Source organism: Malus domestica, chromosome 07, assembly GCF_042453785.1.
Source record: "Malus domestica chromosome 07, GDT2T_hap1".
NCBI classification, from domain to species: domain Eukaryota; kingdom Viridiplantae; phylum Streptophyta; class Magnoliopsida; order Rosales; family Rosaceae; genus Malus; species Malus domestica.
In genome coordinates this window covers 10,507,877-10,578,097 of record NC_091667.1, presented here as the reverse complement: position 1 = coordinate 10,578,097, position 70,221 = coordinate 10,507,877, and the positions used below count along the sequence as shown (strand labels likewise).

Genomic DNA, 70,221 nt, shown 5'->3' with positions numbered 1-70,221 from the left:
TCCGAAGCTCTCAAGCATCCAAGTTCCCGAAGAATCAAGAAAGCTTCTTCGTTCTTCGTTCATCGTTCTTCCAAGATCAAGCCCCGACGGCCCTTGGATCAACAATCACCAACTCAAGATCAAGCCCCGACGGCCCTTGAAGAAAGTGTTCATCATTCATCACCCGTTCATCCTAAGATCAAGCCCCAACGGCCCTTTGGATCAACAACAGCAACAAATCCACACATCCAACTGTTCTTCAAGATCAAGCCCAAAAGCCCTTGAAGATCCGTTCATCCATCAACCTTCAAGATCAAGCCCAAAAGCCCTTGAAGAAACGCTCATCCTCAAGATCAAGCCCCAACGGCTCCTTGAAGACCCGCTCAAAATCCACCTTCAAAGATCAAGCCCACGACCCTTGAAGAACGTTCATCCTTAGATCAAGCCCAACGGCCCTTTGGATCAATCACACATCCACAAATACACACCTTACGGAGATCGAATCAGAGGATCAAATTAGAGAGAGATTGTAACCCAAAATCATCAAACACAAATATTTGTTTGTACGCGTTGTTCTTGTCTCTTTCGTTTCAGGAATTTTTCGTGTTCACAGCATGCCTTACAAGTGAAATGACTATAAGAACAAAAATGTAACCCTTATTTTGGTTGATATAATGACTTTGTTGCTCGGAATTTTTCAATTTGTTGAAGAAATTATTTTTAAAAAGGCCCAAAAGTCATGAGTTTGAATTGGAGTTGTCACACATGGAATTGAGATTGGTTTAGTGTGTAGTTTAGAGGTAAATAGATTTGTAAACAGTAAAATGTCTAAAATACCCTTGATTTTAACAATTTTTTAATGAAATGGAGTGAAGTGAGACCAAAAGAAATTGAAAATATCTACTTTAGGGAGAAAAGTGAAACAAAACCAATTTTATGGGATAAATTAAGACTAAATGATTGTTTCAGGGGTATTTCAATTGATAGGCCCATTATTTATTACTCTTCGAGCAAACAGAGTTCCCATCTCTCGTGTATGCGTTTATTATGTGGTTATGGTTGATGTGAAAATTGCACAGGACGGGCCGAGCCGGGTAATAAAAAAAACTTAGGAACAGGACCTAATCCAGCCCGTCTGAAATGGGCCGATTCCTAAGGGTCCACAAGTCCAGTTTCGGTTTTTTTTTTCTTACATTTTTGTACAAATTGCAGAAACTAGAGGTATGTGACTCTATACTCCATTGTTGTTATGTTAAATGGATGAAATGAATCACCTGTTCCTTTCTTGCCAGTCGATCTCAAGTCAAATTTTGAACAAGTCACGTTAACAGGATGAGGTTAGCATGGAAATAGAAAACTTATGTTCAATTTTCTCTCTTTTCTCAAATAGTTTTTTTATTGTTGTATTAGTATTGTATTTTAAAGAGTTAAATTGTTGGGTAAAGGAAAGAAAAAAAAAGGAAGAAACCTCCTTGTTTGGGTTTCTATATCATGGACTTCAAGAGTGTGCTGCAAATCAAAATTGAGGACCAAAATTGAACAGCAGATAAACAATAATTAAATCAACAAACAAGACAATGGAAAATACAAAAAAAGAAGTAAAACTAGTTATTGTTGTAAACACCATGCACAAAACCCAGAGAGCATTTCGCAAACTCGCATGCAAGTGCAAGTGAAACATCAATGAAAATAGACACAGGCAGAGAAGCAATTTCCACCCAAGTCTTACAGATTGAGATCTCAGATTGAGGTGCAGTTCCTTCAAAATTTGTCTACTGCTTCATTACCCAAAATCCCTAAATCTAGAAAACCCTAATTTATTTCAATTCTAAATCCCTAAAATTAAATACTTTTTTTTTAAGATTTGGAACATAGATGGACTGGTCAAGAGGAAGATATCCAATACATTTGAAAGGGGCTGAGGGATGGAGGTATCGAGTCAGAGTCGACCACGAGCAGCACAACTGCACAAGCCACAATCTCATGATGACGACGAAGAAGAACGGATTGAGCTGGCCTAGGAACACGATCGAGAAACAAGTCCGAGAGTTGAGAGGAGAGTTTGACTCAACAGCTCCATCCCACAGCTCCTCTCAACTGTATTGGATATCTTCCTCCTTCGCACCACCTGATCGTCCTAAGTCTATGGATACGGTCCGGAAAGGGTACCCGAATTTTTAAATATTTGGACCCACCCCGCCCTGTATCCGGCTGAACTTGCCCCAACCCGTCCCGACCCGCGGGTCCAGGACCCATTTGCCCACTTATAGCTAGCATATAGATATCATAGCGAGTCTCCATTCATATTAAAACCAAGTCTATAACCCCCAATTCTTGAAATATTACTGCAGTTCTGGCATAAGGATATATAAAAAAAACATGAATGCCGTCATTCATCGGAATAAACTATTCAATGAGTACATATATGAAAGTTTGGAAATTAATTAAAGATGTTAACTAATTGTAAATTGGACGGCGAACCCTCTCCTTGTCAAACCTCTTGCACCAAAGGGGCCTTCGGTCGATCCTAAACTTAACTTCTTCTTTCCCACCAAGAACTATCTCCGTCATCAGAACTGAACGGAACACAATCCTTCCAAATAGTGGCGGCTTCTCTTCCCTCGTCTCTGGCCGATGAATGTACACCCTCTCAACGCACCATCCTCCATATTGCCTGCAAAATAATATCAAATTTGTGAGCCAAGTGATGACCGATATTTTCTACTCAAACCAACCTATGAATTATTCTATGATTTCTTTTTACACGTGTCGTGATAAGGAATGCTAATTATCTTCTTCATTTAAATACGTTGGTCTTTCTACTATACTTATCTTAGTCAACAAACAATGAATCTTTTCTTACATAAGAAACCCGTGAATTATTTCTATAAATTCCTTTGAAATAAATCTATGAAACAATTTTCCTACCTGGCTAATCGACAAACAATGAATGAAAAAAATCAAACTTTTTCTTTAAAATAAAAAAAATAAAAACAAAACTTTGGATTAAATTATACGGGTTTATTATATGTAAATATTCATTACAAAATTATGCACTTTGCTGCCAGTCCAATCTCCACCGATTATGTTCCCTAACTATTAATTTAATCCACTAACGATATCGATACAACCATCATGGTCAACAAACAATATGAATCAAATTTTCTTACACAAAATTCCCATATAAAATAAATGTATGTATAACAACCACTAGAGGGTTTCCCACACAAATAAAGAACAACTACTAGAGTTATAAACACAAATCAGATTTTCCGACAAAACAAAAAGATAAAACCAATTAAATGTTTCTAAATTCAAAAATATTGTATATGATTGAAAAAAAAGAAAAAGATTGTACATGAAATGATTCTTTAGAAGACAAATATTAAGAATAATACAATAATACTTACTCAGTGAAAAAGTTGATAATCTGCCTCTCAGTGAGAGGGTACCCGTTCGAAAACGTGAAGAAACAGCACCTGTCTTCTTCAGGTGCCATGTTCAGAATGGGGTGCCATTCCTCGGCGAACGGATTCAGGTTGCTACGGAGTGGAGCATCAGTTTGATCCGGTAACTCAGCCTGATCATTTCTCACCACCCCAGCACTTGTTCCCTCTCCATAGGATATCGTTAGGACGGTCCTTGGATCAGAAGTGATATCTTGGCACTCAACCTCAGCCCCAATGGAACAGACAGCCTCCTTTGGTTCCATATTAATGGAAAGGGTAATGAATGAGAAAGAGAGAGAGGGACTTGTGTGGCTGTGGTTCTTTGGGAGGGAAATGGGAAGGAGACAGGTTGCGGTGAATGTCTATATACGAAGGATGAGGATACAATGTATGACTATATACTCAAGAACTAGGGTTTGTTTATATGGAAATAGTGAATGTTTAGTCTTTGAAGGCAGGCTAGGATGAGTTGTGTAGAGGTGTATTGTTTAAAGATATACATCAGAAACGAGGGATATGTGTATCTAGTTTTGCTGATTGATGGAATTCTACTCCTTTGAAAGGGTACTTAGTGTTCTATTTTGTTAATTATGATGGGCTTTTCTAGAATTAAGTTTACTTCTACATTTCTGAATTGTACGTACGTGCAGAGTGTCATAGTACTAGTATAAAGGTCTCACATGAATTAATGGCCACCATACCATATAGCACTGTTATTGTGTTTTTCCATTCTCATACAACGAGATTGACCTAATCTCACGTATAAAAAAATACTATAGTAAAAGAATGTCGTATAATGTATATAATTTTTACGTACGTTCCATGAAGTACTGACGAGCATTGGTTTAGTTGGCAAAATCTATATATATATGTTGTATCTGATTCCGATGAGCGTTATTTTTTTTTCATATTGTCATTAATATTTAGTTGTAGTACTGTAAGTTCCGTTATAGTTCCACTTATGAACTTGTGTGATTTTCGTACCAATCTGTATAACGCCGGTTAAAATGAATGAACAATATAAAAATATATTGTATTTTTTTTAATGAATAAATTGCATTTTTTTCTCAACAAAAAAATTATTATTTTGAATTCACTTCTTATATATATGCATGTCAACTAGTTTCTTATTTTCAATGCCCTTGGTTATGTGCATTTAAATCCTTAAAAATGTATAATCAAGTCCCTACTTTTTAAAGACATATGAGTTCTAATGATGAGTTGTATATAAAACCTTTTTCGCCTTGCTAGTTATAGAAACCCTATTATAGGCTTATGGGTTGGCTTGGATAAGAACACATTCAATTTCTGTAGTTTGGCTCTGTTAAAGCTCTTCCATAATTTTCAAGTTTTTCCATAAATTACGAAGTTTTCTATATTATAAATTAGCCAACGATTATATTTGTTGAATTCTCCACACAAAGATGCAGGCAAGTAATGGGTCCTCATATTTAGTAGTATATATGGGTTTGAGTTTAACTTGTTGCCTAATATTGTCAAACAAATTTTACCAGAAAAACGTACTCATTAAAGAACGAGAAATTTCTGATGCATAGCAAGTAATGGTTACTATAGAACGTAAAAATTTTCAAATCTATCTTCTTCTTTTTTATATATAAAAATATATTAACACTAGACCAACATTAATGGTTAGTTTAAAATTCAAAATTTAAGTTTTAAACTTGTCCAAAACTTCTCCATACATTGGGCTAAAAAGAAATTTTGGGTTGAAACTGATTATTGGGCCCAAGAAAATAAGCTAAGATTAGTGGCTAGAATGTTGTCGGTCACTTGCGGAAAGACCAATAACTTTTTTTTTTATCAGATGGGCCACATGGTTGGATGGTTGGTTCAACCAATGGTCTAGATTCAATTTTTCTTTTTCTTTTTTATAAAAAAAATATCTAATATACAAATATATTAAATCTAACGGTTGGTGAAAAGACGACCTAAACACCCAAAATTAAAACCAACAACTAAACTCAGTTTGTGCATGTCCCTCGAACCTGTAATGGGATAGTCCATAGATTAGCTCAGTTTGCTATTTCAATTGGCAATGAGGTAGTATGGTTTGAGGATCCTCCTTACCTATTCAGGACCTCCTTATCCAAGATTTAATGTAACATCTATTGGAATATTAATATATCGTCGTTTCTTAAAAAAAACAATTAAAAATGTATTCAAATTAAATTCACCTATAAACTCTATAAATACCTATATATTTGTTCAAACATTTAACAAAATCCATTTTCGTTAAACAATTCTTCTTCTTTTTTTCTTTCTACCCACTTATGCATTTGTGTTTAACAATAGAATAGGTTGTATGGTTTTCCATGTTCTTTTATGTGCTGCATATGTGTAAGAATGAGATAGATTTAGTTATTTTTCATTATTTATTAGATTTTAAATATTTTTAAATTAAAATGTTCATAAAAATAAATTAAGATACATAAATTTATTTTTTATTTTTTAAAAGTTAAATAAAAAAATAAGAGACAAGGGTGCAGGAGGCGGGGCCCGCTTGTCAGCCCACTTGTGTTCACCCGGATTAGAGCTACATGGCCCTCCTCAATGCCGTTGGATTTCCAACGGCTAGTTTTTCTAAACCGTTGGATTTCCAACGGTAAAAAAAAAATTTAATTTGAGTTTTAAAATGGACCGTCAGATCATAGATCAATGGACCGTCAGATCATAGATCAACGGTTCATATTTTTCCCCCAAAAAATTTTTTTTAATACAAACGCCCAACGGTCAGAATTATGATCATTGGCCACGTGGCAGCTCCTTAGCTCTTGGATTTGAATATTTTTCAAATCCAACGGTCCAGATTAATTAACTAAATTAAAATTTATTAAAAATACAAAACAATTATTAAAAAATACAGAATTTTTTAAAAAAAAATATTATTTTTTATAAATACCTAGCCCTCATCTTCCACCTTACACCACATTTCAGAATTATGTAATTTTATTTTAGTGTGTTTTTTTTAAGTTTATTTGAAATTTTATCCGAAATTGGTTAAAAATCTTATCCGAAAATAAAACTATTTTTTTATTTATTCTTTTGAAAAAGATATAAAATAGTTTAAATGGGTTGGGTGCCAGCACATTTTGTAGGGGTGGAGATCGTTTGTGCCAGTGCATTTTTAGACTGGGTGCTAGTGCATTTTTTAAGGGGTGGAGATGTTTTGGCCCATTACTGTTCACTTGAGTGGATAAATGCATTGGGTGCTGGCGCAAAGTCTTTAGGGGTGGACTTGCTCTAAAGGAAAAAAATTGTTTCTGGATTATAACCTAAATTTTCTTAACTAAAATTTCTTAGTTCTCACATAATTGTCATAGACCAATCCCGTTCACTAGCTTAATCTCACGTACTTGAAAGTACCAAGGTTGAAGAGTTTCCAACTTTGTATTAAGTAATGCCAGGGCCAGTCCATTGATTTCGAAGACCCTGTGCAGGCAGATAAATTGAGGCCTTAGTTTATATGAAATAATAAGGAGAGCATGAGTATTTGGCAAAACTTCCACGATTCAGGTTCTCTATAGGGTGGTGATATCCAAGGCCGGTCCAGAGATTTTTGAGGCCCGGGGCGACGTCAAAAAAAGTGTCATAACTTCATGTAAGAAAATTATTTATTTTCACACGTAAGACATCAATAAAATTATACTTAGAAAAACACTTCAAACTCAATAATTTAGAAACACATAAATACTAATTTATTTTGTATTAAGAGAGGGAAACAAAAAAACTTCGGGCTTACAAGTAGATAGATGATGAGTTTTGTTTTCTATCTGAACTTTGAATGTGTTTTTTAATAAATTGTGAGGTGTTTTTTTCTTATTTACTAACATTGTCAATATGGGACTAAAAATTAATGATGTTTTCGAGTCTTTAATTGATATGTATTATTAATGAATGGGCACTAAATTAAACATTTTGATGACATGTCATATAATTTGCAAATTTGGTCTACGTATTATTCTTTGTTGAAGATTAGACTTGAATTAAAACAAATATTTAAAAATAACAACCCACATATCTACTAGATAGTAACTAAAAATAAATTAACAACCAAACAAAAATTTGTAAAAATTGAAAAGAATAACCATACACATAGCATTTCGAACTTAGAACCTCTTATTAATTTTAAACAATAAAAATCATTGTTTCTAATTAGACTTCTTGATCCTTTTGCCAAATTTTATAAATTTATACTTTTATGAAAAGAAATTTGTTAAAAATGAAAAGTAAACAAGCACACATGGTGTTTTGAACCCAAGACCTCCTCATTATTTTCAAATGACAGACCACCACTTCTAGTTAAATTTCTATGTCTTTGAACCAAATTTTATAACTTTATACTCTTATAAAAACATATATAAATATATCACCCTAATAATTTTGGTGCCCCTAATTTTTCTGGACCCTGGACGGTCGCCCTGCTTGCACTGGGCCTGGGCCGGCCCTGGTGATATCGATCGGACCAAATCAAAGATCAGTCAATCAGCCATGCCAAATACATACAACTCACTCTACATGTGCACTCGCTATGTAAACAGAGAGTTAATAGTTATTTGTATTTGAACTATACACTAATTTTGTTCGCTTTGAGTAGCTTGTATTTTTGTCATTATAGAACCAAGAAAAAGAATAATCCTTTCGATGGGGAGGTTGTGATTTCAAGCTTCTAAGAAGTGTTTGTATTTCAAGTAGTTAAAATATTATTTTTTTATACTTTTATTATTTAATTCGCATCTAATTTTTTATTTTTTTTTGTATTTAGAAAAGAAGTTGTTATAAGTAAGGTTTTAAAATACGGTAGGAGCTAGTCGGGTAGTAAATTGCAGCCTAGCACCTCGGTGGCTAATTGGGCCTAAGCGGACTAGGAGGATTTAGGTAAACTTGTTATATATCGTACAAATAAGTGCATGTTTATACTTAAAAAATACATAATTTGTATTGGAATATATAAATTGAAATATTGAATGACATATAGATTAGAAAATATTATAACATAAAGAAAAAATGGAGAACCTGATTATAATGAAATAAGTGTACCAAAATATTCAATAAGTTTTTTACAATTTATTAAAAAAATAATTGCAAAATGAAAGTTGTTTATTTTCTGTCTAAGTGAGAATTATGACTTAAGCGATGTCTAGGCGGATTTAAGCAAACTAAACAAGCGCTTAAGTAGATCTAACTGCTATTCTTAATTTTTAAATGTCCTAAAAATTAATCAACACTTAAACGGAAATTTTTAAAAGAGTTGTTATTAGTACTGCTCCTAACTGTAAGTGTAATTTTTTTTTAACACAAAAAGTTAAGCGCGCAAAATAAGTTATTTGAATGACCGATAACTTAAAAAAAAAAATATATATATATATATATATATATAAATTAACAAAAAACAGAACGACGTCGTAGCCACCTCAGAGAAGTCAAACTCAAAACACGGCCAAGACAAGACTGATGGCTGCCAGGCATTTTTTGTCTTGTCCCTTTTCACACAACTGAAACGCCGACTCCCCATCCTCGACCGTCAGATGGTCAAAATTAACGGCTGAGATCTGCCAACATCTCAGTCCTTAAACCTGGCGAAACTCAGTGTCGCGTGGCTCCGCTGACGTGGGCCAATCTGCTACCAGAAAACTTACCACATGACCTGCAAGTAACTTTAAACTACTTCCAGGCGCCCTTCCCCTTTCTCGATGGAAATGCTATTTCCAGCCACATTTTGGCGACTAGCAAGAAACATCCAAGTGTGGAAATAGCAATTTCCCCTCCCCCATTCTTATAGCCGTCAACGATAGGATTAGTCCTTTGTGAAGAGGGAACCCTCCTCTCTCTTCTCTCTTTGCTCCCCAAAGACTGAAACTTTCTCTCTCTAAAATCTAAACCTAGCTGAAGGTATCTCTCTCCCTCTCTCAATTTTCCGTAAAGTTTATAGATTTTCTCATTGCTCTTTGATCTGAGCCGCTGAAGTTAATTTTTTTCACTTTTTTTTTTATACTGAATTTGACTTTGTAGATTCACATGTGGTTGGTATTTTAATTTTGTGGTAATTTAATTTAATTTTTATTTAAAATTTTATGCAAGATGATCAATTGCATATGAGAGTTATTAAAGTTTTGATATATATATTTAAGATTATTCAAAGTCCAATTACGGTTGTGTAGAACTCTAATTTGGTATAGGATTTATGCTTTCTTTGTTGCTTGAGGATAATCGGTTATTGGGTTCTTGATTTTCAATTTATTATTGGGTCCTTCTGGGCTGCATTTTTATAGGCGGATTTTGGTAAAGTTATGATGTTAATCTAGTTAGTTAATTTGGTGCAAAAAGAGTTCATCGGAGTGGTTTACAGTGGAATTTAATAACTCACAGCTTCGAAAGTATGTCGAAGATGTGTTTTTATCAGGTAATTGGGAGAACAATCAAGTTGTTATTTATAGGTTAGATTTTGAAAATAATTGGTTAAGGGTGAACTTAATCAAGTATTGAGCTATAGCTTATATGTAGTGTGACTAGCGTCTATAACTTGACCAAATCGCCATTGTCTCGCACACCTCAATACTTTAGTCAAGGACAGTGCTAAAGTTAAACTTTGTTTATTTCATAAGCGAGGTTTAAACGATAACACTAGTATGAAGCCTCCTGGTGCTTGATATTAATTCTTGAGGGTGTACTTGTTCATTGGGCTGTAGAAAGTTATCTTCTAATTTCTAGTATTGTTTCATAGATACGTAATAAAAATATCGAAACTGCTTTTTAGGCAAAATAATAAACCTTGTATATTCAGTAGTAGATTCACTAAATGGGTAGTGGGTCAAGAGTTTTTGCTAGAAACTTCAAGTGGAAATACGGGACATAAAAAAGGGATGCAACAAGGTGGTGTGCAAATTTTTTCCATCATGGAGCTGGATGCACATTCATGTGTTTTTGAACTGCTTTATTACTTGATTTAGTAAAAGCAAACTTTGAGATTGTGCAAGTGACTGAGCTTTATGAATTATGATATTGGTGACTGAAGCTCCAAAATTTAGTAGGGTGACTGTTGGGAGGTAGGGGTGAGTGTAAATTTGTTTTTGACTGGGAAATGGACTCGCCTGTATTCTGGCTGAGTTGTGGACCTGCAATCAGCATTTACTTTTTACTTGTGTTTCAGTACAAGCTTCTCTGTGCATGTATTTATGTTTTGGAGTTACTTTTTTTCTCATCCCATATACATCTGGCGTTTCTATGCACATCTCTAATAGTATGCATGTCTGGCTATCTATATTCTTTTATTTGTTCCATCTAGTTGGTACCATTTTCAGCTACTTATTCTGAATTCCTGTACATACTATAATTCCCAATTTTGAGTTGATACTTATATATTTTGTGGAGTTTTAATTCTCAAATTTTCTCCTACTGCTGTAGCTGCAGTATTTACGTGCTTCAATCATGTTTGGCGGCTTTGGCCATGCTGCAAGGAAGAGTGATAACACCAAATATTATGGGGTTCTTGGTGTGCCTAAAAGTGCAAGTGCAGACGAGCTCAAGAAGGCATATAAGAAAGCTGCTATCAAGAATCATCCAGACAAAGGTGGAGATCCTGAGAAGGTGGGTCAAAACCCTTCCTCTTTCTTTATTTTATGCACCATGTACATGTGACATATTTCCATGCGGAGGCACTATTGGATACTGTTTGTGGAACTAAAAGTGCCCTATTAAGTGCCCGTTCTTTGGTACTAAATTATGCCCTTGACCACTTTCATGGGATTTGTGTCAGGTACACAAGGCTTGACATTTTGAAATGTTTGTAAATGGATGTGATATAGCGAAAGCCTTAAAAAATTAGACGACCTTTACTCAAAGCCTTTTTTTTGGAAAATGATGCTCCATTACCTTCTTTTTAATAAGCAGCCATTAGCCACCCTCCTTGAAAATTGTTTACTGGTTTCTGGGATGGACACATTGTTGTGATAGATTTTTGAACAATTTCTTTTGACTGTCATATCTAAAAGTTTTTGATGTGTTTGTTGAGATCAAAGCTTTAAAAACTTATTATGTCAGTAGAGTTGCTCTGATTACGAACTTATGCACTCTCAGTCTTCTGTTCCATTAGTTTTGCAGTGTATGATTTTAATAATGTTACATTCAAGTCAAAAGGGGTTTTAGAGTGATCACATATGTAAGCAATATTTTCTATATAATTACTGGCTTTGCTTTTTATGCCATTGACATGGCTCTTGAACTTGTGATATTCCTTTTACTGTAATTATTTCTCTTCAATTTTACCTTAGTCTGCTGGGTTGTGAACCAGTTCAAGGAATTAGGTCAAGCTTATGAAGTTCTCAGTAATCCAGAAAAGAGAGAAATCTATGACGAATACGGTGAAGATGGTCTTAAGGAGGGAGCGGGAGGTGGTAGTACCTCACATAATCCATTTGATTTATTTGAAACGTTTCTCAATCCCCGTGAGTGCTAGCCCGCCGATTTCTGCTCATTGACCTTTTACATTTGGTTTTTTGTTATTTTATTGTTGAAATGTTCTGTGCTGATTACTGCTTTCTGGATGTTCTGATCTTGCAGGCTATCGTTCACATGTAAGAAGGCAGAAGCAAGGTGAAGATGTGGTGCATACCTTAAAGGTTTCTTTGGAGGACTTGTATAATGGCACGACAAAAAAACTCTCTCTTTCTCTGAATATTTTGTGTACAAAATGTAAAGGGTATGCCTCTATGTGTCACTCGTTTTTTCTGTTCTTAGTTTGAGGCAGTGGCTTAACCAAAATCGCGTGGTGTTCTTTACCATCTTTTTTGCTTCAAACTGATTCCTACCCACAAGAAGCAATTTTCTTTTTTTTTCCTTTCCTTTCGGTGGGGGAGGGTAGATTCGGTTGTTAAGTTCTCAACTTCCAGCTGTTCTTATATTTAAAGAATATGACGGTCTCACATTTTGTTACATCTTGTGCAATCTCTGTTCCCAATTGCACACAGGATGCTAGCATAGACAGAACCAGTGGTTAAACGAAAAAAAATGTGGCATTTCACTGGACAGTAGTTGCCAACATTTTATAGGATAAGTAAGGTACTTTGGCTATGTCTCGCAGTTAGATATGCGAAGTTGCCTTTCCTTTATCAATAATAACAGATACTGCTAGTACTGGGGATAAAATAGTTCTCTGCGTAGGATTTTGGGATGACTAGGGTGGTTAAACTGCTTCCCTTGGTTTCCAGGAAAGGCTCGAAGAGCGGAAACTCAGGGAGATGTTATGGATGCCAAGGTACTGGAATGAAGATTACAACACGGTCGATTGGATTGGGCATGATTCAACAGATGCAACATATCTGCCCTGAATGTCAAGGCTCCGGTACTTAAACTGAAAAGCATGCTTCGCATATCTCACTTCAGCATTATGGGTTTCGTATTCTTATAAACATCTGTCATTGTTACAGGTGAAGTCATCAGTGAAAGAGATAAATGCCCACCATGCAAAGGTAAGAAGATTACTCAAGAAAAGAAGGTGATGGATGTGCACGTGGAGAAAGGGATGGAGCACGGTGAGAAAATTTTGTTCGAGGGACAGGCTGATGAAGCTGTAAGTTAGGTTTTCATAATCAGAATTGTAAATTTATACTTAGAGCATTCTTTCATCATTATTGCAAGGGAAAGAGATCCTCTCCAGACCTCTTCAACCAAGGCCACCGGATCAAGTGATCTGGGCCTTTGAAATTTCATCCAACGGCCCACCTGTTTTGATCCCTTAAAAGCTATAATAATTTTTGACCGTTGGATGAAATTTCAACGGCCCGGATCACTTGATCTGGTGGCCTTGGTGGAAGAGATCCGGAGAGGATCTCTTTCCTATTTCAAGAGGTGGCAGCATTATGTCTTTGACCAGTTTAATATATTGTCATTAACTTTCATTGTTCTTATGAAAGCCTCGTCTTTTAAAAGGGCAGCATTATGTCTTTGACCATTTTAATTTCCTGCCATATATTTCCAATGTTCCCTTGAAAGTTTTGTCTTTAATGAAATTTTTGTGTATTAATTGTTGCTTATTGTTTGCAGCCTGATACAATTACTGGAGACATTGTTTTTGTATTGCAACTCAAGGACCACGCCAAGTTCAAGCGAAAGTTTGATGATCTTTACGTAGAGCACACTCTCAATTTAACTGAGGCTCTTTGTGGGTTCCAGTTTGCATTGACCCATCTTGATGGCAGGCAGCTACTTGTCAAATCAAATCCCGGAGAAGTCATCAAGCCTGGTAATTTTCATTGCTTTGATATTCATTGCTTTAAATTTGTCCATTATGGATCATCTAACTTTTATTCCAATGCAGGTCAATCGAAAGCAATCAATGATGAGGGCATGCCTCATCACCAGAGGCCATTCATAAAGGGCAAGCTTTACATCCACTTCAATGTAGAGTTTCCAGACTCTGGGATTCTTTCTCCTCATCAATCCCAAATGTTGCAGACAGTACTAGACCCCAGGCATAGCAAGAAGTTGACTGACATGGAGCTGGATAAGTGTGAGGAAACCACCTTGCATGATGTCAACATTGAGGATGAGATGAGGCGTAAACCAAGACAGCAGTATCGGGAGGCGTATGATGAAGATGATGAAGATGATGAAGAGTCAATGCCACGGGTGCAGTGTGCTCAGCAGTAAGGCCCTCTCTGTTTTATCCATCTTATAGGGCAAAATTATAGTTCTGCATATGCAGTTGAGTTCTGATTTAAGATCTTTATAGGTTCCTGCTATTTTATTTTCACTCGATATTTTTTCTCCCTGCTGTGTTCTTCTGTTTGTTATAAACTTTATATAAAGTTCTATTAAGATGTTAGAATTGAGTTATAATGCTCTTGAATTGATGATATATCTATTTATGGATCATTAGCCTTTCGATTGCCTAAGTTAGTAATTTGGACGCTAAGGGCCTGTTTAATACTCTATTTGAATCTAACTTTGTAAACTCGAAACCAATTTTCAAGTTTTAGGCCTTAAAAACTTGAAAAACTAAATTCGAGACTAAATGAAAATATAGTCTATTATCTAAAAAAAAAAAAAAAAAAAAAGAGTTTTTAGAGTTTTTAAATTTATACTCTCCTTTCTTTTCTCCCTCCTCCCCTCTCACACACTCTCTCTCTCTCTCTCTTCTTTCTCCCTCTTTTTTTTACCTTTTTCGTCTCTCCTTCAATCCGTTTTCTTCATTTTCTCAGTTATTTCTTTCAGTCATCTTCCTCTCTATTTCGACCGATCCTTTCTCTTCTTTCTCTTTCCTTCAATCATCTTTTACTTTCATTCATTCTCTCTCCCTTTCTCCCTCTCATGCGACCCTCTTTTTAGATATTTTTGTCTAGTTTAAGTCGTAAGATTTACAATTTTTAAATTGCAACCAATTAGGTTTTTTAGTCTTTAAAAAAAATTGTTTTCAAGAAATGTTCTTAGGAAATGTTTTGAGAAATGATAAAAAATTTCAAATATGATACCAAACAGGCCCTGATTTTTTTAGGGGTGTGCTATCTACACACTCATTTTTACTTGTCCCACACCCCTTGTTAATTTCTGTCATTTGATCTTTTTCATTTCATTCGATTTGACAGTCGAAAATTAAAAGGGTGTGAGAGAAGTGAAATGGGGTGTGTGGATATCACTTCTCTTTTTTTAAAGAAAGTTCACAAAAATTGCTCTGATAAGTTGCAGCAATGCTAGGTGCTTGTTAGGAATGTCATAACTAAAGAATGTAAGATAAGATGAGTTGTTTGGACTACATTGGTTGACCAGTATTGGATTCTAACCTAGCATTCGTTCCACCTTTCCCGTTGTGAATTTTGGTTGCGATGAGCATGAAAACTCCGATTCGAAAATAGAGGTGGACTTCACTAATGTATGTGGTAAGTAAACGGAGTCCAAATTATCAGCACTCTTGATTTCCAATGAAAATTCTTTCCCTTTTGTTGTTGATGAAGATGATGAAGTTATAAGAGTCGAAGTGGGATCAAACCTTTGAACTTATTAGTCTATTCTAGTACAGATACTCTCATGCACCAAAATGGAGCTTTCAGTAGACAAATGGTTCACTTTTTGAACACGTGTGTCATGCTCTAATCCCGACATACGTCCAGAATCGACATGTGACGTTACCAAATACCCGTATCTCTAACTAACCCGTCTTCGGGATATGGCAAAACACAACTCAAGATTTGAATTGTGTAGTAATTTCATATACTCTATGGCTGCATCTAACCTCCTCGTTAGACTGCCTACGTACCCTAAACAGGGATCAAGTCATTTTTAGTTTACCATTCATTACACTCGAACATTCATCGCATATTTCAGTACGTCTCAACGTAATACCACAATTCAAGCATGTAGCACCTCAAGGAACATTCAACGAAGCACAATAATATTCTCTAGTCATCTTGCCATTCACCCTCACAAGTATTTCAGCACCATCCAATAATCACACCAATCAATAACCCATATAATACACCGAAATGCAGGGCTAGAGCAACACATGACACAGTTTGGCTGAAGCCTACATCTCTGAAACTGAAATCAAATCCAAGGAACCAACAAGTTAAATGATGCGATTTCGAACCACTCAACGAAATCCATCAACATTGGGTTTTGGACCACTCAACGGAACCAAGACACCAAAGGGGATTCCGGATCACTCAACGGAATCTAAACTAGGATACAATTCCGAACCACTCAACGGAATCGTGGAGTAGAAAAGATTCCGGACCTCAACGGAATCCGAGTGGATACGATTCCGAATCACTCAACGGAATCGCAGAGTATAAATGGTTATCATTCCACTCAAAGAAATCCAAGGCAGGGTACGATTTTGGACCACTTAACGGAATCATGGATCACGAAGGATTCTAGACCACTCAACGGAATCCAGACGGAGCAGGGAACCGAACCACTCAACGGAACCCAAGCAAATACTCAGTTCCGAATCACTCAACAAATCATGAATCAAGTGCTCAATTTACAATGGCTCAACGAAATGAAACGAAGCACAAGTATTAAATTAGAACGGTCAACAAAGCGAGAAATGAAATAATGAAATGGAATATGAAACAAGTTTCTAAGCAACAAACCCCCATGGCAATGGGTTAATGGTCCACTACTAGCCGTCACATTTCATCACATTATACCAATCATGCAAATCAAACCACATCTCAAATATGCACGTCAATCACATTTCACAAATATCATCATTACACAAGCCAAATCACGTTTAATAAACATAGGTCAATGGCTAAATATATATAAAAATCACATTTATAAAACCATTCATATTCACAAATGATACTAATATAAGAAATCAGGGTAATAACCATATCACATATATTCAAGTCACTCTCTAACCATAGTAGGCCCACTAGACTTCACTTAAGTCTTCCGTAGTTCTAATTTTAGTATTTAGAACATTTCGAGACATGTTGACTAAAAGTCAACTCTTGGTCAACGGTAGGGTCCATAACCTAAGTAATTCGATCCGAAAGATCCACTCATTGGATTTTAGATCTGTAACTTCCTAAGGTCCTCATTATGCTCATAAAAGAACATACTAAAATCTCATCGCGATCCAACGGTCGAATCTCCGCCAATCTCAAATTCAAGTGGTGGTCAACAATTAGTTTTACAAACTTAGAAATCCAATTCGGGAAGATCCGTACGTCGGAGTCCCGATCCATCAGTTCCAAATATCCTCAAATATTAGGTTCTATAACATATTAAAGTTGAATGACGATCCAACAGTCAGATCGTCGATTCATATATTAACCAAGTGGCGGTCTTTAACAAAACTATGTTCAAACGACAAGATTTCGTCAATTGTACGCCACATATAGAATCAGGGTATCCAAATTATCCTAGGAAGGGCAGGTAGGGTCTCAGCCCACGCTCCGCCACACGTGGCAGCCGGCCGCCCCGGCTCGTTGGAAAATTCAACTATTTCCAAAAATTACCAAATTTCACAGAAATGTAGATCTCGATGAATAGAGCAAGTTTTATACATGTGACCAAGTCCAATTTGGCCAGGAAAAGCTCCAATTTCCCTTGAACCCCCCGGAAACCCTAGAAATGAATGGCTTCGATCTATCACTTCCAGTGCTCCGCCGCCCCTACAGTTGTTTGGGCTTTGTTCCAAGCCTCAAGGGGAGTCAATTATGGCTGGTGGTTGAAGGTGGCAATTGCAGAAACGACAGATCGCTGCTAAGAACTCGTCGCACCCACCGTGTAGGTTTCACCCAAATCAAGACCAAATTCTCCAAATTTTGGGGTGTAATTGGTATAGGGAAGGTCGTTGAGTTGAGTGTAGGTGGTGGCGACAATCGATTGGCCGAGAAAAGGTCGAAATCAGTGTCGGAAAATCTTGCAGGGTGTTGGGTCAGAATCAGATCGAGTTTGGAAAAAAATTCCCCCGATTTGCTGATTCTCTCCTCCCCTCCTTTCTCTCATTTCCTCCTCCCTCATTGGTCCCTTCTCTTCCTTTCTCCGGCTGTCATTGGCCACCCTTTTTCCCTTCTCCAGTGATGCAGGATGGGAAATAAAATATTCATTTGGCATGAAGCACAATAAATTATTGGAAAACGAATTTATGTACTGGAATAAAAAGGGTGGTTTAATACATATTGGCTGATCTATTTACTTCCAAGACGTTTTATGGCTAATATCATTACTTTAGTTATGTAATTTTCAATTTTATGTGACTTTAATTCAATTTTATGTCAATTTAATCATATTGTCTTTCAATTTCTGAATGTAAGTTACAAAATGGTTATAAAAACCATCTCTTTCTATAAGATGAAGAAGTTGGACATTGTTGATTAATGAAAATACTCAGGGTGTTCCTCTGTTTCAGTTTTGTGCCTTTCTCTTTGTGAGATTGTTCTGCTTTGTTCTTCTAGTTGTCTACGTTGTAGGCTAGTACTAGAACCAAAGTTTATAGGGTTTTCAGTTTTAGGTGTTTTTATGTTTATTACCTTTTAAATTTCTGAATGTAAGTTACAAAATGGTTATAAAAACCATTTCTTTCTGTAAGATGAAGAGTTGGACGTTTTTGTTGGTGAATGAAATATTTAGAGAGATTTCTATCTCATATTTGTGCCTTTCTCTTGTTTAAGAGTCTGTTGCTTTGTTCTTACTGATGTCTACGTTGTAGGCTAGTATTAGAACCAAAGTTTATAGGGTTTTCAAGTCTCTCCTCACACTAGGAGATAGTAGACCCTACCTATCGATTCTATTTTTCGTTTTATTTCATTTCTATTCGATGCGTCCTGCATCATCCAGTCACAGCCTTCCACATGTCTTAAAAGTGACGGGAAGGCTCCCAAACTTTGTTCGTTAATAACTCATTCATTATAACTCCGTTTCATGAATGGTTTGCGCCTACGCATTCGTGAGATCGAGCTCTATTCGAAAATATAAATTGTGACCTTGAAAGGTCTACTGATTTTAGATAATTAATTTCCAAACTTCAAACTTCGTAACTAGTTTAATTAAAATCTAAATTCAAATAAATTAGTATAAATTCTCAAAAAATCATATAAAATCTCAACAATACAAATACATAGATTATAACAGTGAAATCTAGGAACGGGATTTCACAACGTGGCTAGCATTTAGTAGACTGGTGATGTCACGTCAGACTTGACTTCATTAAAATTTTCTATAATACATAGCGTGTCCCATATTTGTTTGCTGCAAAATCAGTTTGAAAATCAGCCTAATAGCTAGCTTTTGGAGTTGCACTTTAATTTAGCTTTCTGCCACCAGATCTTGTCTCAACCCCAAATAATCAAACCCCAAACTGGCATAGTTGCAAGAAAGAATTTGTGTTACTTCTTGCAGGAGTATTTCACACTGTCGATAATTTCAAGGGTAAAATTATGAGACTAACTCCAATCCTTGGAGTAAGTCTTAAGATTTACCTTTTATTCTCTCCCCTCTCCCCTTCCTCCTCCCAAATTTCCTTCCAACCTTTGGGCCAATTTGGGGTTATGAGTTAGAAGCTAAAATTGGACCAAATGCTGGCCAGAAAAGTGGACTAAGTTAGTGGTGTGCCCCACATGTGAGAGTGGAAAACCGGAGGTGAAACCCATTTGCCCAGGCCCACTCACGCACGTACTAGCACTCGCCAACCACTGGAGCAGTCGGACTCCACCCACGTGGGCTTGTTTTCCGCTTGTATAGTGCATTAATGAACCTTAAAGCTCTTTTTTCTTATCCTACGACCATAATTCAAATGGAGCGTTGGTTGATCCAGTGGTTTAAGTTTAAATTTCTTTGTTTTTTTAGTTTTATATTTATAAATTTATTAAATCCAACTGCTAAGATCGAATATGATCAAATTTAATTGTAAAAAAAAAAGAAAGATCTAAGGACCCAAATTTAAATCCAGCGCTAAAATAATTAAAAAAAAAATTTAACTCAAACTTCACCCAAAAATCATAAATACCTAAGTATTTGTTCAAAAATCCACACAAAACTCACTTTTCTCCTACAATTCTTCCAATTTTTCTTTCTATCATCTTCCAAAACCATTTCTAAAATTTGCAAGATGGCAAAAGATCATATTAGAGGTCGTAATTGGTCATTTCCAAATTCTTCTAGTGTTTCATGAGTTTCATGTGTCGGTTTAGTGATTTTTCAATATTTATCATAATTTAAATATTTTTAGGTTAAAATGTTTGTAAAATTAATTTAGGATGGTCTACATAATTTTTTTTAAGTTAATTTAAAATAAATTAGCCTAAATTCATTGTTTAATAATTGGGCTAAAATTTTAACCAGAGATGTTGGAGAAGAAGAGTTGTTTCTGAGTTAAAACCTAAATTTTATGGGCTAAAAATCTTAGGCTTTAACCAAGGGCTGGAGATAGTCTAAGAGGGGAAGAATATGATTTTATGGAATAATTATTTGCGTTTTGACTACAATACTACACTAAAACCTACTCCAACTCTTGGAGTAAAACTCAAATTTTAAGTTTTAAACCTCCTCCAACTTGCTCCAACCCTTGGGGCCAAATTTGAGTTTTATCTCAAAACTCATTTTTGGGGCAAATTTAGCCCATAATTCCCTCCGAGTTAGTGGGCTGGTCCACTATATATGTGGATTTTTTTTAGTTTTATATTTATAAGTTCATTGAATCCAACAACTAAGATCTAATATGATCAAATCTAACGATAAATAAAAATATATAACGGTCCAAATTTAAATCCAACACCTAAAATAATTAAAAAAAAAATATTTCATGTGTTTCATATTCTTTCATAGTGTTTCACGAGTTTCATGATGTCCGTTTAGTGATTTTTCAATATTTATCGGAATCTAAATATTTTTAGGTTAAAATGTTCATAAAATTAAATTAGGATAGTCTAAATTCATTTGTTCCAAATTTTATGGGTTTTAACGCAAGAGTTGGAGATGGTCTAAGAGGGTGGGGAAGTGTGCTACGTCTCACAATGGGTTATTCCTCTCACTTACAATGATAAAGAATACTACTAGACCAAGTGAAAATGAATATCGCTAAACTGTAGTATTAATGATAGATAATTATTGTATTAAATACAAATATTTATATGAATTATGTATGACCGTAGGATGATTGTGTCACAAACGTGCAAGTTGCAGTAACTTCTATATCTGGAGGAGGATTGTCTGCCCTCCAAGTTCCCATGCCCTCCCATGCCCTTCTGATTGTGTGGTCATGGTTAAACCACGTTAATATTTTATATTATTATTCATTTTTATCTTATTATCTCTATAAAAAAATAATATAAAATATTAACGTGGCTTAACCGTGACCACACAAAACAGGAGGGCATGGAAGGGCACCGAAACTTGGAGGGCAGACAATCCTCCTCCAAATTCTAATGCTCGACGATTTGACAATTTAACAAATTAAAACCCCAAACACACAACCACCCCCCCCCCAAAACCCCCAACACAAAACAAGGCCCACTTCTCTTCTCGCTCGCTAGCTCGCACAACCACCCCCCCCCCCCCCCCCCCCCAAAACCCCCAACACAAAACAAGGCCCACTTCTCTTCTCGCTCGCTAGCTCGCTTTCTCCCACATCTTGCTCGCATCTCCAAAAACGCAGAGAGACGGGTAGGTAAACCTCCATCTCCCTTTATCATTTTCTCTGTTTTTTGGTACATATCGCATGTGGGTTTTTCGATTTCTGACGTTTTCTATTGATTTCGAATGCATGTGGATTTCCGCCATTGTTATTTTCTTACTTTCGGAATTTTCATTTGGGTACCAGAGGAAATAAATAAATAAATAAAACTCTGATAGTTGCTAATAATTCTGTATTTCGGGTCGCAATTTTCATTTGTGATTCACCTGCAACTACCTCCGCCACTAAATCATCAACACCCAGTTCGAACCCAATCGAACCACCAACACAAACCCCACGTATACCCAATTGAACAACCATCGCCGCCTATAGATTTTTCGCAAGTGCACTATGAGATTTTTCGAGTTGCCTTGTAGGATTCAATTATTTGATAATTCTGTATTAACCATTATCCCTTTCTGTTCAAGCATTGTGCCTCTGTTTTTTTTAAATTTTCCGAGTTTCGGTGTGTTTTAAGTAATTGTTCCGGCTTTGACTAGATGTCGATAAGTGCATCATAAGCAAATTAAAGTAGCTTTAATGTCACATTTTATTGATTTGTTCAAAAATAGTGAAAGTTGATGAATTGAAGGGTGCGAGCCGTTATTTGTGGAGGAATCCGTGTGCTCTTTTTAATCTGGTCCCGTGCACATTGATTCGTAGTGTACTGCTCTTATTCTTCTGTTCTGTGTCTAATGAAAAGAAAGTTGATGTGCTCTTCCTTAAGTTCCCAGGTATTCTTTTGTAGCTCATATCGGAGACAAACCTCAACTGTTCTAACCTCTGCAGTCACGGAACACAGTTGAAGATGGCAAGGCGTCTAATTGCAACCCTCAATCGTGGCCTAGTTGGCAAACTCTTCTCCGAGTCCTCTACCAAGGTAACACTACCTTGTTTCTTGTGTATATGTTTATGGATTTGATGCCATTGCGCAGCCCTAACAGTGGTATGTGATGGCTTGTTGGTGTTGTTTGGTTTGGACCATTTGGTATAGCTGGACTCAGGAAAGCCGGTGGTTGCGGGAATGTGTGGACTGGACAAAGCAGGTTACAGTACCCAAGCCAAGCAAGAGTATGTTTCTTTTACAATGTTGCTTTTTTTTTTCACCATGAATATATTTCACCATGGTTTATGTTTCAATTTTTGTGTCCTTTTTTGGCTACTATGCGGTCAACATGGTCGTGTTTGAGTATTTGTAATTTTGTTGGATTTGCCTTCTGAGCAGATCTCATTTTTACGATGGCGCTTTTGTGGATGCATTCCTGATGAAAATGAAGAACAACAAGGATCTCCTTAACAATAAGAAAATTTGGTCACGCAGATCTACTATTTTGCCAGAATTCGTGGGTACTACAGTCCGTATCTATAATGGAAAAAATCATATTCGCTGCAAGATCACTGAAGAGAAGGTTGGTCATAAATTTGGAGAGTTTGCAATGACACGGAAACGAAGAGTTCAGGCTAAAACTACTGCACCAGTAAGACCAGTGAAACCGGGAAAAAAAGCAGGCAAAAAGTAAAAAGGCCTATGGTGAAATTCGTAACATATCGGATTCCGTCTCATTCAGGAGAATTCTGAAACACATGAATGATCTGGTTTGATTTATTTTTTCCAGCAGAGGATTGCGTTTGATTTCGATTCTAGTCTGTTTTAATGAAGTGTTGAAAGTTTCTCAGCGGATGTTTATGTTGGCTAATCCTTTTGCTCAAGTGAAGCAACCTTCATGACTCGTTATTTTTATTATTTGTATTGACACAGTGACTCGTTAGCGCAGCTTCATGAATTATTGAGAAAGGGTGCTCAAAGATTGTGGTTTGGCCTCGTCAAATGAATTTCTGAACATTGTTTATGTATATCGTGTCGGGATAAATGTAATGGCAGAAGTAGATTTTCCAAGTGAATTCGGCTAGGGCGGGAAGGGATGGGGCTGAGATGTAGAATAAGTTGGTTGTGGGTTACAGAAATTCAATCCTATGTTTGCCCAGCACGGTGTTTGGTAAAATTAAAAGTAACCATGAAATTAAATTTCAAAATTGATATACATAATTCTTAGGCCATCTCCAATGAAGACGGCTAAAGTTCTAAAAGCCAAAAAATGGCTTCATTTGCTTTAAAATTCATCTCCAATCAATTGTTGAGCTATAATTCTTCAGAGTTCATTAGGTTATTATTTAGCCAAATAGACATTAGGCTGGCTGGTCAAATATAGCTCCCATTCTAGCCCTTTTTTTAGTTCAGTTCTCTAGTTACAATAACTAATATATTATTGAGAGGGCTATGTTTAGCCCCTTCGTTTGGAAATAATCTACGAGTATGGTCTGATACTGTTTGTTTAAAAATAAATTTTTGCAGGATTATAATTCTGGACGAAGCTCTATTTAGCTCTTTCCGTTAGAAATAACCTTTATAGGGATAAAGTTGTTAAAAATAGTTTACTTGTTCGACTCGTTTTTGGCTTGTTCAAGCTTGGATTTGTAAGTGAAACAAGCTAAACTTGTTCAAAATATTAGGCTTGCAGAAAATTGACCAACTTGAGTTCGGTTGGAACTTGGCTCATTTGTTAAAGTTCAGCTAATGGCTTTGACATTATCCTTATTAGAAGTTCATTAATCATATTCTTTTTCTTTTTGAACCAAAGCAATAGCTTAATTCATTAATAAGAGAAACACGATTACAAGAAGAATGTCAACTGAAAATATTTTTTTCACTAACCAAATCATTGATATGAAGAGAAACAGCCCACAACAAGAAAACATAGTAAATAAAAAACATGCAAGAACCAACGATGTAGATTTGCCACAGTAAATCAAAGCTGGCAGATTCAAAACCTAGGAACACACGGAGCCATTGCTAAAAAGTGAGGCCACACATACCGCTAGGTAGCCTAAACATACACAAAACACAATTAAGCCGAGAAGAAAACCACTGTCAGCTTATCTCCAAAATGATAAAAAATGGCATGCTCACCCGACCATGTTACTCACAAAATATGGAGGGTTGCTCACAAAATAGTGGGTAAAGAGGTAAGGAAGGGAAGGTGCGGGTCAAGCGATGAAGGAAGGGAGTAGAGGTAGAAGGAAGGAGGGATGGTGCAGACCTTAAGCCGTGGCAAGGGGCGGCGACTGGAGCCTAGAGGAGCTTTAATTAGGGTTCGTTGTTTGAGGTGAGAAGTGTGTAGAGATACCAATAAGCACTTTCGGCCATTGACCCAATTACCACACTGTTGTAGATGACCGATTGTTAAGATCCTCAGCTTTTTCCTATAGAGCTCATGTCAAAACAAATTTTCCAAGTTGTTCGGAGATGGTGGGAAAGTGCATGAGAAGAGCTTTGGGGCACTTGTGAACAGTTTCTAAGAGTGCATCAAATGGCTTTAAGTGAAGAAACGTAATTATAGCAAAAAAGATGGACAATGGGAAAGAAGAAATCAATTGCTTGGATAATCAGGAATAATCAGTGATTCCAAGTCATCTTTTCTATGCGAGTTCATATATACCATTCCCTATAATATTGTATATGTACTCTTTTATTTTTGTTTATTCATACAACATGTATTCATGTGATGTGTAGCAAACAATTTCAATTTATATACTGAAAACAACAATATATGGAGAAGAATAAAAGGGTAACACTGATTATAGGGAGAATATAATATGTCTTCGGTTGATCAGAAAAGGGTAACACTGGAATTCTCATCAATTTTAATTGTGGAGTGTTTTTAATAATTTGTGGAATGTCAATCAAACAACTCTTCTTTAAAGAGAGCAGTTATTCCCACACAATGTCTTATCTTTCCACCCACATTTTTATGAATTTTTTAATTACAAATTTATCAATTTGTAAAATGACTAATAAGGACCTTAATTACCCATTTTGCATTACTTTTTTTTTTATAAAAAATAAAAAATAAAAATTTGGGCGTGATAACTCTCACGCTATATTTAGACAATTTGTCTCCCTTAAACCCTAACTCATCATTCCCATCTTCTTTCATTCAGAGAAAGCAAAATCATTCAGAGAAAACATAAAGAATGAACTTAGAAGATGATATTTCTATGAAAAAAAGTAGATGATTATGTTTTTGTCAAAGAGGTAAAAGATAATTTTATGTGGGTCATCTTGATTTTTTGACATCGTATAATTGAAGTATAGCTTTGTGACTTTTTATTTGAATTTGCATTAGGTTAGGATGCAATTTAGTTCACGTTTTCCTAAAAGAATTCTTGGAATTCGTTTTCATTAGATTAGGGTGCAATTTGTTTCACATTTTCCTATGAGAATTCCTAGCATTTGTTGGAGGTATTGTGTTGGGAGTTTTTTTGTTTGCCCTTTTCTTCTTTTGGATCCTAGCGGCTGTTCATCCGTTTGGAACACCAGTGCGGTTGTTCATCCTTTTTCTTCTAATTACACACACACACACACACACAAATATATATATATATATATATATATATATATATATTAAAGGTTATTTTAGGAATAATAATGGGTGGGAAAATAACTTTTTAATTTTTTAATTTTTTAACTTTTTATAGAGGGTGTAAATATAACGTGGGTGGGAAAATAAGACAACGGAGTGGGTCTAACAGCTCTTTCTTTAAATATTCATATTAGCAATTTATAATTATGTTTATTTTAAGTAAATTGTTAATGACACCTCAAAAATTTAATTTAAAAAGAAAATAGTTCTATGAACAGTGCACAATTATGTGAAAAAGACCAAAAAAATACATAATTGAAACTTAAAAATAACATTTTGGTAATGCTAAGGAGACTATATATTTAAACTGTATTTTATAAATCATATAACATGATTGTTGATGATGGATTATTAAGAGAAATGTTAAGGAGACTCTCAAATTGAGACTAGTTATGAACTCTCTGCCACCTCATGTTTTGGCACAAGATTTTATATTGCTGACGTGAGAATTGTGCCCAAAAGATGAGGTGACTGAGAGTCCATGGAGAGTCTCACTTTTGAGAGAGTCTCTATAACATTTCCTATTACTTTTTTATCTACATCACTCAAGTGTTGATTAACATGCTTATTTTTTATTAGTGACATCATATAATTTACAAATATGGTTTAAAAAGTTGGTACCTAGCATTACTCGTAACGTTTTTATCTAAACCCACTACAAATCCTAACCTATGCTCAGAACGAACACATGGCCATTGGGGAATTTAACAAATGGTCGAACAACAGAGGCCGAAGGGGATGAAATTTTTTTGTGAAATACTCAAATTCCCAACTTCTGATTTTTCTAAAATGAGCCTGTTTCTGCAAAGTCTCTTAAAATTGAAGTTGAAATACTCGAACCGCTAGTATTGTCACAGTCTAGCTCTCTGTCTAGATGAGGAAAATAAACTTAAAATTTGTACAAAATTCAATTTTTTTTTAAATTGACATGCGCTAATTTTCTTTTAGGATTTATAAACATAGAATTTTAGAATTTCTGTGTAGAAAAAAACAAAGAATTGAGACCTTCAAATTTTCAAGTTTAAATTTCATGTAAATAATTATCATTTCTAAATTTCCATGACTGAGAGTTAAAACCAAATAAAAAATAATAAAAACTCAATCATGATCACCGCCACCACCACCCACCACCATTATCACCGTCGCCGCCGCCGCCACTCGCCATCATCCTCATTGCCGCCACCACAACCACTCACCATCATCATTGGTGCTGCCACACTGCCACCACTACTCACCATAATTTCCACCACACATCATCATCACTACTGCATGCTACCACAAACCATCATCACTGCCAATGCCTCCACCAACCACCATCATCACGCCGCTGCCCACAATCTTCACTGTCGTAGCCACCATCACCACTAGCACATTTCCTAACTACTATGTCTTATTTATATATTAAACTTTGCATTTAAATTTGTAACATCCCACATCGTCTAGGGGAGTGGATTATGTAAGCCTTATATGTATATTTTCATCTCTATCTAGCACGAGACCTTTTGGAAGCTTATTGGCTTCGGGTTCTATCAGAACTCCGAAGTTAAGTGAGTTCGTGCGAGAGTAATCCCATGATGGGTGACCCATTGGGAAGTTCTCGTGTGAGTTCCCAGAAACAAAACCGTGAGGGTGTGGTCGGGGTCCAAAGGGGACAATATCGTGCTACGGCGGAGTCGAACCTGGGATGTGACAATTTGGTATCAAAGCCAATCCCTGACCGGATGTGTTCCGACGAGGACGTCGAGCCCCTAAAAGGGGTGAATTGTAACATCTCACATCGTCCAGGAGAGTGTATCTTGTAAGCCTTATATGTATATTCTCATCTCTACCTAGCACCTGGCCTTTTGGGAGCTCACTGGCTTCGGGTTCCATTGGAACTCCGAAGTTAAGCGAGTTCGTGCGAGAGCAATCCTATGATGGGTGATCCACTGGGAAGTTTTTGTGTGAGTTCCCAAAAACAAAATCGTGAAGGTGTGGTCGGGCGGAGTCGAGCCTGAGATGTGGTGGGGGTTCGGATCGAGATGTGACAAAATTTCATTGTACTTTTATGTTAGCCAAATAAGAAAATTTTGAAAAATAATTTCATCATTTTAAATTCCATGTTTTTGTATTCTTTGGTAATCTTAAATTTCGTCATCCAAACACAATGTAATTGAATTTGAATCAAAATTAATTTACCCCAATGCAGGCATTCGAACATCTATAATTTAGTTATTTAATTATTTTAAATTCATTAAAAAGGATTTAGTGGTGTAGAGACTTAAGGGAAATCTATTAGTGTGCTCAGATTTTTTTTAATATCACAATTTTTTTTGGGCTCACTGTTCATGGAAACGGTGAAGGAAACTTGCTACTTGTACTAATATTAATGGCAGAGAGGACTTTGGTAAGTATTTGGGGCTAAGTGCTAATTTTGGCTCATCTAAGGAGGTGGTGTTTCAAGGGGTTTGTGAGGCATTGGAAGGGAGAATTAATGGTTGGGCGTAGCAATTTCTTTCCCTCGTTGGAAAAGAGGTTCTAATTAAAGCGGTCGCTATGGCGTTACCAAACTATGCGATGTCATGTTTTAAACTTCAGGTGAGCCTATGTAAGGAATTGGAGTCTGCTATTGCAAAGTTTTGGTGGCGGGGAAGTAAGGACAAAAATGGCATGCAGTGGATCTCTTAGGAGAAAATGAAAAGAAGGAAGAAGATGGGAGGGCTTGGGTTTAGGAACTTATTGTCTTTTAACCTAGCTTATTTAGCAAAGATTGGGTGGCGAGTATTGCATAATCCTGGTACGTTGTTAGGACAAATTCTTAAAGCAAAATATTTCCCGGATCGGTCATGTATGGAGGCTAAGCAGGGTAGAAGGTCATCGTGGGGGTGGAAGGGCATCATTCTGGGGTGGATGATATTGGAAAGAGGTATGGGATCGGTCATGTATGGAGGCTAAGCAGGGTAGAAGGTCATCATGGGGGTGGAAGGGCATCATTTAGGGGTGGAGGATATTGGAAAGAGGTATGAGATGGCGGGTTGGTGATGGTAGGTGTATTCGAGTTAGTCATGACCCATGGCTTCCACGGCCTCACACTTATAGAGTTCGGTCGAAACATAATGAGATGTCGGTGGTGGTGAAGGAGATGATTGATTCAGAGGTCGAGGTTTGGAAGGTAGACTTGATTCGGTGGTGTTTTGAGGAGGAGGAGTGTGACAACCCGTCACTAACTTTACGATTTTATTAATTTTTAAATGAATGAATTGACGAAAATGCTATAGAGGCTAGATTGTTGACTTTCGTTGACCGCCCTTCGTGATGCGTATGAGTTATTATTTTATCATACTCTCGAAGTTCTTGACAAGACGATCGCGTAAGCATAATTTGAATCGAAACCAGAGTTACGATAGGGGTTTTACAGAACTACAAATCCAAAAAGTACTTTTGTAAAAATTACTATTTATTATTTTATATATCTCTCATAGTTATTGTTATTATTATTATTATTATTATTATTATTATTTTATTATTGGTTGAGAGAAATGAAGGAAATGAGAATGATGAATGGAGGAAAGAAGAAAAGAGGAGGCTGCTGCCCAATCAGAGGAGAGTGAGACCCAATCGGAAATGAGGAGATGATGAAAGACCAACCAATCAGAAAGCAAAGAAAGGAGAGAAACTGCCCAATCAGAAGAGAGGAAAGGAGGGGAAAGGAAGAAGGAGAGAAGGAAAGGAACCGGCCGGGTTCCCCTTCGACTCGCGAACCGGTTGTGACCGGTAAGTTTCTTCGGCGAAATTCATCGTTTTTTTCGATCATCATCTTGACCCTTCCTCTACCATTTCCACACCAAATTTGAGGAGATTGGGTTCATAATTGTGGAAAATTGCACCGGTGGGTGCAACAAGCTTCGGGGTAGCGATCCATCAAATCCGAAGGTAACTGCGCCAACCACCACCACCAATAGACTCCCTTCAAACCCAGGAACAAAGCCTAAACAACTATAGGGGCGGTGGAGCACCAGAGGTGATGGATTGAAGCTCACCCATTCTAGGGTTCAAGTGAGTTTGTGGCGATTTGAAGCTTTTCCTAGACAATTAGACTTGGCCACATGTATAAAACTTCCTCTACTCATTGAGATCTTCATTCCTGTAAAATTTGAGAATTTTTTGAAATAGTTGAATTTTCTAGCGAGTCGGGGCTACCAGCCAGCGCGTGGGCAGAGACACCACTTGACCTCCCTAGGCTAAAATGGGTGCCCCGATTCCATATTAGACATCTGATTGACAAAATTATGTTATTTAGTTATATTTCCGTTAAAGGCCGCCACTTGGTTATTATATGATTCGATGATCTGACTATGGATCGTCACAAAACTTTAGTACGTAATAGTACATAATATTTAAGGATATTAGGAACTGACAGATCATGAATCTAATTTACGGATCTTCCCAGATGGGTTTTCTAAGTTTGTAAATCTAAACGTTAACCGCCACATAATTTTAACGATTGGCGAAGATCTGACCGTTGGATCGTTCCGAAACTTTAGGATGTTGTTCTAGAAGCTTATTGAAACTCTTGGGAGGTTACGGATCGAAAATCTAAGTTGCGGATCTTTCGGATCGAGTTACGTAGGGTTGTGGAACCTACCGTCGACCTTTGATCGACAATTGACTTTTGGTCAATGGGTTACAAATCATTCTAGAACGTCATTGTGGATGTGTTTTATGTAAGTTACGTGTTCTATCGATAACAATATGAAACGTGATTGATTTTTTTTCGAGGCGACGATTGTTCGTAACTCTTCGATATTCGTGCTAAAGAGTTGTAGCACGGACTTCAGGTGAGTGGGTCTTTTCTTTTATATAGTATATACGTATTTATTAGTTTTCATTTATACATTGAAAGAGAATTTACTACGTATGTCTAGCTTAGACTAATGCTTATAAGAATTAGCGAAATAACATAAAATTATGAAGTGATTATAAATCCTACGAGATGCACATGTATGCGTATGTTTATTGATGCCATGATTATACCTATGGCTATGAATGATATTATGTGATTAGAACTATCGAACCACTATGGCATTACTATATTTATGTTTTATGCTTATTGTTTACTGCACCGGTGTTAGTGCTTGCCCAAGGCTATGGCTAGTCTTTCACATGTATGTTCACTTCCGCATCGCACGCTTTTTGGATCCAAGTAGGTGCCAGTCCTGTTGTACAAGTTGTATTAGGCAACTCCGACTCATATGTGATCTTGAATAACACCAGTTTTCACGTGATTGTAGCACTAGAGCATATATCATTATTACACCCAGTCCTGTTCATGTCAGAATAACTCTGCATGAACTCGTGTGTCAGCATGTGTTGATGAGCACTTGGTTTGATATGTTTTCTTATGCGAAAGTATACGATTACTGACGTCGTGCATTTATATATGAACTATTGTGCCATATTGATATCTTGATATTTTGCAAGCTACGATGAGTATTTTCATACTACATGTAGTATGTATATCTTGGAAATTATACATGTTTTACGGTGAGGGGTTATAACATTTTCAAAGGTTTTTATTGAAACTTTATTTTCAGGCCCACTCACCCTTGTTTTTCACCCCTCCAAGTTTTAGTAGCTGAGCTTTATTGATGAGAATTCTTGGTAAATCTTGGTATAGATGATTACCTTCGATGGTATAATTCTCACCCTATCTTACTGTACTGTACTACTTATGCTCTGACATCACGTGTGAAATGGGTTCATTCCCGCTCATAGCGCACTCTTATATTTAGGCACTTTTAGGTTTAAATTTATTCACATATTCCACCACACTACATTTTATGGCTTCGTCACCTTCCAGGTGTCGGCCAGCATAGCTCGATTCAAGATCCAAGTGGACATTTCGGGTCGGGGTGTGTCAAGGAGGGCAATCTTATTCTTGGTTTACCAATAAGTTTAGTGGGGTGTAAGGATAGAGTCATATGACATTATTCTAGAAACGGGGATTATACCGTTCGTACGGGGTATGGAGTTGCCATAGAGATGCAAGAAAATGGGGAACTTGGTAGGAAAGGGACGGGGGGTAGTAGTAGGCGGGACATGGTTGACCGTTGTTGGCAGGATGTTTGGAGGTTGGTAGTGCCAAATAAAATGAAGTTTTTTTATTTGGCATTGCTGCAATCTTCTCCGATGACGAATGTGTACGGAGAGTTCTTGTGTTATGTGTGGAGCAGCGGAGGAGACGGAGCAGCACTTGTTTTTTAATGTTATTTTAGCCGTGTGTTGTGGTACTGCTGCTCTTTATAGCTAGACATGAAGTCTATAACGAGGCAAGATTTTCATGGGTCTTGGCAAGGGTTATGTGCTCGATTTTGTGATGAAGATAGGCAAAAGGAGCTTCTGCAGGAGTGTATTTTTATTATGTGGCGAATTTTGGATGAGTCAAAATGAGATGGTGTTTAAAGGAGTGTTGACTAATCCCATGGAGGGGGTTAATTTGGTGAGGCATCAACTTATTGAATTCAGAGCATGCCATAATTCTAAGAAGCAAGTTGTTGTCTTTATTAAGCATACAAGTCAGCAATACAGTTAGCAATACAGTTAGTAAGTTGGTTAGAGTAGTTAGGCTTTCTCTTATAAAAATAGTTGTGTAACCTTCATTCAATGAGTCAATACAAAAGCATATTTCTCTTCCTAAATCTCTCTTTCTCTCTCTAACTCTCTGTGTTCATATTTCCTCTCTTCATCTTTCTTCTTGATTTTCTCTTCAATTCCCAAACATTACAATGTAGTTAACAGTCTTTTGTGAGGAAGGTGATGGAGCTATCTTTGCTGGACAATCAGTTCGATGGAGGCAGCTTAACTATGGTGTGACGGTGCATGGTGTGGGAAGACACTCAAAGGAGGATATGGGTAGGTTATGAGGGACTTTGCTGGATTGCTGCAAGCGGCAGGTGGGGAATGAGGCCTATTTTTCAATAATGGGGCGATGGCAGAAGTTGTTGCGATTCGTGTGGCATTAATGGTATGTATTGAGATGGGTTGTGATGAAGTGGAGGTTGAGTCTGACTCTCAGGTGATAATTAGTATGCTTGATGGGGAGTATGTGGTAGATGCTACTTTGGAGTGTTAAATCCATGATATTGGTCATTTGGCATGCAAGAAGTGGGAAAGAGTATCCGTCAGCGTCAACTCTCAAGTCTCATCAACCAACCTGACGCTTCAAGTTCCGGCTTCTCTCTCACTCTCAAATCTCATTCATCAGCCATCAGAAATGAGTGCCGGAGAAGGTCGAAAGCGGCCAAGGAAATCCTCAGAAATGAGTGCCGGAGAAGATACTTCTTCAGACAAGGACAAGGGCAGTTTGGGTAACCCAAATGATGGATTAACAAAAGGGGGAATCGAGGAGGAGAAGAAGCGACTTAGTCACGAGGTATTACCAGCAGATGACAAGCAGTTTGAAACTGTTTACCGGCGACGGCTTAGTATGAACGATAAACATCACAAGGAGAAAAAACCAAAAGGAAGAAGTACTTAAATTTCTAACTTCCTGTTATTAATTTTGCGTTTAGTTAATTTGTTTTCATTAGTTTTATGTGTGAATTTCAATAATATTTTGAATTATGAGCCCTAAACCCTAATGTTTTTGGTTTTTTTTTTACAGTGGAATGAGGAAGACGACTCTTTATTGTGCCACTGCCATCAGTGTAAGAGGAATGATAAGGGCAGGTTGTTTGGTGCAGAACTTGTAAAACAAATCGATTTTGTATCCCTTGCGTAAAAAAGTGGTAGGCATAAATATGTTTGCTCCAATCTTGCTGATTATTTGCTTATTTGAGACTAATTACAAATCTGTAAGAAAAATGTTGGTAAATTGACTGAGTACTGAGCTGGGCTAAGACCTCCTGCATGCTACTAGTCCATTCGTATTCACGTACAAAAACCCTAGGAAGAGGTGATTAGTCTTAGAGAGAGTGTTTGAGTAGGGAGATAAAAACACTTTTCTAATTATGGGAGAGTGGAGAGCATGAAAGTATGTAGAATTAGTGATTTCCAATGCTTCTATTTGGTTTGTTAAGTTCTTATGCGCAAACACGCGATTTGGACTCGATCTTTTACTCTAATTAGGAGTCATGGCGCAAACTCTTTAAACTATTCTCACTATCAGAACATGGGATCAAATTTTATCCAACTTATTAATTATAACAAGTACAATCCATGTAGACATGTCCTGGAATGTGTATGCGGAATTAAATTAATGTCCACAAAGTTGTCTTTGAATAAGCCCCAAGTTCTCGCTCACTTTTGCCCTTATAATTCTTACTATATCTCATTTTCCATAAAAAGTATTTTCTTCTACTGCAGTTAATTGATTGCTGAATATTTGTTAACAAAGGTTTTTGAAATAAAGTATTAATGGATATCGATGGAACCGGGGGTATGTTAGGACGGATATAGTCTGTGAGGTTTCTTTGTATGCGTAATTAATGTAAAACTCCAAATATTTTGAATTGATATATGGACTTTTGTTTAAATAGTTTTTATGATTGCTTATTATCAAGTTTTGTATTGTCCAGGTATCCTCATATGTCGGAGGAAGCCATTGCTGAAGCTTGTCCTATATGCCTTGGAAATTGCAATTGCAAAGCATGCTTACGTTTAGAAAAGGTTTAGGTCAGTTTATTTTTCTTGTGCACATCTCCTGGATTTTTACTTGTTTGTTACTTAAGTGGAAGTTTGACAAAAAGTTTTATGGTTTGTATGGTTGAAGTTGAAGAATCTGTTGGAATTTCACATTTGCAAAGATGACGCAGTTGAGCACTCTAAGTATTTACTTCAAGCATTGCTTCCATTCTTCAAAAGACTTAATGATGAACAAATGATTGAGATTGAGATTGAGGCTAGGAGACAAGGTATAGTTCTGTGGCAGACATGTGTTGGAACTCATCAGATTGTCGGTCACTAGCTAAAAAAGTTTGCTCTCTATATCCTAACAAAGATTTCATGATAGTTAGGGATATTACCGGTGTTAGTTTTAGAACTTAACCCTTTCTCACATCTCATCAGGTTTTTCTTTGGAACTTAAGATGAGATGGGTGCATTGTTGTCACTAGTGTCACTTGTGGAATACAATTTCAAGTTTTCAGTTAAATCAATGTTTGTATCTGTCTACATTGTCAATATCTTTTCTAGAAAAAGTTTTAACTAAATAATTTTGAACTAACTACTATAATTAACTTAAACTTATAGCTAAATGATAAGTTGGATTTAATTTGAGAGTGATTGTGTTTTATGTGAAAACAATGGATGAATATGAGTCCTATATGTAGTTCTTTTTTCTTCTTATGATTCATTTGTCATTCACATTCTGAAATCATTTGATATTCTCGATTGTTCACCAAATATGAATTGAACCTTTTTCTTTGTTTTAATTTTCTTTTCGGATGTTTTGGGACAGGGAAACCTATTTCAGAGCTAAAGATACTAAGGTCAGATTGCCCCGAGGATGATCGTATATATTGGTAGAGCCCTTACCATTATCATATTCTATTTTAAATTTGTTCTTCCTATTAAGCATTCAAGATTAACTTTTTTGTTTTCTTTTTCAGCAACAACTCAAAACTTCTATTTTTGGATTTTCACAGAAGCTGCCCTAAATGTTCCTATGATCTTTGCCTCACCTGTTGCCGGGAGATTCGAGATGGACACCTGCAGGGAGGTGCAGATGAAATGAGTATGAATATCAATTGGGGCTTGAGCTATTGACATGCTGGAAAAGGGAATATTGCAGAAGTGCCTTCTGAAACTAGCACCAAGTGTCGTGCATGGCCGAAATCTGAGTGGAAAGCAAATTTAGATGGGAGTGTTCTTTGCCCTCCGAAGGACATGGGTGCTTGTGGTTGTACTCTTTTAGAATTGAGATGCATGTTTTCTGAAAGCCACATTAGCCAGTTGGTAAAAAAAGCAGAAGAAATTGTTGAAACACATCAACGCATGCATGTGTCTGGAACTTCTGCACAACAGCGTTGCAACTCTCTGGGTATCCTTGACGCGATCAGCAATAAGTTAAGGAAAGCAGCTTCTCGAGAGGGATCTGATGAAAACTTTTTATACCGTCCAAGAGGTAAAGACATCCAACCGGAGGATTTAAAGCATTTTCAATGTCATTGGATCCAGGGAGAACCTGTGATTGTAACTAGTGTCCTTGAAATTGCATTAGGTTTAAGCTGGGAACCACAGGTCATGTGGAGCGCTTGTCGTCAGACGCGACATGCTAAGCGGGATAGACATATCGAAGTGAATGCCATTAATTGTTTGGATTGGTGTCATGTCCGTTATTCTGACTTTGAATTGCTCAGTACTGTTTGTAGTTTTGTCTTCAATTGATTACTACTTTTGGTCATTATGATTTTCTTATTTTGTTCCACTTTTTAAAGCTGTAATGAGAGAATGTTAAGAAGAAATATATGTACCAGTCTGGTCAGTTCAGGTGGATGTTGTGATCGCAAAAGTTTCCCTTTGTGATAGATTTAGTATTGATGTCAACACTAACATGATACTATCGTCTGTGTACATTTTAGGTAGGATTATGTGTTTGTATAATATACATACATATGTCGTCTGGTAATTAATTGTTAAATTTCGGTACAATTATACACTAACCAAAATTGTACCAAATCTTTGCTGGAAAATTTCAGTTTCTGTATTTCGATTTTTGGAATGTGAACAATGATTACACAAACCAAACAAAGGTGGCAGGAAACTTTTTCGGTTTGTAGAAACCAACCAAATCTAGATTCTGTGAAATAATATATTTCATTAACAAGGCTGATTAGTGAATTAAATACATATGCATGACTTACTAGACTCTTCAATTTTTTTTCTTTCCTTTTTTCCCCTACACAACCTGATATTGTAATTACTCTTACTATTAAAATTAGAATGTGAAATCTCTGTTGATGGTCTGAATTGGATATGTGATGAAACGCAGGTAGATATCAACATCCACCATTTTTTTAATGGATATTTGAAGGGTCGGTTTGATAGGGAAATGTGGCCTCAGATGTTGAAACTCAATGATCCATCCCTAGATGATTCTTTCCAGGAGCACCTTCCTCGTCACTGTGCTGAGTTCATTTGTTGCTTGCCATTTAAGGAATATACTCATCCTTACCGTGGCTTTTTGAACCTTTCTGTCAAATTGCCTACAGAATGCGTGAAGCCAGTCATGGGACCAAAGACATACATCGCTTATGGTATTTCCCAGGAGCTTGGTCGTGGAGATTCTGTAACCAACTTCACTGCGACTCATGTGATGTGGTGTGCTTGGCTCTTTTTCATTTTTCCTGAGAGTTATGCCAAGTGTACCATTCATAATTAAGTCTTCTATTTCTAAAGCTTACCAAATGACACTTCAGACACTTATGGGGACAGTTCAATCACTTGAATTTATGTTGTTTCCAAATTCTTACTTTTTTATCTTCTGGTCATCGTTGCATATTTTATTTAGTTCTTGCTTTTTGTAAACTTAAGTTTTCTCTTTTTCCTTTTCTGCATATTTGTAATGTGATATCATGAATAATCTGTTTCAGGTGAATATTTTGATGCATACTACTGAAGTGACCTGTAATCCTGAGCAAATTGTTACTATAGAAAGGTTAAAGAAAAAGCACGCTGAACATGACAGGACGGAAATTTTTGGAAATTCTGAGACTTCGGATGACAAAGTTGATACTAACAAGGCTGGCCATGGGTCTTGTGGCAACAATGCAAATGATAAAGAATTTTGTTTTGAAACCCAAGGAAGATTTTCTTGCTCTGAAACACGAAATCGGATGTTTTTCATACATCAATTAAATCATACGTAGATCTTAAACAGCTGTTTGTCCAGTCATGCATCAAAGTTGCAGTTGAATTTGTCTCACCTGAAAATGTTGGCGAGTGCTTGCGTTTGACGGAGGAATTCCGTACACTTCCACAAGATCACATAGCTAGTGAAGACAAGTTGCAGGTATGAGAATCTTGAATTCCAATGTGGTTATATGATATTGTAAGCATGACTTAAGTTGTCAACAGACCAACTTGTACATCACTCATTGTCTTTTTACTTATGAGTGGCTTGTTGGGGCTTAAATAGACTTCACTACTTTGGAGATATTTATCTCACAAAGAAGAATGTAATGCAGCGGAATTGATAGGCAAGAGAAAGAAAGAATACTTAAGGTATTACACAAAATTTTTTATTCACTCACAACTTAGTACAAGAGGAAACACTCAAATACTCTTAGAAGCTTTGTTGCTTCTTCTCACTTCTCACTACTTGCTCTCTTGGTTGTTTCAAATGGTGTGGATGCCTTCTCCTTTTATAGGCATGGATGGAACCTTGGAGAAGCATGGAAGCATCATGCTAGAGATATCTAGATAATTCCACTACCTTCCTAAGCTAGAATTTTCTACATTAATCTTGTATGTTGGTGGAATCCTCACCATTCTTCTAGACTCTTCCACCAACTTGAACTTTGCTAGAATTCTCTAGCATGTGTATGGATCTTTCTTTGTATATGGGCCAGATCAATTGTCTTGGGCCAAGACAAGATTACATTTTAATATGTTTGTTCAAGGTGTGGCTCACTCCACAATATTTTCTCATATTAGATCTTCAATCATATATCATCCTTACAAAAATTCGTCCAAATCGGAAAGCATTTCAATATCTAATTGTGACAAAGAAAAAAGTGTAGAAACACAATGTTGTCGAAAACACAATGAAATATTCACAACCATATAATCAAATGGCTAAATGACTTCTAATTTGGATGGAATTTAGTAAGGATGATCTTTGAATGAAGGTCCTAAATATCAATGGTTTCCGGAGTGGGCCAAGCTTGTGGTTAGCGCCCTCGCCGTATTAAGTTATTAACTTGTTAGCACTCGAGAACTCCTGCATGTGTGCATACAATTTGAAATGTGGTCAATTCTTTGAATGAAGGGCTTCTTATTTTGCTTGACTGGAAACAGGTGAAGAAAATGATTGTTCATGCTGCGAGTCAGGCTGTGGCAATTTTGGATGAGAATGCAAGGTTAGTAACTTACTAGAAGATATGCAGTTTAGAAATTGCAAATCTTTCTTACCTTTGTCTTACGGCTTGGTACTCTTGAACTTCTTATAGAACATTCGATTCATGGTCTCATTAAGTTTGTGCCTCTCATGTGCCAATGCATGGCTGCAGCGGTGTAGTGTGCCATTTCGTTTTTATGCCTTAACAGCTGTGGCATTAAAAACAAGACATGACAGGACCATCCTTTTTTTTCCTCTTTCGATCCTTTGTTGATATCACAATTTATGAATGCTTACATTGGGTAGGAATCGCTACATATAACAATTCACATTGTTTGATCTCATCGAGTATTATGAACCGAAAGTAATTTCTTGATTTAGACACACCGAGCGACACCAATTAGTGCATAAAATAAGAAACACTAGTACAGTCATATACAGACATGCAAATGTCTAGTTAAAGTATGAAGTAATATTGCAATGATCCATAAATTGATGGATCAATTTGCAAACGGCGTGTTCTTATTTGTTTTATTGGATTTTCCTGTTTGAATTTTGTTTTTTAGGTTTCAGCAAGAATTAAGGGGTGAGGACAAAATGCTCCAAGTTTTTGAGCATACGCCTTCAGCAACCCTCGCTGGACTGCAATCCAATGATCATGGAAGGAGAGAAAAAGGAAACGCAGAGCAACAGGGAGAAGAGGAGGACGCTGAAGTTCTCGAGCAGCAGCCTTCCTTGTCCCCTGTCGAACTACATAGCATTGGACATGCATGGAGACAAGGAACTGTAGCACAGCAGGGAGAAGAAGAGGATGCCGAAGTGTGAATAAATAATTTTCAGTGGAGGGTTGCGTTTGGTTTCGATTATAGTCGGTTTTAATTTATTTTTGAAAGTTTTAAGAGTGGATATTTGTTTGCTAAACCTTTTGCTGAAGTGTGAAGAAATAATTTTTCATCATGTTTTGTTCGGTTCGTTAGTTGCATTGACAGAGATGTATCTATTGCACCTTATCATGTGTTAGGGAAATTTAACGAAAGGAATGCTGGAGAGGGAATAAGCTGGTTGTGACAGCAGGTTAGGGTCCGTTTGGTTCACGGATTAAGATACTTATGCGAACCAATGGAATAAATATTTTCAACAACTTATGGTATAATTTTGTTGTGTATTGGAGAAAAACCTTCCTTAGAGATTTATATATATCATCTCGCAAATTAGGGTTCGTTTGCTCACGGATCTAGATACTTCTGTGAACCAAATGATGGAATGAATATTTTCAAATATAGAACCATTAGTCTGCACAGAATGTTGGGCGGTGAAGTATCAACACGTACACAAAATGGGTGTAGCGGAGATGAGGATGCTTCGTGGGATGTGTGGGCACACGAGAAAGAATAAGATTGGGAATGAGGATATCCGAGGTAAAGTAGGAGTAGCCGAAATTGAAGGAAAGATGAGAGAAAATCGGTTACGGTGGTTTGGACATGTGCAAAGAAGGCCTAGGGGTAGAGGTTCAGGGCCAAAGAGGTAGAGGAAGACCTAGGAAAATTTTGGAAGAGACCCTAAGAAAAGACTTAGAGTACTTGGATCTAACGGATGACATGACACAAAACCAAGCGCAATGGCGTTTTAGGATTCATATAGCCGACCCCACTTAGTGAGAAAAAGCTTTGTTGTTGTTGTTGTTGTTGTTGTTGTATAGAACCATTAGTCTAATTCATGCATTCTTCGTGATAGTAAACGAAAAGAATTGTAATGGCCTAAATGAGCATGAACATTTTATTTGAAAAGGACCCACACATGTGAAACAAATATGCCATGATTCGAAGTGAAGGTCATTATAAATGTAAGGAATTTGTAGTTTAATTCGTTAAAAGCATTCATTCACCTTACATCTGAATTCAGTTTTTTCCTACTTCATCGTTGCACCCGAGTTCGATTTGCCCCTACTTAACGGTTGCATTCAAGTTCAATTTTCCCCTATCCGACATCACTTATATCAAAGGAGAGTGCAAATCATAAAGTCCAAAATTGTAATTCAACAAAAATATTTTAAACTATCCTAAGTGAATGGCTGTTTAAATCCCGAACAGGTTCTTCAAAAAAAAAAAAAAAAGAAAGAAAGAAACTATGCACTAGAACAATTTACCACTTGCAAATTGAATAGACTTTTAAGACATGCAAAATAAGAAAATTTTCAAATATCATGTATCATAATACAAGTGGAGAAACACGAAAAAATATATCGTCATATCCTTCGCTAATATTATGACATGTGGAGAATCCGGCACTTAAAAAAATCTCTCCAAGCAAAGGAGAAATTTTTCAATGTGCTAGAAACATGGGTTGATAAACCCAAGTGTCATAATATAAATTTTAATTTTTTTTAGGAAATTGCCAAAATGACCCATCTTCTTGAAAAATCCGACAATATTATAGAAATAGAATTTTTCTAAAACTTGCTGTTGGAAGACTATAAATAAATTCAAAAGGACATGTGTACCTTTTATGTGAAAGCTTGAATCTCAACATGCTCTGACCCTCCTTGCACGTCTAGAACCTCGCAGGTCGTTGGGTTGGCTACGGAATGTCGAGCTGCCCCTTGGTTTTCGCCTCCCAAGACCTAGAGCCGAAAGTGAAAGCTCTAAAGACCTAACTAGAATATTTAAACTATGGAAAAGCTTGTGTTTCTTATATTGTTTCTCTCTTCCCTAAAGCCTCCTTATATAGTGGTTGAGAAAAGTGTACAAAGAATGAAAAAGCCCATGAAAATCCCAAGTATATTCTAATATGAAGATCTCTTGATTTTCATCTAATTATCACATAGATAATTAGGAGGTTAATATACTCATGTGGGTGGAAGATCCTTTGATATTTATTTATCCCATAAGATAAATCCTACACTTACAATTACCAAATTGCTTCTATATAATGGGTTACCCAAAAATTTCAACCCTTATTTCTCATTTTGTAAAGAGAGAAACAGAGAGGAGGTGGTCGAAGCTGTTGATGAGCAAACTTCACAGCTTCCCGTTGAACGATAGACCATTGGGTGTGAATCGAGAGAGGAAGAAGATGGAGGAAAGCAAGATGGAATGCAAAAAGAGGAGGTACAAGATGTCGAGGAGCAGCATTCACATCCCCTTTTGCGCAAACGCCTAGCGTTGGAGCTGTAGTGCAGCAAGAATCAAGTGGAGAAGACAAGGTGGTCCAAGTTTTTGAGCAAACACCTTCACCACCCCTTGATGAACTAAATTCCATTGGTAATGAATGCATAGAGGAAGGAACTGTAGGACAACTTGCAACGCCCTGGTTCATTATTCTCTACTGATCTAACTACATTTTCAAAGTACAATATATGGAAACACCGTCCGAGTAATCAAACAAAATTTCACGAGTAATGCTATTCATATCATGTTTTTGTATCACATTTGCATACCACCTTAGGTGGCATTTGACGTGGACATCCACATCATTTGAATTAATCAGATTTTTAAATTTAGTTCATTATTTAATAAACTAATAATTAAGAAACTAGTTAATTAAATGATGATTGTGGTATACAAGGAGTATTTCTCCTTCATTTCCTTGGGTTTTGCAAATTTTTCAAATGATATGACTGTCATATCAGATGTCAGTGTTGTAAACGGGTCGGGTTTATTGGGTTTGGGTCGGGTTCAACCCGACCCGTTAAGTTAATGGGTCATCCGAACTCAACCCGTTAAGCTAACGGGTCACCCGAACCCGACCCATTAAGCTAACGGATCACCCGTTAACACCCGTTAACAATTATTATTATTATTTTTTTTGCATAAAGTTTATTTTTTGTTATTAAGACTTTACAAAAATTACTAAAATATCCTCAACTATCGGGTGCTAACGGGTGTTAAAGGGTCCTAACGGGTCAAACGTGTTGACCCAAAGTGACCCGTTATTTAACGGGTTGTTAACGGGTTCACCCGTTAGCGACCCGACCCGTTAAGCATCCACCCAAATACAAATATTAACGGATTGGGTCGGGTCGGGTTAACGTGTTAGGTCCAAAATGTCAGGCCTAGATGTCACCTAAGATGGTATAGAAATATAGTATAAAAACATGATATGAATAGCATTACTCAAATTTCACATCATGGGAAAGATCTCTAGATTTGCAATTGACGAATAGAAAACCATCTTTTTTTTTCCCACACTCTAAAGGGAGGGAGGTTTGGGTGTAAGCCATACAAAATAATTAGGTATTGAATTCGGCATCTAAGTAAGTGAAACCTAATACTTGGAATGTTGCTAGAAACTAGCATTATAAACCGTTTTTATTAGAGAAAATTATAGAAATGATCTCTTAACATTAACCCAATTTGAGGATAGTCACTCAACTAAAAATATGTGACCATTGGTCCCTTAATTCATCAAAATATGCAGCTATGATCCTTTTCATCAACTTCATATGAATTTCGTCAAAATGAGTCATGTTGGAAGGACCATTGTTACAATTGAGTTAAAGTTGATGGATCATTGCTCCAATTAAGTTAAAGTTAAGGGACTATTTCTCCATATTTGCCCCTTTCATTAGTCTCACTCATTTTGATGGAAGATCTAACGGATTTGACGAAAATGACCATAGGTGCACGTTTAGATGAGTTAAGGGACCAACGATCACATATTTTTAGTTGAGAAACCTTTACTTCAATTAAGTTAAAGTTAAAAAACCATTACTACAATTTTCCTATTTATTAACTTGAAAATACTAGCCAAGGGAATTGTGTAAAACAAATGGAAGGAGCCATTTTATGATTCCTTAACTATAGATCTCACAAATTACAATTGCTTTAAAAATTTGAAATTCACTTTCATATAAATTTTTGGTTTGACTTCATTTTACACCCACCAGGTTTGGGCTGATTTTTAAAACGGATTATAAAATTTTAATTTTCTCATATTGCTCGCTAAAGTATTGAGATTGTTTAAATTTGTGCCTTTGGTCTGATTGATTGTACAATGATTCATTAAATTTATGACATGGTGAGTTTGAGATTCTTATATAGGCTAACATATAAGACACATTTCCACCATATTAACCAAAAACACATCAATTTAATGGATGATTAGATGTCCAAAGAGGTAAAACTTGCAGAATGATACAATTTTTAAAACCTTAAACTACAATGTGAAAAAATTAAAATCTCATGGTCGATTTTAAAAATCACCTCCAATCTAAAAGGTGTAAAACATAGTTATAAAATGGCTTATTATCTTTTCACTGACATTGTTTTCTTGTGCCTCCTCCCTTTCTACTATCATTTGTAATTAAAAGGTTCATAATCAATTAACTAGATGTGTGAGGATAATTTTGATTACTTTTAAAATAACAAGACAACAAGCCACAACTAATGTGTGAAGAGTAAATAGGCAAAATTAGAGGGACGAAATTTTTCGATGTAACTGTCATAATATGAAATTATTATTAATTCATTCATATTAAAATATATTACTTTGTAACATCGTGTCGTCCTATGACAAGTTTTCCATCACACATTCATTCACTCTTCATTTACATTCATTCACTCTTCATTTATGTCTATCCCAATTGTTTCAACTGCCCCACAACTTGAGACAACCAAAGAAAAGGGAAATAAGTGAGTTATTTGCGCGGTGAAATTTGAATAACGTCTAAATGGAAGCTTTCAAAAGATAAAATAATAAAACTTGTTGCAGTTTTATGAGATTAGGAATGTGATTGTGTAAATCCTAGACTATTTAGGGATATATTGGAATATTCTATGGGGTTAAATATTATCATATTAGAGTTACAATCCTATTAGGGTAAGGATTTAACCTTCCCTATGGTTTTCCTTTCACCTTAGGTTTTATCATAGCGAAGTTTTGTAAGTTTTACCTTTTATGCATTTTTTCGTTGATTTGAGACTCGCATTCGCTCATTGTGTTGACGACTTCATCAACTGTACTTACTTCATTGCTGAAGACTTGATGCGCCATTTGTTTGAGTATTTACACACTCAAAGGGAAGTGTTGCGGTCCTATTAGATAAGTAATGTGATTATGTAAATGCTAGTGTATCTGGGGATATTTTGGAATATTCTCTAGGGTTAAAATTATCATATTAAAGTTGTAATCCTGTTAGATTAAAGATTTAACCTTCCTTATTACTATAAATAAAGGGGAGTTTTAACTCAACACTCCCGGTATTGTTCACTTTTAACAAAAAAAACCACATTTTTACTTTTTCCTGGTACTATTAACTACATCTTTATTTGTCATTTTTCATTAAAATTAAAGTTTTTTTGAATTTTTCGTTAATTTTCCTTAAATAAAGGCACAAACACTTTACAATTACACATCTCTCTTTCTCTCTCGCTATGACGCACCTGCTCCTTTTGGCCTCTATAATTATTCAATAAATTACACCTCCAACAAAACTGATTATTTATAAAAAAAAAAATTACTAAACCATGAAAATTACATATCAATCACATTGCCATAAATGATTAAAGACATAGTAATTAGATATTGACGACATTCAGTATACTACTGAAAAAATAATCATTTCAAGTTTCACGAATTGAAATTTTGAAAAATAATTATCTTACAAATTTCTATAAAAACAAAAAAGACAAGAAAAATAAAATAGGGGATGAAAAACTTGGAGTACGGCACAAGCTTTCATTGCAGAAAAAGCTTCAACAGTGTGACAGACTCTGTGAGTAGGGTTTATGGTGGTGCAGTGGAGCCGAGAACTAGAGGACAAAGGCTTTTCAATGCAATGTTCTTCCTCATGGTGGTCACGCAGAGCTGACGACGGTGGCCGACGGCGGTAGGAGCTCTCAAACTTCAAGCGTTAGCCTTGTTGATCTGTGCCCAAAGATTTTCAACTTTCCTTTCTAGAAAAACCCTTCCGTACACAACCCATTGCTCAGTTTTCTTCGAAGAGGCAAGAGTCGGAAGCTGTAGGCGAGCTGAGAGTGATGGGGAAAAACCCAGAAACAAGCTTGGGGGGAAATGGCGGTGGTTCGGAGAAAGGTGAGCGATTTCTGGGAATTCAGAGTGATGGAAAAAAAGGGAGGAAGCGTGGTAGGAAGAGAGGCAGAGATTTGGCGGGTAAAGGTGATTGGGTAGCTCCAACTTTGAAGAAACATGGCGGGTCGTGCAGGAGGAGGGCTAGATATTTGGTGGCTGAGAAAGATGTGCAAGGTGGTGGCGGAGGAAGCGAAAATGCCCGAACCGGTAGTGCAAATGGGGCTCGGAATGGTGAGAAATGGGATCCTACAGTGGGTCTGGGGAACGAGGAAGATTGTGGGATTGGTGTGTTGGATTTGAAAGAAGGTGAAGGACAAGGGGGTAGTGGTATTGGTGGTGAGGAATTTCATGGAGCTTTGGGTGAGGAACGCGGTACAAGTGAGAAAGTCAAGGGGTCTGCAAGGGGAGTCGAGAAGTCTGTGAGTGCAGAATGCGTAAATAAGCAGAGTTCAAAAGTATGATATTTGTAATTCTCTGTTTTGTGATTGTTCCTTTTTTTATTATTATTATTATTTTTTTTATGTGTGATTATGTAATATCTGATTTTGGATCTCTAACAGTTTGTTCAGGAGATGTCTTTGTCTTGCCATCAATGTCAGAGGAATGACAAGGGTAGGGTTGTTCGGTGCAGATTGTGTAAAAGAAAGCGGTTTTGTATCCCTTGCATACAATCTTGGTAACCTTCTATTTGCTCAGTTTTTCTGATTCTAACTTGTGAAAGACGTTGGATTGTTTGAATTAATTTTATGGACTAGCCACAATAGTTTGAAGTGGCTTTGTCTTGGTACAATCCAGTACATGTATCTTGAAATGTTGTTTGTCGAAACATGTAAGGTGCTTAGCTGAATTGCTAATTCATTCTGATTTGTAATTCTTAATCCATTTGTTTTACCTTCATTTATTATGAAGTCAAGCAACATATATGGACTTCCAGGAATTTGCTCAGTGTTGATAAACATTTTAAAATCAACTTTTACGTGAGGTTCTAGGACTCCAAATATTGCAATTGAATGAACTTTTTACTTAGTTTTTATGACTACTTTGTATTATCAAAATTTTGTTTTATGTAGGTATCCTCAAATGTCAGAGGATGTCATTGCTGAGGCTTGTCCTGTATGCCGTGGCAATTGCAATTGCACAGTATGCTTACATAAACCTTCTCAGGTCAGTTTACCTTTTCTGAATGTCTCCTGGATTTTTCCTTGTTCATTACTTAAGAGGAAGTTTGATAAAATTTTACGGTTTTTTATGTAGTATTTGAGGAACCTTGAATTCAACATTTCCGAAGATGAAAGGGTTGAGCACTCTATGTATTTGGTTCAAACATTGCTTCCATTCTTGAAAAGGATTAATGCTGAACAAATGACTGAGATGGACATGGAGGCTACAAGACAAGGTATATTCTCTCTTTGTCAGATAGTTGTTTAAACTCATTAACCTGCAACTCCTTTGATGGGGTGGGTTGATGATGCAGATACAGGGACTGGAATTTTCTCTAAAACCGTTGGAGCCAAGGAATTCATAAACAAGAATCTCAAAAAACTGTCAAAAGCACAGACGCTCTAAGTAAAATATTGAAACTTACTACTGCAATATAATTGCAGTTCGGCTGCCCATATAATGACTGTTTAAGGTGGCTGGAATTTTGTAGGCGGCTAGTGTCTATTTATGTTCTTTGAATCTACTGAAACAAACCCAGAAAAGCAGAATTTGAATAGTGTCAAGGATTTGATTGAAAGCATTTTTCCCAATAGTCTGATATGCTAACATTGTTGACGTTTCAAGAAATTTGTTTACAAATTCTAGGCCACTAGATCATGTTGCAAGAAAATTGGAGAAAAAGTTTGGTTTTTGTGCATAAAAATGAATTGACTTGAGTCTTATTTGCAAATTGCAATATTGTTTGTTGGGGACATAAATGGAATTCAAGGTTTTTCTATTTCTCTAATTGTGCCCCTTTATTGTCCTATCAAACGCCACCCAAAAGATCTTCAAAACTTCCCAATCTTATCTAATATTTTGAAAAGGACATGGTTATAACTCTGTTTCATTTCAATAAAATAAAATAATTTTGGCTGAGGAGTGAATGATTAGAAGATGCCTTTGTGTGAAGAACTTTCTGGTGAAAAGGACCTTGTCACACGCTCGTGCACATATAAGTAGCTATATATTTTATTATTCAGTACATTACATTCATTTTTGTCATTCCGATTTTGTTAGTTGAGGCCACTGTTGAATCTTGGATGGATCTGTTTCCCATGGAGAAACACGTGAAATTGTCTTACCAGTTCATAGAAGATGTGATAAGCATAAGTTTGTTACCCTTTATATGAAAGACCCAACGTACAAAATTTGGTGGAACATTTTGCATTCTTGTAACTTGGTTTTTGGATGTTCACATGGACAGGGCTTTCTATTTCAGAGCTAAAGATACAAAGTTCAGACTGCCTTGAGGATGAGCGTGCATACTGGTGGAGCCTTTACCGTAACTATTCTAAATTAATTTTCTTCCGTATACCTACTAAGCATTCAGATTTGACCTTTTTGTTTTCCTTTTTCAGCAACAACTGCAAAACTTCTATTGTTGATTTACACAGAAGCTGTCCTCTATGCTCATATGATCTTTGCCTCATCTGTTGCCGAGAAATTCGAGATGGACGCCTGCTGGGAGCTAGAGAGGAAGTGATTTTTAAGTATATCAATCAGGGCCTAGACTATTTGCATGGTGGAAAAGGGGATACTGTAGATCTGCCTTCTGAAGTTAACACCAAGTTTCATGCAGGGTCAACATATGACTGGAAAGCAAATTCAGATGGAAGCATTGTTTGCCCCCCAGAAAACATGGATGGTTGCGGTCATAGTTTTCTAGAATTGAGATGCATGTTTGCTGAAAATCACGTCAGAGAGTTGGTGAAGAAAGCTGAAGGAATCGCTCAAACTTACAAACTTATGCATGTGGCTGGAACTTCTGCACATCAGTGTTCATGTTGCAACTCTGTCAGTGGTGTTGACATGAGCAGCAATAAGTTAAGGGAAGCAGCTTCTCGAGAGGGATCGGATGACAACTATTTGTACTGTCCAAGAGCTACTGATATTCAACATGAAGATTTTAAGCGTTTTCAATGTCATTGGATCAGAGGTGAGCCTGTGATTGTGAGCAATGTGCTTGACACTGCATCAGGTTTAAGCTGGGAACCGTCGGTCATGTGGCGCGCTTGTCGTCAGAAACATACTAGGCATGATAAACTGAAAAATAATAGGCATGTCAATCAAGTGAAGGTCATTGATTGCTTGGATTGGTGTGAGGTTAGTATCATTTGTCCACCAAGCTTTTGTACCTTACACATGGTTCTTTATTTTATTTACTCTTGTTTCTTATAAAAAAAAAAAAATTGCACTTGTTTTTTCAGTTGCTTACTACTGGTTGTTATGATGTTTTAATCTCTTTCACCTTTTAAAGTTCTAGCAAGAGAATGCTAAGAAGTATCTATTTATGTGGTTGTCATCAATTCAAGTGTTTGGAAAGTATGGTGGTGAACTATTGCTGGGTTCTTATTTTACTGCTTTGCACAGTTTGAATAAGCACAGATTTTGGTCACTGGCTTAAATTATAAATTCTTGTAATAAGCGTTCCTTTGCTCATGAGCCATGAGTTCCAAGTTTTTTTGTTTCTACATATGCCAGAGTCTATATTCTTATGTTAGTGTAGGGTAGTGTGACTCACTAATCAAAGAGGAGACAACAAATATAGGTGCTGTGGTGTTCGGTATAATTAACTATGAACCAAGTAAAAAAAAAATTAAGCTTACAATTTATTCTGTACAAAAAGTAAGAATTAAGCACAAAAGAAAGCTAAATTAATCCCTCAAACTCTGAAATTAGGAAGATTCGATTACTTATTAGATCACGTAGAGTTTTGGGTTTTGTTCAGACTTATGTAAGTTCTAAATCTGTTACAGATTACTGCAGAAAGGGAGTTCTTATTCAAGCAATTGATTAGGCATTGTAGATATTGTTGGTACCATATATTTGGGCCTCGTATTTGGGCCTCACACATTAAGCCCACGACAAATGTAAAATAGGAGGAGCCCCTTATTCTATAAAAGGGGACTCCCCCTCATTCTAAACCAAGTCTGAAGTCCTCATTTCTAAGGGCTAGAGCTGAAAACAAAGGCTAGAAGCCTTGAGAGAGAGTCCTCACACCACCGAGGCTCTCCTCTCCCTTCTCTTCTCTCTCCGGGGGACTTCCCCTCAAACACTTGTATCCATACAATTACAGAGAAACAGAATCAACTACAGTGTGGACGTAGCCCAAACATTGGGGTGAACCACGATAACCCTTGTGTCATTTACATTTCATGCAGATTCACGGTCGGATTTACGTTGTTCCAAGACTTCCGGTTTTGTGCATCAACATTTGGCGCCGTCTGTGGGAAACGATACGAAAAGTTGTGTCGGTTCTCTTTCATTTTTTTCACCCCCCGCCGTGAATCTGCAAAACCCAATCGACTAACTACTACTTCTACCATCCCACTCCTTTCGTCTTCAAACGAAGAGAAAATGGGATCAACGATGCGACCATAAAGATCTTGTACTGTGGGATATGCCACACCGATCTCCACCATGCTAAGAATGACTGGGGCATCACCATATATCCAGTGCATCACTCCGACGAAAAGTTTGTCACCGACATCATCATCAGCTTCACCCTCGTGGGCCGGGACACCACTTCGGCTGCTCTCACCTGGTTCTTCTGGCTGCTTTCGCAGAACCCATATGTAGAACAAGAGATCTTGAAGGAGATCAACGACACGGCGTCGTCTGAGTTAGCGGCGGGAGGAGGTCACGACGAGGTGAAGGAGATGGTGTACACCCACGTGGCGCTGTGCGAGAGCATGAGGCTGTACCCGCCGGTTCCCGTCGACAGTAAACAAGCTGAACATGTGGCAGCCATCTCTTGCTCAGGCCATGGAAGAGCCTACTTGGACGGCCTGATTTCTTGATGGAAAGGAACCTGTTTCATGCAGCTAAAAGTGCAATTCTAGTAGCTGAGTGGCATAGAATGGGATCACTGGACTATCGGTTTGAAGGAGATGTATCATCATGGAAGAGCATTTCATGCCACAAACCACACCCACGAAGAAGATAAGTGGTTGTCAGAAACTTTATATTTCTTTATGTTATTTCTTAATTATTCTATAAATGGTGCCAGCTTTACTTTGTTTTGTCTGCCTCAATGGTTCTATAAGTGCTGCCCATCTAAAAAGATAAATTTTATTATAATCATTTGATTATTTTAACACAAAAAACAAAGGGAACGTTACATTATATGTTGGAGAAAGCAACAAACCATATATTATGGCACCAAAAGCATTAGTTAGTAGTGACTCAGCAACACATATTTCGAAATCCATTTTTTCTCAGCATTTGATTGATTACACAATGGCCAAACTTTCATCATGCATCCCATTTTCTGAAAAGCTATTACAAATATTATTATTTAATATTACAGGGTATAATATATACCCATTATCCATTTGTCTAACAGAAAAAAAGCCACGGTAAAACTCAAGATAAGAGCACTTTTATTATGAAGTCTCTACTTTTCACTTTGATAATGTCGGCCATGAAATAAATATAATTATGTTTTCTCAATATCATTGTTTATTTAATATCTTATTATTTTATTTGTGTCATGATGACTAATTATAAAATAATAATTTTATTATTTTTTATGTCATGACACATGATTTATACCACGTTATTGATTTATACAACATGTGATTTATCAAACAACTAAATAAATCATTTATTCATGATTATATATATATACACACACATTTAGGCAATACCTAATATATTGTTGATATATGATACAAATCATTTACCACACGACTGAATAAATTATTTATTTATAGAAGAACATAGTACAATATTTTGCCTTGACAAACTTTGTCAATTTGATTTATTCATTATACGGTCGTACTTATACTGTCATTTATTGTCAGGAATTATTGAGCAACTAGGTCCACTGATTAACGTTGTTGCTGATTAACGAGGTCTACCAACTTATAGACTGATGAGTCACGTGCTTGTGGTGATCTCTTGTCTGACCGGACATCCACTTGCTCGGACATTCACTTATTGGGATACCTATGTGCCTGGACCCAACTCGATGACCCTACAGATAGTCCCAACTCGATGCCCCTACGTATGGCCCCGATTCAAAGACCCGACTTGCGGACCCGATCCGCGGATCCGACACATAGACCCAATATGTGAACCCGACAAGCAGACCCGAGTCATGTCGAGAATCAACTCATAATGAGTGCATGTCGACATAAAGTAGATACTTGCAATAAGGAATAACACGAGCAAATGCCTCGCCGCGAGCATAGCCTCTAGCCGAGCAGCCTCGCAACGAGCATCGCCTCCAGCCAAGCAGTCTCGTAACGTGTGATACCTTTAGCCGAGTATTGCTTTATGTTGAGCATTACCTTAGGTTGAGTACTGGTTCAAGACATCTAGCCACTTCGGCCCGTACATGGATTGGATTTGAAGTCTCCAGCCAAAAGACTCTCTTGACTGAAGACTTGGGGGACTACTGTTGGTACCATATATTTGGGCCTCGTATTTGGGCCTCACACATTAAGCCCACGACAAATGTAAAATAGGAGGAGCCCCTTATTCTATAAAAGGGGACTCCCCCTCATTCTAAACCAAGTCTGAAGTCCTCATTTCTAAGGGCTAGAGCTGAAAACAAAGGCTAGAAGCCTTGAGAGAGAGTCCTCACACCACCGAGGCTCTCCTCTCCCTTCTCTTCTCTCTCCGGGGGACTTCCCCTCAAACACTTGTATCCATACAATTACAGAGAAACAGAATCAACTACAGTGTGGACGTAGCCCAAACATTGGGGTGAACCACGATAACCCTTGTGTCATTTACATTTCATGCAGATTCACGGTCGGATTTACGTTGTTCCAAGACTTCCGGTTTTGTGCATCAACAGATATCTTTCCATTTTTTTCATAAATGGGGGTAAGGCTAGCCGACATTCACCTCTCCCAGACCCTACGTAAAGCGGGAGCCTTGTGCACTGGGTACGACCTTTTTTTATAGTATAGAATCAGTCTTTGTTTGAAACTGCAAAAAGCTGTAATTGTTCTTGATGGTTTGATACCTTTGATTTTGATTTGTAAAATATATGCTATATGAAATGCAGCTAGATATCAATATCCGCCAATTTTTTACTGGATATTCAAAAGGCCGTTTTGATAGGCAAATGTGGCCTCAGATGCTGAAACTCAATGATCCATCCCTGGATGACTCTTGTCAGAAGCGCGTTCCTCGTCACTGTGCTGAGTTCATTTGTTGCTTGCCATTTAAGGAATATACTCACCCCTGCAGAGGCGTTTTGAACCTTGCTGTGAATTTGCCTATGGGATGTGTAAAGCCAGATATGGGGCCGAAGATGTATATTGCTTATGGTGTTTCCCAGGAGCTTGGACGTGGAGACTCTGCAACCAAGCTTCACTACAATTGCTGTGATGTGGTGTGTTTGGCTGTTCTACATTACTGCTATTTTTATCCTCTTTGGGTTTGCATCTAGCTGTGTTCACGGTCCATTTGACCTTTCTTATATGTTTGAATCTTCACTGGATTACATATCGGTTTACTACCTGGACATAATTTTGGAGTCAAAATCTACAAAGCTGGTTTGCAGTTTGCTTCTCTGTCTCTTTGTGGAAGTTTTTCATACTTATACTTCGATCTAGGAATTGTTTAATCGGCATCTCAGTGAGGTCCGGCTAGTCGTCGGATAATTTTCCTGTGATGAAAATTTAGCAATTTGGAAAATGAAGTGCAAGAGTAGTAGGATTTAGTTGTACAATGACTTAGAGTTCTCCTTACTTTTGTGCTGACTGTAATGTTTGAGTTACCAATTCTAAACTCTCGTCCTTGTTCTTTTATTTTTATTTTTTATTGTAGAATTCTAACTCTTTGTCTTGTGCATCATATGTTATACATACCAAGTCTCTTGAATTTCATTCTTCATTTTGGTAGTTTTTGAGAAGCACAGACACTGTAGACAATGGTTCATCACAATAGTGACACAATACAACAACAAAGCCTTATCCCACTAAGTGGAGTTGGCTATTTGAATCCTAGAACACCATTGCGCTCGGTTCTGTGTCATGTCTTATGTTAGATCCAAGTAGTCCAAATCTTTTCCTAGAGTCTCTTTCAAGTCTTCCTAGGTCTTCCTTTACCCCTTTACCCCTTTACCCCTTTGGCCCTAAGCCTATGTCTCGTACCCGCATCTTCTAACCGGAACATTTGTAGATCTTCGTTTCACATGTCCAAATCACCTTAACCGATTCTCTCTCATCTTATCTTCAATTTCGCCTACTCCTAATTTGCCTCGTATATTCTCATTCCTAATCTTGTCCTTTCTCGTGTACTCACACATCTAACGAAGCATTCTCATCTCCGCTACACTCATTTTGTGTATGTTTTGATGCTTCACCGCCCAACATTCCGTGCCATAAAGCATTGCCGGTCTTATTGTCGTCCTATAAAATTTTCCCTTCAGCTTTAGTGGCATATGACGGTTTCACAACACACCCGATGTAGTCTTCCATTTCATCCATCCAGCTTGTATTTTGTGATTGAGGTCTCCACCCAATTCTCCGTTCTTTTGCAAGCTAGATCCAAGATAGCGAAAGCGTTTGTTCTTTGGTACTTCTTGATCTCCAATCCTCACCCCTGACTCATTTGCACCTTCATTCACCCTGAACTTGCACTCCATATACTCTGTCTTTGACCTACTTAGGTGAAGTCTTTTAGATTCCAACACTTCCCGCCAAAGGTTAAGCTTCGCATTTATTCCCACCAAAGGTTAAGCTTCACATTTACTCCCTCCTGAGTTTCATCTATCAACACTATATTGTCTGCGAAAAGCATACACCAAGGAATATCATCTTGAATATATGCTCAATTAACTTATCAATTACCAATGCAAAAAGGTAAAGACTTAAAGATGAGTCTTGATGTAGCCCTACAGTTATGGGAAAACTTTCGGCTTGTCTTTCATGAGTTCTTACAGTAGTCCTTGCTCCATCATACATATCCTTTATAACTTGGATATATGCTACTTGTACTCCTTTCTTCTCTAAAATCCTCCAAAGAATCTCTCTTGGGACCCTATCATACGTATTTTTCCAAATCTATAAATACCATGTGCAAATCCTTTTTCATATTTCTATATCTTTCCATCGATCTTCGTAAGAGATAGATTGCCTCCATGGCTGAGCGCCCTGGCATGAACCCAAATTGATTGTCTGAGACCCCTGTCTCTTGCCTGGGTCTATGCTCAATTACTCTCTTCGATAGCTTAATTGTATGACTCATTAACTTAATACCCCTATAGTTCATGCAATTTTGTACATCACCCTTATTCTTGTAGATAGGCACCAAAGTTCTTTTTCGCCACTCATTTGGCACCTTCTTCGTTTCCAAAATCTTATTGAAAAGGCTTGTGAGACATGCTGTACCCGTCTCTCCCAAGACATTCCACACTTTGATCAGTATATCATATGTGCCCATTGCTTTTCTATGCTTCATCTTTTTCAAAGCTACAACCACTTCTTCCTTCCTGATTCGGCGGTAGAAGGAGTAATTTATACACTCTTCAGAGTTACTCAACTCCCCCGAAGAAGTACTCCTTTCGTGTCCTACATTGAAAAGATTATGGAAATAAAACAACAAAGGAATATATTATCAATTTTGGAGTATTTTAAATATTATAAGGTTAATAGATTTCATGTCAAAATAATTAATTCCATTAGGAATATCAAAAAACTCTCCCGAAAAATTGCATGCCACTGTTGTATCCCTTGTTGTTCTATGCTCTGTTTTATTTTTTATTCGTGTAACGTGCCTGAAGTGTGTTTCAGTGTCTGTGTTGTTTAGGTGTTCAACACCACACCCAGGGGAAAATTTATGCTGCCCAAATGAGTCTTATGGTTGGCGTTTGTCGAAGTACTTTGGTTGGTGGTTTGTTAATAGTACTGATATGATTTAGTATAAATGTGAAGGATTTATAGAAACGTCACCATTGGTTTTACAGTCATATTTGATATTTCAATCAATTGGATATGTTGTAATGTTTGTTTCCTGCATTTTTATTTTTTAGTTAGAAATCATTGCTGAAAACGTTTTTTGGTGAATTTTTTAATTTAGTAGCATTCTGCAAGCTCAGGGTTCTTTCTTTTTTGTTCTCCTCTTCTGCATATTGTAACTTCAATATATGTTGTCCTGAATAACTTGTCTCAGGTGAACATTTTGACAAATACTACTGAAGTGACCCTTACTCCCAAGCAAATGGAGACTATGAAAAGGTTAAAAAAGAAGCACATTGAACAAGACAGAAGGGAAATTTTTGGAAATTTTCAGACCGTGGAAGAAAATGTTGATAGTAACCAGCCTGGCGATTCTGGTGTGTCTAGGTTGAATGGTGAAAGTTTTTCAGAGGGTTCCAAGTCCGAAAAGAATATAGTGGGTGGTGCTTTATGGGATATTTTCCGGCGTGAAGATGTTCCTAAGCTGAACGATTATCTCCAGAAGCACTGCAAGGAATTCAGGCATACTTTCTGTTGTCCAGTGCAGCAGGTAATCAGTTGTTCATGAATTGTTGCGGTTTAGTTAATGAGCTAGGGGAGTGAAGGTTCATCCCATATTGGGGAAAGTATGCATTCTTAGTCATAAAAGAGTGCAATCGCATAAGCACCCTAACTCTTACAACGTAACATTTCCTTGATACTACTTTCAACAAATGTGACAATAAGCCAATAAGGAAATCTCAGCTTGCTTTTATTTCTAGACACAACCCATAAATGAGTATGAACTATTTCACAGCGGTTGATTATATGATTAAGTTCTCTACGAACAAAGAAACATGATGGTGATTCTAGAATAGACAAGGACTCAAATACTGGATTGGACTACGACTTAAATAAGCTATGACCAGGACGGTAGTGCCAAGGAGAAACACTTTTCTGTAAAATGAGAGAGCTAAATATCATGGAGTCCAAGCCATCCTTCTGATGTTTCTTTCTCATGTTTTTGTTTATATTAATGTGTTTCCAACTTTCTTTTTTTCTTTTTTTTTTTTGGCAGGTTATTCATCCCATACATGACCAAACCTTTTATCTGACAATGCAGCACAAAAGGAAGCTGAAGGAAGAATATGGTTGCTTCAATATATATATTTATGTGTAGTTGAATTTAAATTTATAGTCCTTCGGAGTTACAATTTATATATCTTATATTCTTGTGCTATCTTTCTAGGGATTGAACCGTGGACATTTATCCAGAAACTTGGAGATGCTGTTTTAATTCCTGCAGGATGTCCACACCAAGTGAGAAACTTGAAGGTAGCTTGTATTTTATCGATTATATGATTCTTTCCTTGCAAAACCATCAATGCCTACTATACAATTCATGAGCTTTCTTAATGAGTTACGAAGAGACCCATTCCAGAATTGATGTTCTTTCAATTTTGAGGGTGGTAAATTTGTTGTCCATCTAAAATTGAAAGAAACGATTATTATCTTTGAGATATTTTCATTCACGCTCTCTCTCTAAAGTCTAACACTATTCTTATCAATCTCTCATCGAACACAGGTTCTTGCTCTGTGTGTTAAATAAGTTTGTTCATTTGAATCGGTTCATTTGAATCATTTCAATACATCAGATATGCATAAATATTGACAATTTCATTTTTCTCCTCAGCCATGCATTAAAGTTGCACTTGAATTTGTCTCGCCTGAAAATGTTGGTGAGTGCATTCGGTTGACCGATGAGTTCCGCACACTTCCAAAAAATCACAGGGCTAAAGAGGACAAATTGGAGGTATGTCGTCCTTTGTAGATATATAAGTTTGGTTTGTCACACCAAATTGTACATCACTCGTTCTAATTTGAGTTTTGGGTGGATTTTTCTTTATCCGCTGGGTTGGCATGAATTGTTCAATCATTGTGCCTAGAGCTTCCCCTTTTTTATGTACTTTTTGCATTCATTTGGGTGGTTCATTTTTTGGTGTCAATTCAAGATCCTTTTTACCTGAGCGTGTGCCTGTTCAACTAGTATTTCCTTTTCCATGTTCTCTTAGAGGTATTTTATAGAGACAATACCTAATTAGGCGATCATTAACGTTAAACAATTCGGGTTCGGACAAGGGTTTGTGGTGGAGACATGAGAATATCTGATGTGAAAGAATTCTTTTTATTGAGGCCTTACTGTTCTGCTCTTGAAACAGGTAAAGAAAATGATTTTGCATTCTGTCCATCAGGTTGTGGAGAAGTTGGATACAAATATGAGGTTAGTCAATTAGTATAATGGATTTTCTTGGATGGATTAATGGATGAACAAATCTGAATATAGGTTTACGTCCTAACTTGTTTCACCTGTTTGGATTTTGGTTTTGATGTTCCGCGGCATCAGACATGGATTGGGAAATGAAGCTGTAGAAAGACCAAAAAAAGGAGAGAAGAGGAGGAAGTCGAAGCTGTTGACAAGAAGGCCACGGAAGGAAGGGGTGAAGAATAGGAGGTCCAAAGTTGTTGAGGAGCAGCATTCACTGCGCCCTCTTGAACAATGCAGAAATTTACGTGCATGGAGAGAGGAAGAATCTTCCGGACAACAAGAAAGAATGGAAAACGAGGAGGTTCAAGTTGTAGAGGAGCGTTCACTGCCCCCTATTGAACAATGCAGAAATGTGGATGCATGGAGAGAGGAAGAATCTTCCAGACAACAAGAAGGAATGGAAATTGAGGTTCAAGTTGTTTTGGAGCAGCAGTCTTCACAGCCACCTGTTGAACTAGGTAGAATTGAACATGCATGCAGAAGGGAAGAAGTTGGAGGACAGACAGAAGGAAGTGGTGATGAGGAAGTGGCCCACGGATCCGAGGAGCAGCGATTCTTACTTCCTGCGCTGCCCCCTCTTGAACAATGCATAAATGTGCATGAGGAAGAATCTTCCGGACAACAAAAAGGAATGGAAATGGAGGAGGTTCAAGTTGTTGAGGAGCAGCGTGCAATACCCCCTCTTGAACAATGCAGAAATGTGCATGCATGGAGAGAGGAAGAATCTTCCGGACAACAAGAAGGAATGGAAATTGAGGAGGTTCAAGTTGTTTTGGAGCAGCACACTTCACAGCCACCTGTTGAACTAGGTAGAATAGAAAAGGCATGCAGAAGGGAAGAAGCTGGAGGACAGACAGAAGGAAGTGGTGATGAGGAAGAGGCGCAAGGATCCGAGGAGCAGCGATTCTTACTTCCTGCACATTCCACTGTTCAAGAGCGAAGCATTGGACATGCATGGAGAGAGCTAGAAGGTGGAGGACAACAACAAAAAGGAAGGGCAAAAGGGGAAGAGTCAGTTGCGAAGAAGCCTCCACAATCATCACAGTCTGAAGAAGAGGATGATGTGATTATTGTGGAGAAGCCTCCACAATCATCAGAGTTTGCAGAAGGAGATGATGACGTGGTTATTGTGGAGAAGCCTTCACAATCATCACATTCTCGAGTCTCTAGACGCACTAATGTTGGTCTTGTTACAATGGTGAAGTATCTCGATAACCTCACTGAGCGCATTACACATTTTGAACAGACAACTGAACAGAGGGATAGAATACAGAATCCTGAATTCCAGCATATCCGTTCAGAGCTTTTGACTTTAGCTTCCCATCTTGGTTACACAACTCACCCGAGAGAGCCTGATATCCCACTACAATTGTCTCAGTCACCAAAAGAAGGCTGTCCGCCTCTCTTTGTTTACCGAAGAAGATCCACCGGGTAAAGATTTTTAGATTTAGGATTTGTTTCTTGTCTTGGATGATGCATACAAGCTTTGGATTAACGGACTTTCTGTGTTAGTGTAGTTAATTAAGCAGTGACTTATTATGTTGAGATCCACTGAACGATTACAGTTGATTATGGAATCAAAATTCTAGCTCTGTGCTGCGTATTTGACATTAGAATTGTCGGGTCAGGAGGAAGCCTTGGGCTCAAAGCTACTTCCATGTTTTGTTTCAGAGTTTTTTGCGAATAGTTTCTTCTTTTGAGGTTCCACTTTGGTGATGTAGATTTTGAGAACATAAATTTATACTATTGGAGTCCAATGGACTGCATAGTAAATACTCGGACAATTCTATTAGGACCTAACAATTTTCTTGTGAGACTTGACTTAGGGGGTGTATTTTATACAAAGTTTGATGGACTTTACTTGACTCTAGTGCATTCAACGTAGAATTTTAAGGAGTTAATAAAAATCACTTGTATTGAATAAACACTATTTATGACTTCTTAGAAGTCTGTGAAAATCTTGTCGTATTTAATTATGACTTTTTGTGAGTCTACAAAAAAGGGAATATATTCAAAATTTCATTTATTTTAAAGGATTTTGAAAGTCATGGGTTTTGATGGACTTTGAGTACTTTTATATGTAAGTTTTTTGTCATAGTAAATTCAACCTTTCCCCTAAGATTTTGATGTATTTCATATTTTATTAATTCTCTAATGATATACTCCACCCCTCATCTTAATGCAATGACTATTATTATTACCACTTTCACCACGAGGTCACCACCACCACCTTACCATGATCATCTCGACCCCCACCGCCTCCATTGTCATCATCGCTGCCACCATAGTTATTGCCATGAGCATTATCATCACTCCTACTATGACCACCACCTCTATCGCCACTACCACCGTCCCCATCCTTTTTTCCTCCACCACCCACACATCACCCCGCCAACACAATCACCGCCCATACTATTATTGCTGCCACTAATGAAATCAACTTTATTCTTACCATCTTGCTAACAATCACCATGCGAAACTTCTACGACCATCATTGCTAAGATCACTTTGTCATGGTCATGATCACCATTTCAATCATGAAAACTTAAAAATAATATTGCTTATTAATGAATTGGTCATTAAAAAGTCCAAGCCAATCCACACAACTCTAAAATTTATAAAAGTGAACTCTTTAGAATTCTACAAGAGTCTATCATTTAACTCATTTATTTTACACAAAAATATATTATTCAAAAGTCTATAAAATTTTATGAAGTTTATAATAGTATTATGAACCTATTTCTTGATCACAATTAGTGATGTATTAGCATATTAAATAATGAGTATTAGATAGTGATAAGTTATTGCCAGCTCGCAGTTTGTTTAAGTGGAGAGTTAGGTATGAGCTCATGTTTTGGATGTAAGGGAACGTATATAGTTTACAGAAAGAAATCAAAATACAAAAAAATATTGGAGCTTGCTCCTCCCTTCCTTCCCTCTTCCTCCTCTCTTCCTGCCCTCTTCCTCCATAGCCATTTCTGTGCTACTTGCAGGTTGAAATAGGGCATTGAGAATTGGGTCATATCAAATAGTCGGTGAAAGTCTATTAAATCCGTAAAAGTCCATCACTTTAAAAACTCAATAAAAGTCCATACAAATCTTAGCACACTAAACCAAGGTAAATGCGGAGGTCCATGTTACCCAAACATGAATTTACTATTAAGGACTAAAAAGACATTTACAAGAAGAAAAAAAAAAAAATTCTCATTAGAGCCAACATTTACTATTATGAACACATTACCCCCCAATTATCCTCTCCCTCACAACAATTTGGAGTATTGGCGTTGCTTCAAATGTGGGCATATGTCACGCCAACATTTAACGTATAACTACACAGTGAAATTGACGGAAGAGTTAGATTGGTGCAATTCAGAAGTCACGTCATGTAATATTTGAAAATTGAAACCGTGTGACTCATTTTACAAATGACCCAAACCTTGTGATGTAAAATGTGGTTTAACCCTTTTTTGCTGTTCTCCTTCTATATCTACTAGCTTTTCTACACATGCTCATTTGGGTGCAAAAGACCTTTTTATAAGAGTGCTGATAAGCCCACGCCCATTATCTTATTTCCTCACCCACATTTTGGTATAAATTTTAATGTCAATTTTACCCTCTTGTAAAATGACATGTAAGGACCAAAACAAAAATGTACCGCAGATTGCCAATTTCCTTATGCCCACTGCACATTGTCGGATTGCTCATTTCCTGATGTCATTTCACTATCTCTGTAAAAGAAAAAAAATCTTCTCTCTTTCAATTTAATTATTGTGCCTTTCTGGGATGAAATCCCATCTCTTGTAAACAAGTATTTCTACTTCTATTTTTTCTTTCTCCAAAACCCTAATTTCAGGGATCAAATCAAATACGAACCAACCGATCATATATCACCTATCACTGCTTCATAAGATCGACGGTTTCAAACTCTCTATCCTCCCAGCCCCTTCTTTGGTTCTAATCTCAACCCAAACCTCACCTCCCTTCTCTCTCATTTCCCTTCTTTCTAAAACTTTAAATACATAACCTACTCATTGAATTCCATTGCATTCTACAATACTTGAAATTCATAGGAAAAATAGAATATCTAGACTAAGCAAGGAATAAGAAGATAGGTGGTGAGGCAGTTTTGCTGCCATGGTGGTGTTTCGATGGTTGGGGGACCTGGGTTGGGTGTTGGGAGTTGGTGCGGCACTACAGCGGAGTAGGGGTGTCGGGGGCTGGAATCATATCAGGGTATTTTAGGAATGATTGTGGGTGAGAAAAGAGTGTTTTCTTCTTTTAACATTTTTGGTGGGTGAAAAAATAAAATAGGGTGGGAAGATAAGACAATAGGGTGGGCGTAGTACCGCTCTTTTATAATGTTCTATTTTCTTGTCCACAATTGTACTCAAGCATCTAGATACATATGTGTTAGTGGGAAGAAACACAACCCTATAAACCTCTCCGGATTCTCGTCCCTCTTTTTTTCCTCTCTTTCTCTCCCATCCTATTTGAACGGTCAGGATTAAGTCACGTCAACATTCTCTTAGTCCCTCCAATAAACCTGCCTTCAACCCCAAATGATTTGAGAAATAACGATACAACATTACCCAACAACTAAATAAGCATAAAACAACTAAGTTAGGGAAAATTTATCGCCATTTCAAACGAACTCCAAATCTACAAACAAAAATGCATTAAACAAAACCCGTTACCAAAATCCAATCAAAGTTTGTAAATTTAAACAAAACATCAAGTGTTGGAGCAAAAAACACACATGTGTGGCTATGAGAGCTGCAGCTTCAGGGCGATTGAGGCTCAACCCAGGAGCAAGACACAAAAGTTTTCTGGAAATGTTTCCCAATCGTATGATATGTGAATTAATAAAAAAAATACTTTCTATTAAACTTCCAACAAATTTGAGAAAAACCCATTTACTCAAATCCCATAATCCATATGAACTAAGAAACTCGAAATTTTACCAGAAAAAAAAAATTACATAAAAACAGTAATATTAAAAGTGTCCAATAAGTAAGAGAGCTTAGGCCATCTCCAACCATTGGCTGGCCAGATGGCTCGTTTTAGCCCTCTGGCCCTCCAAGATTCTCCAAGATATTAATATTTTAATGAACAGTACAGGGCCATATTTGCCTCCGTCTCCAACCGATGGCCAGAGGGCCAGAGGGCTCGTTTTAGCCCTGTCAAAAAAAACTGTCTCCAACCGAGGGCCAAAGAGCCATAGGGCCAAACATAATTTATTATTTAAAAACTACAACTTAATTTTATTTAAAAATCATGTTGGTTAGTGTTGTATAATTTTTATGTCGGTTAATGTTATTTAATGTTGTTTCATATTGTTTAATGTTGTTTCATGTTACTTAATTTAATTTAATGTTGTATAATGGCTTAGGAAGTTATAGGAAAAAATTAGAATTTAAAAAAAATATGAAACAAATTTTGTGAAATAGAAGTTCTAGGAAAAATGGAATTTTAAAAAAAAATATGAAACAAATTTTGTAAAATAGAAGTTATATGAAAAAAATATGAACCAAATTTTGTAAAATATAAGTTATAGGAAAAAAATAGAATTAAAAAAAATTGAAACAAATTTTGTAAAATAGAAGTTATAGGAAGTTATAGAAAAAAAAAAGAAAAAAAAAGGTTTAAATTCATAAAAAAAAAAGGTTTAAATTCATAAAAAAAAAGGATTTACAACGGCTAGTGGCGCTAGCCGTTGGAAGTTTGAATTCAAAATGTTATTTCTGTCGGTTGTAACCGACAGAAATCATATATATTATATTATTTCTGTCGGTTATAACCGACAGAAATAAGAAACATTAAAAAAAAAATAGCCAGCCCGGGGCTGGCTGGCTGGCCGAAAGCAGCCAGCCCTCTCTGATCCCGTGGGGCCCTCCCAGATTCCCGAGCCCTCTGGCCTAGCCCTCGGTTGGAGACGGTTTTAGGGCTATTTTCGGCCCTCTGGCCCTCTGGACCCTTCGGTTGGAGATGACCTTACGCCTCCTGCCAGGAACCATGCAGTGACACCATCAATTTAACCGTCGTATCCGATTTGCAACAAAACCCTACAAACATGAACCTAAAACATACTAGCTGATTATGAATTTTTGTTTAAATTTAAACTTAAATAATACCTAACGAAAATTAACTGTACAATGCACAATAAACGAATAAGATGTGATGATCTTTAGAACCCTCACAAAAAGAATTCGGAAACGATCCTCACCCGACCCAAAATGGGGTTTCGGCTTATTTTTAAGAGTAAATTGTACAAATGGTCCCTCAACTTTAATCAAATTGGAGCAATGGTCCCTTAACTAAAAATCCATTATCATTGGTCCCTCAACTTATCAAAATGTGTAGCTATAGTCATTTTCATCAATTTTATCAAAATTTTGTTAAAATAAGCTATGTTGGAATGACCATTTATATAATTAGGGTCCATCAACTCATCAAAGTGTATAATTATGGTTCTTTTCGTCAACTATGTCAAAAAATTTGTCAAAATGAGTTATATTGTAAGGATCATTGCTACAATTGGATTAAAGTTAAAGGATCATTTCTCTACTTGAATTAAAGTTCAGGGACTAATGGTAATGGATTTTTAGTTGAGGGACCATAGATGCATGTTTTGATAAGTTGAAGACCAAAGGTAATGAATTTTTAGTTAAGGGATCATTGCTCCAATTGAGTTAAAGTTAAGGGACCATAACTACAATTTACTCTATTTTTAAATTCTTTTTTACTTACTAGACAATCGTAATAGCCCAAAAACCTTTTGAGCTAGGCCCGCTGTCATGGCGGAGCAAGTCAACAAAGAGAGTGCTCCTCAAGAAAACCTCCGCCTTCTCCGTCGCTTCCTCCTCCACGACGACAATGACAAATTCCGATTCTTTAACCGACAAAGACACTCAAAATTGGACATCCGAAAGAGGGCAGGAGCCAAACATTTCGAAAGAGCAAAGCCGCAATAAGAAGAAGAAGAGGCAGAGGAATAATGATCACAGCTACGGCGGCAAGCACCCGAACTACCGCGGCGTGTGGTTGCGCCGGAGGACCAAATGGGTGTCGGAAATCAGCGATAAGGGGAAGAAATTCAGAATATGGTTAGGGACATACCCAAAAGCTGAAATGGCAGCTAGAGCTTACGATGCGGCAGCTCTAGCCCTCCAAGGTGCTTCTGCTTCTCTCAATTTCCCTGAATTGGCAAAATCACTTCCCAAACCAGAATCCCTGTCTCCATCGAGCATCCAGGCTGCCGCTGCTAAGGCAGCAGCAGAAGCAGAAGCAGAAACAGCTTTTGGGAAAAAGCAGATTCTATGGGAAGCAGTGACTGAAGAAGCAAAAGCCAGCAGCATAGATCAAGACCCAACTAGTACTATTGCTTCAACTGATTGTGATGCTGAGAAATTGGTTTCCAATGCAGCTGGTAATTAATTGCTCATTAATTGGTAGGGTTTTAGATAAACCCCTTATTCCATTTCTCAAAACTAGAGTTTCAACACTTTGATTCCAATTTCGAAATTTCGGAGTTCCAATATACAATTCTGATTTTTTTTTTTTTTTTTTGCAAGCAAAAAAGTACCTTTCTGTTTTTACAGTTTCAAATGATTCAGAAACCTTTGGATTTTAGATAAATAAATAAAATTGAAGTACTAAGGTACAGATTAGAGTCATGGTGATCCCTTTGATTCATTTAAGCTTGTCTTAAAGGCGAATTTGTTTTTTTCTTGGTTCGAAGTATAGCCCTATGAGTTTGTGGACCATATACTTTTTGCACTGCAGATCCGGTAGACGGATCTGGATGCACCTGTTGGAAGTGTTTGGCCTTGTTTGGATGTTTGCTAGAAGCGTTTTTTGGTGAGGATGAATGCTTTTTCGATGCTATGTGCTGATGAATGCACTTGCTTAGAAGCTTTAGAAAATTAGGGGAGACAATATTTACATATTTCCTGCCAGTGAGACTCTCCATGAGTATGGTGTTTGGGGGTGGGGTGAATATATTGTTTGAGTCTTTGTGATGTACTGTATTGCCTCTCTTGTGGTGTATCTGGTGAAGAAGGTACAAGATTCGTTGGCAAGGAGGAGGAGCTGTAGGATTATTGTTACCTTTTGTTTACAGTTGCAAATTGTGTTCCATTTGGTATAGGAAAGCTACTGATATGTTTTTGTTTGTGTGATTTGTTTCTTTAAACTCTTTTAGAATCCTTCAAAATCTCAATCGAATACATTCCCATAAATTCAGAGGACTGTACATCCGAAAAATGGAGAGAGCCAAACAATGCGGAAGAGCAAAGCATCAAAAAGAAGAAGAAGAGGCAGAGGACTAGTACTTGTACTAGTGATGATCATCACTGTGAGGGCAGCAACCACCAGAAGTACCGTGGTGTCAGATGGCGCAAAAATGGCAAATGGGGGTCGGTAATCAGCCAGAAAGGGAAAAAATTATGGCTAGGGTCATTCCCAACAGCTGAAATGGCAGCTCGAGCTTATGATGCAGCAGCTCTAGCCCTCAAAGGTGCTTCTGCTGATCTCAATTTCCCTGAATTAGCGCAAGCACTTCCCCAATCAGATTCCCCGTCTCCAATGGACATTCAGGCTGCAGCTTCTGCTTCTGAGGAAATGCAGATTGTATGTGAAGCAGTGACTGAAGAAGCAGATCCCAGGGGAAAAGCTAATCTTCCCATGTCACTGAATTCAAATAATGCTCAAGAATCAACTAGTACTTGTGCTTCAACTGCAGAAGGTAATTAGTTGCTCATTAATTGGTTAGGGTTTAGATACTGAGCTTGGAGTAAGACAGAATTAGAGTAGGCTTTCAGATAAAACCCTAATTCTCATTTCTCAAAATTAGGGTCGAATTTGAGATCGATGAGATCAGAATAGCAGCTTTCGACCACCCTATCAAACTTACAAAGACACTTTGAATCCAATTGCGAAATTGTAGAGTTCCAATACACCTTTCTTATTTTTTGACAAAAATATCGCACCTCTCTGATCTTACAGTTTTGGACTTTCAAATGAGTCTGAAAACTTTGGATTTAGATACAACAACAACAACAAAGCCTTTTCCCACTAAGTGGGTCGGCTAAAAACTTTGGATTTAGATAAATAAATAAAGTTAAAGTACTAAGGCACGCATTAAAGTCAAGTGGATCCCTTTTCTTTTGTAGGCTATTTATCCCACTCTGATGAGACCTTTATGTAGTTGAAGTCAAATTTATAATCCATCTAGGCTACGAATAATTTATATTCACCTGTTTTAATTTCTGCAGGATGTGCACACCAAGTGAAGAACTTGGAGGTAAAACGTTAGATGATTATAGATTTCTAGTTGTTCTAGTTTTTTTTTTTTTTTTTTAATTTTTTAGAGCTCGTTTGGAATTGCTTTTGGAACCCAAATTTTTTTTTCGCCAAAAGCGCTTCCAGTTATTTTAAAAGCACTTCCAAACGAGCCCTTAATTCATGTTTACTTTTGCTTTACTAGATGATTACCACCGCGAAACAACTTGCCTCCAACATCTATACCGCTTTCCTGTTTTAACTCATGTTTATTTTTGCTTTGCTAGATTGATTATAGATTTGTAGCTGTCCTAGCATTTTCTCCAAACTAAATTATACATTTATTGTCTGTTTGAATTATAATTTTCTTTTTGTATGTTTAATAGTTTTACATTTAGATTTTAGGTTGATTCTGTTCTAAAAACGCCTTTGTATTTTCATTTTTCCTTATTTGTTCTTCTTTTCCAACTTAATGTGATGTTCCATCGTATAAGATAAAGTGCCGTTGTCTAGTTAGTTTACAGAAGCAGCTGACTAGCACGAGTGGCATTAAAAATGTGTCTTCGGTGTCAAATAAAGCTGACAATGTATTTAATCTTTTCATGCATAAATTTTTAAATTTTTCTCGTATAAAAACATCCATATTTAAGATATAGAAAAGGATGAATAGTTCTGTTCTTATTTGAAAAAAAAAAAAAGAAGGAACAAATAGAGAAAAGGATAATACTGCAAGTCATGGAACCTTCATTTGAAATTTGTTATTTAACTGCCGATATTAAACTTATCGGCAATTATCACTCTTTTTTTGTCTTAAATAGGGGTTTAGGATGAGTGAACTCTTGCTTTCTCCTTATGTTGTTGTCAAGGGCTTGTCAAAGACGGAGGCAATAGTGGAAACAGTTGAGTTGGGTTTAAGTAGTTATTGTGTGCCTTATGTGGTGCTTCAACCGGATAATCCATATTTTTGTTTTTTTTTTGCTCACCGATGCATTTTGTGCAAAGGTGGTGCAGAAAATATTGACCATATGTTTCTTCATTGCCCATTGGCTTGTAGATTGTGGTATAATCTACTTCAAGTTGCCAGGTTAAAGTTGGTGCTGCCCCTTTCATGCAATTCAATTTTTTTTTCGTTGCTGAGAGTTTCTGCAGTGTGTTAACAGCAGCAGTATTTGGGTTATTTCGATTGAAAGGAAGAAGCAAAATTTTTAGGCCAATGTGGGATAAAGTTGGATTTTGGACTTCACTTTGGATATGGGTTTCTCGTTCACTTTTTTTTTTCGGGTTTTCCATGTTGATATGTTTGAGTGTTTTCTTTCAATGTGGATTCCATAGTAATGTACTCATTACTTGTTATTTTATGAATAACAGTTGAATTATCTTGATATGGACAAAGCTTTTGAATCCATCTTCCCTTCTTGGTTGTCCAACTCACCTGAGAGAGCCTGACATCTCAGCATCATCGCCTCGGCCGCCACTAGAAGATGGTCCATTCTCCTTGTTTACCGAAAAAGATCCACCGGACCACTACCCAGTAAAGTTTAGATTTTAGGATTTGTTTCTCGTCTTTGAGGATGTATGTATATAAGCTTTGGATGAATGGTTCACTCTTTGTGGTAGTCTACTTAACCAGTAGCAAATTATGTTTTCTGTTTGTAAGATTAACTGACTGGTTACGCGTACTAGATCACCTTCTTCTCAACCCAAATCGCCCGTTTGGAAGCCTCCGGATGAGGCATTGATCGTCATTGTATGATTAGTCTGCGATTCTCCTCATCCCATTTCAGTCTCGATTTCCTCATCCTGCTAATCTTCTTGTCTTTGATTTCAACATCTTTGATTTCCTCATCCCGTTTCAGTCCCGTTTCAGTCTCCCTCCATCATCTTCATCTTTTGGCTCCCTCATCTTTCCACCTATCCTTAATTCGGATCCGCCACAGCATGTGTTCGTCTGCATTTGTCGCGGATCCATGGGCGGTCGTTGTGGTGTTACTTGGAGGATAATGCGGCTTTTGCTGGTGTGATCTCAGGCGTTCGTGGGAGGCGACATATTGTTTTGAATCTGATCGTCTGTGGAGTTCAGGTGGCGGTAGTGGTAACTGTAGGGGGGCTGTAGATTACTTGGGGTTTTTCTGTTTTGTTTTCTGTAGATTCCAAATTCAAATCATGGACCATAAATATGAATTCATCCTTTTAAATCTTCAGCTTTGATCAAATATTTGATCATGAGTTTGATTTTTGGTTAAATAAAATACGTTTAGAATTAATCAAAGGAAAACTAATGAAAAGAATTTGGAAACTTGCAGTTTTAATCAAAATGACAAAAATGTTTTGTACGTGAATAGTATCATAAGTGATTTTTAGAGTAAAAATGTCATTTTCGTTAAAAAATAAATAGTGCCGGGAGTG

At 37.1% G+C, this 70,221-nt stretch overlaps 7 protein-coding genes across 9 annotated transcripts; all 7 read left to right on the top strand.

Moving 5' to 3' along the window:
• Positions 1 to 9,043: 9,043 nt before the first annotated feature.
• Positions 9,044 to 14,318, top strand: LOC103438978 (chaperone protein dnaJ A6-like). 2 transcript variants are annotated; one of them, XM_008377523.4, is made up of 8 exons: positions 9,044 to 9,338; positions 10,851 to 11,033; positions 11,737 to 11,890; positions 12,006 to 12,144; positions 12,653 to 12,786; positions 12,872 to 13,014; positions 13,488 to 13,686; positions 13,762 to 14,318. In XM_008377523.4, exons 2-8 carry the CDS (start codon positions 10,875 to 10,877, stop codon positions 14,091 to 14,093), a joined length of 1,260 nt encoding a protein of 419 aa, XP_008375745.1. In that variant the 5' UTR covers positions 9,044 to 9,338; positions 10,851 to 10,874; the 3' UTR covers positions 14,094 to 14,318. The 2 variants fall into 2 exon arrangements, with proteins under 2 accessions (XP_008375745.1, XP_017188906.1); XM_017333417.2 differs by having other exon boundaries at positions 9,164 to 9,338; positions 10,857 to 11,033.
• Positions 14,319 to 21,476: 7,158 nt separating this feature from the next.
• Positions 21,477 to 23,393, top strand: LOC108173648 (small ribosomal subunit protein uS19m-like). The gene is made up of 5 exons (XM_070824627.1): positions 21,477 to 21,554; positions 22,157 to 22,228; positions 22,313 to 22,444; positions 22,559 to 22,635; positions 22,790 to 23,393. Exons 3-5 carry the CDS (start codon positions 22,373 to 22,375, stop codon positions 23,082 to 23,084), a joined length of 444 nt encoding a protein of 147 aa, XP_070680728.1. The 5' UTR covers positions 21,477 to 21,554; positions 22,157 to 22,228; positions 22,313 to 22,372; the 3' UTR covers positions 23,085 to 23,393.
• Positions 23,394 to 33,012: 9,619 nt separating this feature from the next.
• On the top strand, positions 33,013 to 36,349 carry LOC139197680 (lysine-specific demethylase JMJ29-like). Its single transcript, XM_070825629.1, has 7 exons — positions 33,013 to 33,099; positions 33,190 to 33,456; positions 33,688 to 33,752; positions 34,601 to 34,691; positions 34,795 to 34,936; positions 35,482 to 35,545; positions 35,633 to 36,349. The coding sequence occupies exons 1-7, from the start codon at positions 33,013 to 33,015 to the stop codon at positions 35,787 to 35,789; spliced, it is 873 nt and encodes a 290-aa protein (XP_070681730.1). The 3' UTR covers positions 35,790 to 36,349.
• Positions 35,910 to 38,040, top strand: LOC103438985 (lysine-specific demethylase JMJ25-like). The gene is made up of 5 exons (XM_070825628.1): positions 35,910 to 36,147; positions 36,244 to 36,353; positions 37,015 to 37,311; positions 37,616 to 37,784; positions 37,892 to 38,040. The coding sequence occupies exons 1-5, from the start codon at positions 35,910 to 35,912 to the stop codon at positions 38,038 to 38,040; spliced, it is 963 nt and encodes a 320-aa protein (XP_070681729.1).
• On the top strand, positions 36,997 to 39,906 carry LOC139197679 (uncharacterized). The gene is made up of 4 exons (XM_070825627.1): positions 36,997 to 37,343; positions 37,616 to 38,034; positions 39,042 to 39,103; positions 39,648 to 39,906. The coding sequence occupies exons 3-4, from the start codon at positions 39,051 to 39,053 to the stop codon at positions 39,904 to 39,906; spliced, it is 312 nt and encodes a 103-aa protein (XP_070681728.1). The 5' UTR covers positions 36,997 to 37,343; positions 37,616 to 38,034; positions 39,042 to 39,050.
• Positions 39,907 to 45,722: 5,816 nt separating this feature from the next.
• On the top strand, positions 45,723 to 60,152 carry LOC103410099 (lysine-specific demethylase JMJ29-like). 2 transcript variants are annotated; one of them, XM_029105543.2, is made up of 13 exons: positions 45,723 to 46,565; positions 46,671 to 46,786; positions 47,181 to 47,274; positions 47,365 to 47,506; positions 48,518 to 48,581; positions 48,672 to 49,416; positions 53,333 to 53,662; positions 56,446 to 56,781; positions 57,289 to 57,361; positions 57,460 to 57,545; positions 57,904 to 58,023; positions 58,430 to 58,491; positions 58,615 to 60,152. In XM_029105543.2, exons 1-13 carry the CDS (start codon positions 46,059 to 46,061, stop codon positions 59,969 to 59,971), a joined length of 4,032 nt encoding a protein of 1,343 aa, XP_028961376.1. In that variant the 5' UTR covers positions 45,723 to 46,058; the 3' UTR covers positions 59,972 to 60,152. The 2 variants fall into 2 exon arrangements, with proteins under 2 accessions (XP_028961376.1, XP_028961377.1); XM_029105544.2 differs by lacking the exon at positions 53,333 to 53,662.
• A 5,137-nt stretch (positions 60,153 to 65,289) lies between these two features.
• LOC103438975 (uncharacterized) lies at positions 65,290 to 69,514 on the top strand. The gene is made up of 4 exons (XM_008377519.4): positions 65,290 to 65,962; positions 66,737 to 67,279; positions 67,809 to 67,837; positions 69,184 to 69,514. The coding sequence occupies exons 1-4, from the start codon at positions 65,410 to 65,412 to the stop codon at positions 69,259 to 69,261; spliced, it is 1,203 nt and encodes a 400-aa protein (XP_008375741.1). The 5' UTR covers positions 65,290 to 65,409; the 3' UTR covers positions 69,262 to 69,514.
• The last annotated feature ends 707 nt before the right edge of the window (positions 69,515 to 70,221 follow it).

Coding starts and splice junctions, on each gene's coding strand:
- LOC103438978 (XM_008377523.4), top strand. CDS start 10,875: ATGTTTGGCGGCTTTGGCCATGCTGCAAGGAAGAGTGATAACACCAAA. Junction 11,034..11,736: donor AAGGTGGAGATCCTGAGAAG/GTGGGTCAAAAC, acceptor GTTGTGAACCAG/TTCAAGGAATTAGGTCAAGC. Junction 12,787..12,871: donor CCCTGAATGTCAAGGCTCCG/GTACTTAAACTG, acceptor TCATTGTTACAG/GTGAAGTCATCAGTGAAAGA.
- LOC108173648 (XM_070824627.1), top strand. CDS start 22,373: ATGGCAAGGCGTCTAATTGCAACCCTCAATCGTGGCCTAGTTGGCAAA. Junction 22,445..22,558: donor TCTCCGAGTCCTCTACCAAG/GTAACACTACCT, acceptor CATTTGGTATAG/CTGGACTCAGGAAAGCCGGT. Junction 22,636..22,789: donor AGTACCCAAGCCAAGCAAGA/GTATGTTTCTTT, acceptor CCTTCTGAGCAG/ATCTCATTTTTACGATGGCG.
- LOC139197680 (XM_070825629.1), top strand. CDS start 33,013: ATGGCAGAAGTTGTTGCGATTCGTGTGGCATTAATGGTATGTATTGAG. Junction 33,457..33,687: donor AGAAGCGACTTAGTCACGAG/GTATTACCAGCA, acceptor TTTTTTTTACAG/TGGAATGAGGAAGACGACTC. Junction 35,546..35,632: donor GAGGATGATCGTATATATTG/GTAGAGCCCTTA, acceptor TTTCTTTTTCAG/CAACAACTCAAAACTTCTAT.
- LOC103438985 (XM_070825628.1), top strand. CDS start 35,910: ATGGGTGCTTGTGGTTGTACTCTTTTAGAATTGAGATGCATGTTTTCT. Junction 36,148..36,243: donor CTTTTTATACCGTCCAAGAG/GTAAAGACATCC, acceptor AAATTGCATTAG/GTTTAAGCTGGGAACCACAG. Junction 36,354..37,014: donor ATTGTTTGGATTGGTGTCAT/GTCCGTTATTCT, acceptor GATGAAACGCAG/GTAGATATCAACATCCACCA.
- LOC139197679 (XM_070825627.1), top strand. CDS start 39,051: ATGATTGTTCATGCTGCGAGTCAGGCTGTGGCAATTTTGGATGAGAAT. Junction 39,104..39,647: donor ATTTTGGATGAGAATGCAAG/GTTAGTAACTTA, acceptor TTTGTTTTTTAG/GTTTCAGCAAGAATTAAGGG.
- LOC103410099 (XM_029105543.2), top strand. CDS start 46,059: ATGGGGAAAAACCCAGAAACAAGCTTGGGGGGAAATGGCGGTGGTTCG. Junction 47,507..48,517: donor CATGGAGGCTACAAGACAAG/GTATATTCTCTC, acceptor TCACATGGACAG/GGCTTTCTATTTCAGAGCTA. Junction 49,417..53,332: donor ATTGCTTGGATTGGTGTGAG/GTTAGTATCATT, acceptor TATGAAATGCAG/CTAGATATCAATATCCGCCA.
- LOC103438975 (XM_008377519.4), top strand. CDS start 65,410: ATGACAAATTCCGATTCTTTAACCGACAAAGACACTCAAAATTGGACA. Junction 65,963..66,736: donor ATTGGTTTCCAATGCAGCTG/GTAATTAATTGC, acceptor AAACTCTTTTAG/AATCCTTCAAAATCTCAATC. Junction 67,280..67,808: donor TTGTGCTTCAACTGCAGAAG/GTAATTAGTTGC, acceptor TAATTTCTGCAG/GATGTGCACACCAAGTGAAG.